This window comes from Andrographis paniculata, unplaced genomic scaffold (assembly GCF_009805555.1).
Source record: "Andrographis paniculata isolate CXL003 unplaced genomic scaffold, ASM980555v1 Contig9END, whole genome shotgun sequence".
Lineage (NCBI taxonomy): Eukaryota > Viridiplantae > Streptophyta > Magnoliopsida > Lamiales > Acanthaceae > Andrographis > Andrographis paniculata.
In genome coordinates, this window is record NW_026137639.1 from 5293218 (window position 1) to 5365306 (window position 72089).

Sequence of the window (72089 nt, forward strand, 5' to 3'; positions counted from 1 at the left end):
TCTCAGGGTTGGAGCGGAAAGGAATATAAGAATTGGAAACTATATATGTGGTGAGCTGGGAGATATAAGAAGGAATTGAATTAGGTAGGACCCGTCGGTCAGGACTTTGAAAAATTATATGAGGACAAGCAACGGGTCCAGGGATACCTTGGCAGCAGCCGAACTGGCGCGCCATGAATTGAGGTTCGTAATTAAAGGTGTAAAAAGTTTTTTGCCCTTTTTTATCAAGTTTTTTACTGCTAAAAAGAGACCTGGGTTTGAGGGCAACGTCCCAGGCAAAAGGATAAGTGGGATGAGGACAAGGCTCAGAAGTTGGAAGAGGATTTGGTGCCGGAAAAGGGCCAAAAATGGTCGGGAGCATAACCCGCATATTTTTTATACATATAAAATCGAGAGTTATTGCGGGTATCTGTCAAAATTGTGGTTATTATTGGGTCGGAAGATTGGAGTTTACTACGTCCTAAGCAGAGTCGGTTGAGGGCTAATCCCAAATGTTTTTCAGATTTTGGAATAGTGGGCGGAGATCCTAAGTTGAACGCGTCGGGGAAGTAAAGACGGAACCAAAGTTCTAAAAACCAAAAAGGACCCGACGCGGCAGTATCTAATTTTCTATTATCATTATCTGTTAAACGAAGGCTAACTCTAGTGAGACCTTCAAAAAGATTGGCTAAAAACAAAGTGCCAAGGGAAAAGAACCGACCTGACGCGATATGAATGGCCAGGTCGAGGTGAGAAGAAAGGACGCATTTAGAAGGGGAAACAATGACGTACCTACAAAGCCAAAAAAGAATAAAGGCAGTATGCTCCCGGTCGGTCACGGGGGTCCCTGGAGCCCCTTGTTGGTCGGTTGCGAACTTTGTCCAGCCCCATTCCTTCACGCCTTGTAAAGACCACCCTAGATGGTCTTCTGATGGCTCCTGCCCATCTAGGGCTCCCATCACAGGGTCTTCACCCACGACTGGGAGATGAGCGATCATCGCTACATCCATGAGAGTCGGACCAAAGGGGCCCGACGGTAAGAGAAAAGTCCCATTTTCCGCATTCCAGAAGGCCGACATGGCTAGGAGCACCTTCTCGTGCAGATTGATCGGCATGGTGGACAATAGAATCGCTTGGTCGATTTTTTGAGATCGCCATTGGGTCTGGAAGTGTTCTGATACCCGTCGATACCAAGAGCGATACGGATCTTTTGGGTCTGTGAGATGGGTTTTGATGCTGTCTCGAATGCGAACTGCTTGGTAAGTAGGGTTGTTGACGGCCAAGGAATTTCGGGATTCCAAAACTTCCCTCATCCGATTTGAGTCTTCAGGAGTAGTGCAGTATGGTCGGATGGTCGGAGTTAGTACTTTCGAGGCTGAAAACGGGCCCTCTGGGAGGGTTCCGTCGAAGGGAAGGGCAGGAATGTATCGATTCGCCATGGTTAGAGTGGTTGAGATTGTAATTCACAAAGGCTCGTATTGAAGGAAGGGAAGTTAATCAGGAGTGTTGCACTAACTGGTGCAGTTGCTAAGGGAATTTTTCAAGAGGATTGTAATTTATGAACTTCCAAACGACGATTGATAAATGGCGTTTGAAAGTCCCTTGGCGGCGGGCAAGTTGTTACGTATGAAATTTAGAATTAGGTTAAAAAGCCCAAGGTAAAAGAAAAATGGGCCTGGCAATAGAGTTGATTGAACTGGCTGAAGGACACCGTGGGGAACTCAAGGAAAATAGGTTTATTTCTAAGGAAAATACAGGTCGGAAGGACCTTAAGTCAGAAGGTCCTCAGGTCGGGAGGTCCTCAGGTCGGAAAGACCTCAGGTCGGAAGGTCCCCAGGTCGGGAGGTCCTCAAGACGGAAAGTCCTCAGGACGGAAAGACCTCAGGTCGGAAGGTCCTCGGGTCGGGAGGTCCTCAAGACGGAAAGTCATCAGGACGGGAAGTCCGCAGGTCGGGAGGTCCTCAGGTCGAAAAGTCCACAGGTCGAAAAGTCCTCAGTACGGAAAGTCCTCAGGTCGGACAGGTCGGGAGGTCCTCAGGTCGGAACTCTGCGACGGGACCAACAAGTCGGATGGTCTGTTAGTCGGGAGGTCTGTAGCTGAACTAAACAAGTCAGATGGTTTGCAAGTCGGGAGGATTGGCAGTCGGACCAATACGGTTGTAGATTGGCAGTCGGGTCAAAAGGGCGGAAGGTCTGTGGTCGGCTCAAAGAGTGAAATATAGTGACAACTTTGGTCCGCTGAGGACACGTGTCAGCAGGAGAAGGGTTGGAAGACGGTTGGAAAGGAGACGTTGTAACCGTTCGGGCGACGGTTTTCAGTACAGTTTCCCAGGGAATATTTAAGGGTTTGGATCATCATTTGGCAAGGCATCTTCAATCAACTTCAACAAAGCAAAGTCAGATTTGGGGATCACCACTTTAAATTTCAGTCTTTTATTTTCCAGTTTATTTTCTGTACCATACAGTGTTTAGAGATTCCTAATCTCAGGCACTAATTAATCAAGTTTAAGGATATTTTCTATATCTTTGAATTTTACTTTATTTTTGTTGAAAAAATACATCAACACTCCGCTTTAGTTTGATTTCTCAATTTGTGGTATCACTTGGCATGTGAATTTTGATAAAAAAGTTTCTGGACACCGAGGTGCTGCTTCTGTGGGTTTAGTTGCTTCAATCTAGATGCGCTTGTTGTCGTATTAGGGATTTTGGTGACAAAAATATCTCAATTGTTGGGAAATACAAATGATAATGAGAATTAGGAAGAAAGCCGAGTTGAGCAAGGTCTTCTGCGGAGTGAAATAACCCCGATAGAACTTCAATGTATCCGTATAATTTCTAGACGTAAAACAACTTATATTCACTCGAAACAGCACCACTAACGAGAAAAGTATCTAAATGAGATAGTATAGGCTTATTTAGTGTAAGTTTATATGTTTAGGATTCATGCCTATTTATAAGCTCTACTCAACAAATTTTTGGAAATTCTCTCTGGTATCGTACTGATAATTTATGTAACAATTATATCAAAAAGCATACCCTCCGTCCCGGACATTTGACACATTTGATTAGTGGCATGGTTTAAAATGATAGAATTTAATAAGTTAATGATAGTATGTTATGATATTATTTTATTATTTTTTTTATGTGAATGGTGTTGTTGATTTTTTTAAGAAAATAAGAATTAATATATATGATTAAAAAATTTTAAAATATGTGTTTAAATATGTTAACACTATATTATAATAAAATATATATACTATGAATATTATTTTGTAGAGAATAAAATTTTATATAATACAAATTAATAAAAAAAAATTTATAATTAATATAAATTAATTTTATAAAAAATAAATATAGATAAAAATATATGTTTATTGAGGAGCAATATGAATAAAAGATTTTTAAATGACCTACTTATAAGATGTTAAAAATTTAATTAAATTAATTTATATTTATTAAAATATGTTTAGAGAAAATTATAAAAAATATCCTTTATGTATACCAAATTATCACTTTTGTCATTTATTTATCTCGTTGGCAAAATCTATCTTATACATTTGCAACGGTTGTTCCACGCGTGACCAAAGGACATAAATGATGATTTTTGCAAACATGTAGGATATATTTTGCTAATAAGATAAATAATTGACAAAAGTAATAATTAGATATACATAAAAGATATTTTTTTCAATTTTCAATATGCTTAAAACTGATAAATTACTAAAGATATAAACATATCAACTGTTATAAGACAACCTAAAATAGAAAATGTATCAACTATTATAGGACAGAGAGAGTATTTCACATGATATGATATCATGAATCATATCTCATAGCATATGATTTCAAATTTTAGATATGAAAATTAATTTTAAGATATGCCTTATCAATTTAATGTGGTTGGACGTTATTCGGACTTCTCTATTTGACCCGTGAGTTCACTGACTCATTCCAGTGCCCGATCTGAGTTTCCAACTCGGTTCGACATATAATTATATGATATGAATATCATATTTTACCAATAATCTAATTTGTTTTTCTCACTTAACATGATTTAATTTTGATAATAGACTAAACTTATAATCATTATTTAATTTTTTGAATTCTCAAAGCGATAATTCCTGCATAAAATACCTTGAATATCTTAGTATAGTAACTTCCATGAATACCTTGAGAATTGGACGCCGGGCTTGTTAGCTTTTTTGTTGTTACGTTGAAGTAAGACTCATCGTCTAAATGTGTTGTTTGTCGTGGAAGTGTAATTTGTGCAGTAGTTTGAAATTTTTGTTATTTTAGTTTTATATTGAATATGTTGTTTATCATTCTTCTCCATATATATGAATTGTTTCATTTAAATTTTGTGATTCATTATTATCTAAATGTATGTTTGTATGGGAGGTCCAAAGCTAAGGACACAGTATCTGATAACAAAAAAATAGTTATTGTAGGTTGTATATCAATTCGCAGGGAATTTTATTCGAAAATCAATGAGTAGAGTTTTTATAGAAGAACGATCAGATATAGCAATTGTGTGGTTGTAGACCCTGGATAGTTATCACAATTATTTATACTCTTTTTACTGGTGAGTTTCCAGGTCGAACACAAGGATTTAAAGTCATGAATTTCAATGGTAAAAATCTTGGAGAAGCGACGAAGAAACGAAAAGGGTCCGCTTGGAGCGGGCTTGAATCTTCTACTACTGAAAGCGGTAAATAAAGCAGTAAAAATGAACGGAGACGAGCGAAGCGAAAGCGAGAGGCAGAGTTCCAATGGTAAACAAATGATCGGGGTATGGATGAATCGCGGTTACCAGAGGATTGGGGTGTGAGTGAGCGGCATATTATATGTATATGTATATGAGCGAATTAGAGTGAATGAGAGGCGTTGTGTCTGAACTATGCGTTACGAAATGGGTAGATTTCCTTGGATGCAGCGAGCGAATGACGTAAATGTGTTATCGGAAGCATATATGTATATTACGAAAATGATGATAGAAAGATGTTGTAATTACATAAACTCGATTATAAAGAACTCATCACACTGGTATTTTGGTCTGTGGGGGATTTACAACAAGACTTCAATGACACCCAGAATTAAGACATTATAAGAAAGAAACCCTACTGTCACTAGGAATTTCTGCGACCTAATAGACCCCCGTCTATGTCCCGTTAATTTTCCCAATTTCTGCCTCATTAGTGGCTTTACCCCCTGATGTTGGTACTATTTTATCATAATCAAATTTAGCACAGTAGTTAAGTAGGTCGACAAGGCTCCCGCGTACTTAACTACGTTGAACTACCTTGAGACCGCTTTTGGCGCATCACAAGGCTTAATTAATCAACTCGTCTCTCGCTCTATACCAATGATATGAAATTCTCTAAAATTGATTTATATAAGTATGGAAAATTGTGGAAGGATTTAATTTGAAGAAGTGAATGATATTTCCTTATATACTACGAAAACGCGAAAAGGATTAGACTACAAAGCTGTAAATGAAAGCAGTAATCTAATCTAAGAAAGCATTAAAGACGTGGCCAAGGGAGAGGGAAGACGCCCACTCCCTTGGCCTTTCCTGTGGAGAACTCCCTTACAGGGTTGGAGCTCTCGGAAACAGGAAGACGACGAACGCTGTGTATATTCTGAAATTGTCCAAGAATTCGATCTATCTACATAAAGATATCTGGCCCTATTTATAGCAGGTGTAAAGAGACGGTTGCAAGAAGTTGTTAGGCAGTTCCAACCGCTGGGCAGTTAGGCGGTTGCTGGTGGTTATTCTGTTAAAGCAGTTGCTGGCCATAACTCCCAGGGTGCCCGCTTCGCTTGCGTTGAGGGCACAGATCTTCCTCGCTTGCTGAAGAGCAGGAGGGCATCATTGTAGCTCGGCTCGCTTGTGCTAGCTGGAATTGGAATGGCTGTACCGCTGCATTTGAAGTACTTAGTGGAAATCTGGTGATAGTCTGCAGCGGCGGGTATCTGGACTGTAGCTTGCAAGCGGGAGAGGCTATCGCTTGCGGCTATGAAGGTGGCCGCTTGCCTCTCATGCCTTAGTGTTTTCAAAGTGTGTCTTGGGCGCTTGCGAGCGAAGGCGGCTATCGCTTGCGGCGTCTGCCTTAGCTTTTCTGGCTCCAGATTACCGCTTAAGAGGGCAAAAATCGTTAATAGTCTCAACAACGAATTCTGGATCATGCCTAGTGATATAAATCAATATTGTATGCCGATTACGAATTATTTTGATGGTTCTTATGCAGAAATTCAAGTAACACACATTTTTGTCAACCTAAGAATATGCTCATATTTGGAGTCATCAAACCTCCTCACACTAAACCTTTGTTCGTCCTCGAACAAACTGCATTAAAGGATCAAGAGGTTATTCTGTTCACGGCAATCAAGAAGTGCTAATAACCAGTGCCATGATTGGGAGTAGAGTGAATCTCAAATAGTAACAAGTGAACCACAAGTATTCAACCTGTCATTCGATTTAACGAGATTGGAGTTGTCCAGGTATTGTCAACTTTGTTCGCTTAGCAGAGATTCTTTTTTTGATCAAGGAAACCTTCAGCCGAAGGGCGTGGAGAATATATATATATTTTCTTTTGGATCGTGAGTTTCAAACAAACATTGTGTCTGCTCATGATCTTATTAGGTTCTCGTACGCCTAGGCCTTTTTAGTTCCTTTGTAATGATAGGTCCTCCCTGCTTCGCTTGCATCGTATCTTAAACCAAATTTAAGGACTTCTCTTTTCAAGTTATGCCTTATGAGCAAATTCGAAAAAAAACTGGTCACTTGCCTTACTGAGTATGGAAAGTTGAAACGAAGGGGGCACTAGTTTTTCACAAGTATTTTTCACTGTTACTTAGTCTAACACTAGTGTTCGAGTTATGGTGAAGTTCGAAGGACAAGTACTTAGTCTGATGTGCTTAGGTTGTCTAACTCTACTCTAGAACATATCACAAAGTTAACCAAGTGGAATATCACAGGAATTTCACATAAGAGCACATACTTCAGGTTATGTTAGGCATACAATAAAGAAAAATTGTCACGAGTTACCAAAAATTGTTGTCTCCTTGATTGATGTTATGTACAGCCCTTGCTATTCTCAAATTTTTTATGAAATGGGGGAGGATTTTTCTTTACTTCTTCTTTTCGCTTGTTGGTCCTCGCCCTTGAGGAAGGTTGCGTGATATCTGCCGTACTAGGTCTTCCAATCGAAGGAGACTCCTGGCTGTGTCAAGCTGTTGTTCCATTAGGATGGCGTTTTGTTGGGTAAGAGCTGCGAGAGCTTTCATAATTTCATGCAGCGTCATACCCATGCTTGCAGCCAGAGTCTCTAGCGCTTCCACTCGCTCTTCTAGTGCGGCAGTCGCTTTCTTTCCAACAGTCAGTTCAGCACCCAGACTCCTAGCATATATGTCTATTAATGTCTGAGTCATCATGTATTGGGTGAGAATGGCTGAGTCGAGTTCATCCAATCTTCTTTCAATATTTTCCAGTGATGCGCGGGGGGCTGATGGTCCAGCACCCGCCGCTTCTGGTGATTGTCGCTCGCTCTCAGCTGAACTGATTTCCACTGGCTCTTCCTCGTTTTAATAATCGGGTGCTGGCTCAGGGGAGACATCCCTGAGGAATACTAGCTGCCTCGCTGCCTCGTACTCCAGCTGCTCTGCTTTCTTCTGTTGTAAATACCTTCTGAATCGCAGCTGGAGTTGAGTCAGCGGTTTCCAATATTTTAGCAGCTTGACCAGCACCTTCATTTTCCTTTTTCTTTCTCGCTCGAGCTGCTGCATTCGTTCGATTCGTTGTACTGCGGCAAGCAGCTGAGCTTTCTGTTCTTGAAACTTCCTGTCCTGTTCCTCCTCCTCCTCTTCTATAAGTGTTTTATCAGATTTGGTTGAGGCAGGAGTCAGAATTTCTGCGGGTGTCCCGATCATGGTAGGTGTTCCTGGGCTGCTCGGGGATACCTGCAAGATAGGAAGATTTAGAATCACTGCCTCCACCTCCTCGGCTTCATTGGCAGCTTCAGCGGTTGTGGCAGCGGGGACCTCGGCGGGATATTCTTTGTATGACTCAATGGTGACATCGATCCCGCCAATAGTTTCTTCGGTCAGTATGGTCTCCCGCTCCTCCTCTGCTCCAGCAGCAGTAGGCTCCACCGCTCCCGGCTGGTTAACGGGTGTGGTTTCTTTGCCTATTCCAACAGCAGTTGGCTCGCCTGCCCCCTGTTGGTCGAAGGGAACAGGTTCATCGCCAGATGGGCTTGGCAGCCTTGGTGACACCTCCTCTATTGCTGGCCGTGCCGGCGAAGGTCTCTCGGGTTGGGCGGTGGGTTCTCTGATGACGATCCCCTTCCGTAGTCTGGAGAGGGGAATCGTGTCCTCGCTTGACTCTACATCCACCGCTTTCCCCTTCCCTTTTTCCTGCCTCGTCGCTCGCCGAGGGGGTGTTGGATTTTTTCGCAATGCTTCTTTCACCCTCGGCTTCTTGACAGGCGGTGGAGCAGGGTCTTCTTGCTTCTTTGACCTCTTTTCGCCAGCGGCCGCTCGCGGCGCCTTTCCTTCCTTATTTCTCCTAGTTGCTTCAGCCCCAAATAGATTTTCCTCAATCTCCCGAGCGAAGCGGAGGGCTTCCTCTTCCTCATCGCTGGGAGCTTCATTGGAAACTGTTCTCTCAGAGTCGGGCTCGGTATGGGGTGTCACATCTTCTCTTATGATTTCCCCCCCCACAAATCTCATCTTTCTTTTTGGTGGAAGGGGGCGCTGCCGCTTGTGCTTTCCTCTTTTTCTGCTTGGGGATGAGAGTGAACCCCTTGGACTCCAGCCAATTTTTGTGGAAGGCCGCTGGGAACAGCGGCTTCATTTGGAGTTCTGGGGCTGGAGTGGGCAAATCGACGCCCGCGCGACGGCAAAGTTCTGTGATCAGGGTCCCGTGACCCAATGTTCTGTCTCCACTTCTTCGATCCCAGATATCTAAGCCGATGATCGCGCCCAAATCCACATCGTTTGATTCCTCCAAGATTGAGCGAAGGGCTACGAGGTAGTCAGGACGAATGTCAGTGGTGTGAGCAGTGATCATTATTCTGCTCAACGACCACTTCACCCATTCCTTTTTCTCTTCGTCCACCGACCCGAACTTCAGGTTTCTTTTCTCATATGCAGGGGTGGTGGCGAAGGTCCTGTATAGCGACTGCAGTTCAAGTGAACTGCAGACCTCCGTTGCCTTCAACTTGTCTTGCATCTCCTGGGCGGGGTAGTGGTGTTCCCATCCCAAGAGTCGGTTGATCTTCCTGGCTGAGCAGTCTACCCATTTTCCCCGAATGTAGACATGCTTTAGACTCTCAGCCTGGTTCAAATTAGCGTAAAACTCCCTCACCAGTGATACATCCACTGGTTCATTGGGGTTTCTGATCAACCAAGACAGGCCCCGCTCCTCCAGCCAGTCAGAGAGCGGGCCTGTGATCTTTTCGGGGTCAAATCCTCTCTCGTAGAGGATCCCCATTGCCTTCATCCGCTCGTACGCCGCCGCTGCGTCAATGTTGGAAAAGTGCAGCTTGTCATACTGCTTCGATCTTAATACGTCCTTTGCAGCGTCGGCGGCATTCTTCTTGGAGATATTGCTCCGGAATGCCTTCATTTTCTTTAGCGGTGCTTCTAGGCAGGCAAATTTGTTTTTGAGCTCCTTCAGCTGGTACTCCTTCAGCTGCTCGTATTCCGATTCTTCTAATTCCAGCCACCAGTCGCTCACCGGATACCTCTGCTCTGTTTCCTCAGTGTATTCGAATCTGAGGTATTCCTCCGGGAACTCTGGGATGAATTTTCGGAATGGCAGTGACTTAAGCTGCCTGAGCTTCCCCCAGTCTTCTGTTAACTCCAATAATCTCCTCCTCTTGTAGTATGCCTCAGGTGGCGCTGGTTCTACTAATTCTGCCCCTGAGGTTGTTGTCACCACCTTACGTCCGTCCGTGGATTTGATCCTTTGGACTCTTCGTTCGATCCTCTCCTCAACTTTCTCAAACTCCTTCTTCAACGTTTCTTGCTTTGCTGGATCTATTTTGCTAAGCCTGTCCTGAACCTAGGGTTTCCAGAATTATTGTTTATCATACGAACATTATGAATCCTGCCTCATTATCTTTAAATGTAAATAACATCCATATAAGGCAATCACATTCAAAGTTCCGGTGATTTTAACCCTAAATTCTCCCCCTCACAACGAAACAGAACACTACTGTAAGCGTTACGTTGTGAAAAAGGGAGAAAATCACAAAACAAGACCTAACCTACAGATTAAAGTGAAATTCATCCGTAGAAAGCAAGTATATCAGTTATTGTATCTAAATCTAGCATATAACAGACTTAGATTCACAGAAATCAAACAGGCAAACATTTTCGCAAAAATGAAGAACAGTGAAATATCGTGAAAATAATTTGCGATTCTGTGTTTCTAAACGTTAAATCGGCGAGAATCAACCGTAAAATAGAGTTTATGTACTAAGGTTAACCTAGATCTTACCTTAGATGAAGCTATTATTGGTTGAAATGGTGAGATTTTGAAAAATTTTCGCTTTGAGAGTGGCGGTTACTAAAGCTTCGGGAGGAAGTTACTGTAGGGCAAAAGTGGAAAAATGACTGTGGACTGGGGTATTTATAGATTTTCTCATGACTCTCTAGAGGGCAAGCGGAGCGATGCCAAGTCCACTGTAAATACTTATAAAGGTATAGGGGAGGGTATTTCAGGGCGGATGAGCGGGTAAAGCAACACTTCTATACACCTAAGACTGACACAAAAGCGAAAATGAAAGCGGTGCTGAGTGAGCGATACTGCTCCCCCAGTGAATATCAGGGTGAAACAAGCGGAGCGGTGGTTGACTTGGGTCAGGCTTAGGTTGGAAGTTAAAATGCTAACACTAAACCATTCCTATAAAGCGATAATCCTATTCTAATGAAAGCGATGAAATTATGAATTCTATCTATGAAAGCGGTAAAGGAAAGCTTGTAAATTTTAACTATGAAAGCGATAATTTCTAACTAGAAAAGCAATAAAAGAAAGCTGTAAGTTGGCGGATATAAGATTAGGCTTCTGGATTCTTTTCACGAAATTCTATCATCGCTTGAGCTTCTGAACCTCTATCAGATTAATCTCTGCATTGGCCTGTTGCAACACAGGCCCTTCAATGTATGGTTTCAGCCTCGCTCCATTCACTAAGAAGGAATCTTTCTCTCCGGGGGTCTCCGCATTGTTAATCCTTATAGCTCCACTTGGCAGCACTTGTCTGACAATATACGGCCCAGTCCACCGTGACTTCAATTTCCCTGGGAATAAGTGGAGCCTAGTGTCATATAAAAGAACTTTGGATCCCACCGCAAACTCTTTCTTCTTCAACTTCTTGTCATGATAGAATTTCATCCTTTCCTTATAGATCTTTGCGCTTTCATATGCAAGGTATCGGAACTCGGTCAGATCGAGCAATCTTTTAGCGCGCTTCTCCTGCGCTGGGAGAAGATCAAAATTGAGATACTTGATAGCCCAGTACGCACGATGCTCTAGTTCCAGCGGTAGGTGGCAGGCTTTTCCATATACAAGCCGATAAGGGGACATTCCAATTGGAGTCTTGAAGGCTGTTCTATAGGCCCACAGCGCATCATCCAATTTCTCTGCCCAATTCTTGCGACTCTTATTTACTGTGGTCTGGAGGATGTGTTTGATCTCTCTATTTGAAACTTCCACTTGACCGCTCGCTTGTGGATGATAGGGGGTAGTTAGATGCTGGCGAACACCATATTGTTGTAGGCTGGATTGTAGTGCCTTATTCACAAAATGGGTGCCTCCGTCGCTTATTATCGTTCTAGGGACCCCAAACCTTGGAAATATGGTATATTTTAGGAAGCGGATCACTGATCGAGCATCATTTGTGGTGAGCGCTTGCGCTTCAACCCACTTACTCACGTAATCCACCGCCACCAGAATGTATTGTTTCCCATTAGAAGGTGGAAAGGGACCCATAAAATCTATCCCCCATACATCAAATATGTCCACAAACAAGACTCCAGTTTGGGGCATCTCATCTTTCTTCGAAATGGACCCCAATCTTTGACATTTGTCGCAAGATTTGGCAAAGGCATCTGCATCTTTTTGTAGGGTAGGCCAAAAGAAGCCTGACTGCAAAACTTTGGCCGCTGTGCGCATGCCAGCGAAATGCCCTCCTACATGGGACCCATGACATTCGTTCAAGATCAGCGGGATCTCAGACTCCGCTACACAGCGACGGATTATCCCATCTGAGCCGATGTTGAACAAATAAGGTTCATCCCAAAAATAATCCTTTGCCAAACTGAGCAATCTCTTCTTTTCCCGTTGTACAGTGTGTGCTGGAAACTGTCCTGTAGTTAAAAAGTTGGCCAGGTCAGCGAACCATGGCTCTTTCGCTTGCACCAGGAACAGCTTCTCATCTGGGAATTGTTCATTGATCCCAGGAGATTTGTCCTCCTCTTGTCGCAACCTACTGAGGTGATCTGCCACATGATTTTCCTTTCCCTTCTTATCCTTGATTTCTATGTCGAATTCCTGGAGCAACAAAACCCATCTAATCAAGCGGGCTTTTGTCTCCTTTTTCTCCATCAAATATTTAATGGCTGCATGGTCAGTGTGAACAATAGTCTTGCTTCCAATAAGATACTGCCTGAATTTCTCAAAAGCGAAGACAATAGCTAGCAGCTCTTTCTCGGTGGTAGTGTAATTCTTCTGAGCAGAGTCCAGCGCTTTACTTGCATAATAAATGACGTTAAGTTTAGACTCCACCCTTTGTCCTAGTACAGCGCCGACGGCATAATCACTCGCATCCGTCATTAGCTCGAATGGCTCACTCCACACTGGTGCTGAAATTATAGGAGCAGAGGTCAGCTTACCTTTCAGTATTTGAAAAGCCTCCTCACACTCGCTTGACCAGTGGAATTGAGTATCCTTGCACAGCAGTGACGTGAGTGGTTGTGTGATTTGACTGAAACCTCTGATAAATCGACGGTAAAATCCCGCGTGACCCAGAAAGCTTCGCACTCCTTTCTCATTCGAGGGCGATGGCATTTTTTCGATTACACTAATTTTTGATCTATCTACCTCTATACCAGCAGACGAGATCTTATGGCCCAAGACAATTCCTTCATTCACCATGAGGTGACATTTCTCCCAGTTCAGCACGAGATCAGTCTCTATGCAACGGAGAAGTACTTTTTCCAGATTATTCAGGCATCTGGAAAATGTCTTGCCATACACCGAGAAATCATCCATAAAAACTTCAATACAGGAGTCCAGGAGATCACTGAAGATATGGTACATACATCGCTGGAAGGTGGCCGGAGCGTTGCAAAGTCCAAACGGCATCCTCCTATAAGCGAAAGTCCCATATGGACAAGTAAATGTAGTCTTCTCACAGTCCTCCGGTTTGATGGGAATTTGATGATAGCCTGAGTAGCCATCGAGGAAACAGTAGTATTCGTGACCTGCAAGCTTCTCAAGGCATTGATCAAGGAAGGGAAGTGGGAAATGATCCTTCTTTGTGGCTGAATTCAGTTTTCTGTAGTCGATGCAAACCCTCCATCCAGTGACAGGTCTTGTCATGAAGACCTCCCCATCGTCGCTTGTCTGTTCAACGAATCCTCCTTTCTTGGGAACCACCTGGGTTGGGCTAACCCACTGGCTGTCACTGATAGGGTATATGATTCCTGCATCGAACAATTTGATCACCTCTTTCTTGACTACTTCTTGCATATTCTCGTTCAGACGCCGCTGAGGCTGTCTACATGGCTTTGCATCAGCTTCCAGCCTTATATGGTGCATACACACCGCTGGGCTGATTCCCTTGATGTCTGAGATTTTCCATGCAAACGCCGCTTGATTTCTTTTGAGAAGTGAGATGAGCTGAGCCTCTTGGTCCGGCAATAATAAGGCGGAGATTATCAGCGGGTAACTCTCCTCCGGCCCAAGGAATATATATTTGAGGTGCTCAGGTAATCTCTTCAGCTCATCCTTATTGTTGGTCTCGCTCGCTGGTTCCCTAGTCGCTTGTTCAATGGATTCAGTGGGCGCTTGAATATCGTCGCTTGCCTCAGCTGAATTCTTTTTATCTTCCAGTTCGAGCGATCCATTACCTGAAATTCCTTCCAGGTTATCAAGTGTAATATGGTTCTCAAAAGTTATTATTTCATTTAACTCATTGATAAAATCACAATTTTCTTCCTGAGGTTGGCGCAGTGCTGAGTTCATGGAAAATGTGACTTTATCACCACCAAAACTCAAGGATATTTTTCCTTCAGCAACATTTATTGTAGCTTGAGCGGTGGCTAGGAAAGGTCTCCCTAATATCATTGGAATGTCGCGGTCTTCGCTCATTTCCATAATAACGAAATCTGCAGGGAAAATAAATTTGTTCACTTGCACGAGTACATCACGAATGATTCCTTTAGGCAATCTTATTGACTTATCGGCAAGCTGAATTACAGTTCTGCATGCTTCTAACTCATAAAGCCCTAATTTAGAGAAAAGCGAGAAGGGCATAAGATTGATACTTGCACCTAAATCACATAATGCCCTAATCGGCTCTAAATTTCCTATTGTACAACTAATGATAAAACTCCCAGGATCGCTGAGTTTCTTTGGGAGGTCCTCCTTAAATACGGCACTGCACACACTTTCCAGCTGCACCGCTGCCACTTCATCAGGAAATGCCCGCTTCCGATTGATTATATCCTTGATAAACTTAGCGTAATGTGGCATCTGAGACAAAGCATCAGCAAACGGTATAGTAATTTGAAGACTACGGAAAGTATGTACAAACTTATCAAACTCCTTGGAGTTGTCCTTCTTCCCAAATCGTGCGGGAAAGGGAGCTCGAACCAAAGGCTGAGCAAAACCCCTTTCATTCGGGTCAGACTCCTGAGCGGCTGGTATCGCTCGAGGTTGGGATGGACCTTGCTCCTTAGACGGAATCTGTTTAATCTCATCCTGCACAGGCATATTAGCAACAATAGGGGAAGAAGATTGATTCATACCTCTGTCTGGCAGTGGTGGCGATTGCGTCCGTTTCTCTCCTCTAGTTTCGATGGCCTTTGCTTGGTTCGGGACAGTCTCGACTGTCCCAGGCAACGTTCCTTTCTGCTTCAGCTTCAGCGCTTCAGCAATCTGCCCGACTTGTACTTCCAGCATTTTGATCGAAGCAGATGTGTTTCTTTGGAACTCCTGATTCGCTCGCTCTGTGTTCCTCCAGAGTTCCTCCAGACTCAACGGGACTTGTGCCGCTGTGGGAGGTTGAGCGAATGCATGTGCCTGCTGTGGGAAATGGGGGGTTTGATTGTATTGTTGATGATGTGGATGATATCCCCCTTGGATATATTGTTGTGCAGCGAACTGTTGTGGCCTCTGAAATTGTTGCTGAGGACGCGGTCCAGCGGGGCCTTGAACTTGCCCTTTTTGGAACTGCTGGAATTGGGGGGCATTTCTGCCAGCCATATAAAAGACCTCCGCCGGGTTCTGAGCTTTCTCATTTGAATACTCAGCAACCTGCGGACATTTTTGGTCTTCATAAGCTCTTTCCTCGCATTCCGCGGCCTCATGCAGTGCTTGTTTTCCTTTATTACGCAGGTCCTGCTTCATAAGCTTAGACAGCTCCTTCACTTGGATTGACAAACTGTCGATCCTTGCATCGTGAGATACGGAAGCAGGGACCTGGTACAGACCCCTCGATGGCTCGGGCCTGTTGGACTCTGGCCAACTTGACTGATTGGCCGCCATCTTCTCTATCAAAGCCCTCGCTTCAGAGGCACAACGCCCCATAAGCGAGCTTCCTGCCGCTGCATCTAAGGACATTCTGAGTTCAGGAGTAATTCCTGCGTAAAAAATCTGAAGTTCCATGAAGTCCGGTATTTCATGATGAGGGCAGTTGCGGAGTAGTTGTTTGAATCGGCTCCAGGCTTTTGGAAGGGTCTCATCACTCGCCATCTTGAAAGTAAGTATTTCATTCCTCTGGCGAATGGTCTTTGATACAGGATGGTATTTGCTCACGAAGGCCTATTAAAGTTCTGTAAGTGTTCATAAGGGCTTTCATTGAGCAGCCCATGAAATTGGCTCTGGCTCGCCAGGCTGACGAGCGCTGGTTTCACCTCATAATGGCCAGAGCCTCTGGGCGCAGAACTTGTAATTAAAGTGTGATCCAGAAGGGTCTGGTAGTGAACATCCATGGGGACTTCCGCAAGTGGGCAATCAGCAGCCCTATGACCCTCAGTCCTCTGGTAAGGCTCAGCAGTAGGTGGTGGGGGAATGATGGTTGCGGGTATCGCAGCGGTGGTGGCAGCTTGTGACGCTTGGGAAGCAATAAATGCTCCCTGCGCAGCTTGAGCTTGTTCCACCTGAGCGAAGTGCGCTTGCAGCCCCGCCATTCCTTGTTGGATGCTACTGAGGGCTCTCAATAGTTGCTCCTCAGTCTGTGAAAGTGCAGGAGGAATGACAGCAGGGACCACAGTGGGGACGTGGAGCGGCACCTCCTGCGAAGATGCAGATGTGGCGGAGTTTGAAGATGTCCCAGCGGCAGTCTGGAAAGCTGGGATGACAGTAGGAGGAGCGGTGGCATTTCCTTGATTCGCCATGAGTTGTTCTCGCACTTGCTCTCGGAACAGACGTCTCTGTGATCGAGCGGAAGGAGTAGGACTCGTGGGACGTTGAAAACGCTTCGGACCCCTACAAAATGGCAGCCACGTACAAAAATTAAAAGTTAGAAGAATTTAATTAAACACAAAAGGCACGATTACAACGAATTAAAGGTAAATTATGGCGCTTCATAAGATTTCCAACAGATACTTTTCATGAGTTTCAAATCCCCGGCAACGGCGCCAAATTATGATAACAAAAAAATAGTTATTGTAGGTTGTATATCAATTCGCAGGGAATTTTATTCGAAAATCAATGAGTAGAGTTTTTATAGAAGAACGATCAGATATAGCAATTGTGTGGTTGTAGACCCTGGATAGTTATCACAATTATTTATACTCCTTTTACTGGTGAGTTTCCAGGTCGAACACAAGGATTTAAAGTCATGAATTTCAATGGTAAAAATCTTGGAGAAGCGACGAAGAAACGAAAAGGGTCCGCTTGGAGCGGGCTTGAATCTTCTACTACTGAAAGTGGTAAATAAAGTAGTAAAAATGAACGGAGACGAGCGAAGCGAAAGCGAGAGGCAGAGTTCCAATGGTAAACAAATGATCGGGGTATGGATGAATCGCGGTTACCAGAGGATTGGGGTGTGAGTGAGCGGCATATTATATGTATATGTATATGAGCGAATTAGAGTGAATTAGAGGCGTTGTGTCTGAACTGTGCGTTACGAAATGGGTAGATTTCCCTGGATGCAGCGAGCGAATGACGTAAATGTGTTATCGGAAGCATATATGTATATTACGAAAATGATGATAGAAAGATGTTGTAATTACATAAACTCGATTATAAAGAACTCATCACACTGGTATTTTGGCCTGGGGGGGATTTACAACAAGACTTCAATGACACCCAGAATTAAGACATTATAAGAAAGAAACCCTACTGTCACTAGGAATTTCTGCGACCTAATAGACCCCCGTCTATGTCCCGTTAATTTTCCCAATTTCTGCCTCATTAGTGGCTTTACCCCCTGATGTTGGTACTATTTTATCAGAATCAAATTTAGCACAGTAGTTAAGTAGGTCGACAAGGCTCCCGCGTACTTAACTACGTTGAACTACCTTGAGACCGCTTTTGGCGCATCACAAGGCTTAATTAATCAACTCGTCTCTCGCTCTATACCAGTGATATGAAATTCTCTAAAATTGATTTATATAAGTATGGAAAATTGTGGAAGGATTTAATTTGAAGAAGTGAATGATATTTCCTTATATACTACGAAAACGCGAAAAGGATTAGACTACAAAGCTGTAAATGAAAGCAGAAATCTAATCTAAGAAAGCATTAAAGACGTGGCCAAGGGAGAGGGAAGACGCCCACTCCCTTGGCCTTTCCTGTGGAGAACTCCCTTACAGGGTTGGAGCTCTCGGAAACAGGAAGACGACGAACGCTGTGTATATTCTGAAATTGTCCAAGAATTCGATCTATCTACATAAAGATATCTGGCCCTATTTATAGCAGGTGTAAAGAGACGGTTGCAAGAAGTTGTTAGGCAGTTCCAACCGCTGGGCAGTTAGGCGGTTGCTGGTTGTTATTCTGTTAAAGCAGTTGCTGGCCATAACTCCCAGGGTGCCCGTTTCGCTTGCGTTGAGGGCACAGATCTTCCTCGCTTGCTGCAGAGCAGGAGGGCATCAGCGTAGCTCGGCTCGCTTGTGCTAGCTGGAATTGGAATGGCTGTACCACTGCATTTGAAGTACTTAGTTGAAATCTGGTGATAGTCTGCAGCGGCGGGTATCTGGACTGTAGCTTGCAAGCGGGAGAGGCTATCGCTTGCGGCTATGAAGGTGGCCGCTTGCCTCTCATGCCTTAGTGTTTTCAAAGTGTGTCTTGGGCGCTTGCGAGCGAAGGCGGCTGTCGCTTGTGGCGTCTGCCTTAGCTTTTCTGGCTCCAGATTACCGCTTAAGAGGGCAAAAATCGTTAATAGTCTCAACAACGAATTCTGGATCATGCCTAGTGATATAAATCAATATTGTATGCCGATTACGAATTATTTTGATGGTTCTTATGCAGAAATTCAAGTAATACACATTTTTGTCAACCTAAGAATATGCTCATATTTGAAGTCATCAGTATCGTATATGCAGTATTAGTAATTGGTGGAGATGACATAGTATGAGACTCTGAATATATTCTATTACTTATAAAAATTGACAATTCTAACTAAGACCAACTCTAGCGGATGGGGTTTTGGTATCCTCCTAATGTTAAATCAGGAGGATCATGATTTTACTCCAACCGACTAATCAATTTTATTGGTAATCCAACTGTTGATTTTAATCAAGTGTAGTTTAATTATTTCAAAAAAGGTAATTGAATGGTAATTAATTAAAAAGAAGTGAAATACATTAACAAAATATGTTATATTTGAAAACATTAATCTACACAAATTAGAAATGTCTGCAATTAGATACTTGTCAAATAATACACATTCAAAAAAGTAATGATGTATAGATCTTCCCATATATTTTCGTCGTAACACTATTATGATGTGTAAAGTTAAACTACACATACTATATATTTCTTGAAATGATGTTCATAAAATCGTAATATGATGTATTATTTTCAACACGCGAAATATGCATTGTAATGGGTAAGTTTGACTTTTTATTTTCTTTCAAAAATTCAAGATCTATTCATGAATCAAATCTAACCTCAATTAAAGGAATTATTTTTGGAATACATTAATCACCTTGTTTCGTCTTGATCTATTTATGTTATATTTGGAAAATATAATCAAGCAAATTAGAAATGTCTATAATTAAATATTTTCCAAATCATACACATTCGAAAAAGTAATGATGTATAGATCTTCTCATATATTTTCGTCGTAACACTATTATGATGTCTAAACTTAAACTACACATAGTATATATTTCTTGAAATGATGTTTATACAATCGCAATATGATATTTTCAACACGTGAAATATTCATTATAATTGATAAGTTTGACTTTTTAAATTGCCCATATTGTATAATTTGAATTATAATGGATAAGTTTGACTTATTATTATTTAAATTACTCATATTGTATAATTTAAATTTATGAAAAATATTTTTGGGGTTAATATATAAATAAATTAAAGTTGAATAAAATTTATATAATTCTTTAAAATAAAGAATATATACGGAATATTTTTTTTAGAAGAAAAAACAGAATGTACTGGAGTGGAGTTAAAATCTAAAGAAAAAATTAGAGAAAATGATTGCATCGATTGAAATTGCTCTAAGTATAGGAAGAAAATTGGTGTCAATATGCACCGAAATATATATATATTTTTTAGTATTGATTTTGATGAAGATACATATGATTTACAGGTCTATTCAATTTTTATATTTGGATTGATGTATTTTTTATGTTAGGTATAAAGAATTATGTCGATAATATAAAAATAATATTTTGTATTAAATTATTGATTTTTTGTGATTGATAAAGTGTTTATATTATATACATTATGTTAATGTGTGTGTATAATATAATTTTTAATAATATTTATTGGATTGTTTGATTGGAAAAAATCTTTTAGAAAAAATTTCATGCAATATTGAAAATTGAAAATGTATTCATATGTAATTTTATTATCTCACATACTCCCAACTTGTGATTAAATTTTGATTCACAACTATAGGGACTGTAGTATTGGAATTCATAGAAATTTTGTAAGATGAAGTTTGTAGCTATTTGTTTATATGTACTCAACCGGTATTTAAGCAATCACAAATAAGAATGTAATAAATGTAGCAGAGCAAGATCAAAACGTAATGAAGACATCTAGAATTCCTTATACCATAAGAAATTTGTTTTATATCCCCAACTTTACTTGAATTGACTATATGTGATGTCCACCTTGTCATAGTGCAAATACACCTGTATAGCAAAGTTGTTCAGAAAATAGAAAATAATTTCAACTATTTGACATACAAATGACATATTCAGTAAAATAATAAGAATATGTATGGAAACAAAAGGTAAACCGCATACCATGTACAAGAAAATTTTGAAATATCCAGTCAAAACTACAAGAAGCAAATTTTATTGTTAAGAAGACGGTTGTAATTCAACTTTTTGCAATAGTCTCTTTCCATACATTTGAAAACTTTGAACTTTTTTTTTTTTTCTTGTTTGAATTTTTTTTCTATAATAGTAAATTGAGAACATATACATATACAATATAAAAATATATATTATGAAATCAAAATTAATAAATTTTCAAACAAAAAAACAATATAATTATTTTAAAATTCAATTGAAGATTACCTTTTTCCTTTTTTTTATTTTTTTATTTTTAAGATTTTAGTGATTGGCCAAACGAACATTGCTAACTTTTCTTGGCTTGATATAAAAGGATTATGAACATTTACTTCACTATTGGTGAAACCACCAATATGTAAAGCTTCAATAGTATAACTTTCAGAATGACAGTGCATATTCAAATTGTTAACTAATATTTTTAACCTAGAAATAACGCTTTCAAGTCTATCTCTTACTAAATTTCTAAGTTTTTGGTAGGTTTTACTTTTCATAAAAATATCTTAACAACACCTCGTTACATGATTGAAATATATTGTTTACGATATTGCTTTTAAATGCATTTCCTCCTTCATATTGCATTCTAATACTTAAATATTTTGTCTATCATTTCTTTATATATTGTAATGGTGTCTCATGAACATTCATTTATTTAAAACTGTTGGGTTTTTACTAATTTGTCAAACAACGAAATCATCAACTAGAATGTGTCCAACAAAATTGAAAGTAAATGCAATATAACTTTTCTGGAAATTAAAATCAGAAACCAAACAAACACGCCTATAAAGACAATTTAAAGAAATTGAGTTGGAATAATAGAAACTTCCCATTTTGCAATTGATTCGGCTGAGATTAACAAATCTGATTCCGATGCTGATGAACTCTTCACCAGCGACTTACTCCGGCAGTCCGAGGCTGTTCTCCATTCTCTAGCGATTCCCAAGCAACTCGAAAAAGGACGATCGGGGAAACTATTTTGAAGGCTCAGTTTACAACCTAAAGACTTACACTTAGGGACTAATCCAACCACCTCCAAACAAAACCCCAAACCTACAGACTTGATTTATGAACTCTAATCGATATCCCCAAGAACTCACCAAGAATACCCAAAGGAACAACTTACCAAAAGGAGTCGAACTAGAACGATTGCTTTGTTGACGAAGAAGGAAACCCCCCAAAACTTACCAAGAAGAACTGAAGAAGAAGATGAACAGAAACCGATTTCTGGTTTTTCACACACCTCTGCAAAAAAGAGAGAAGGGAAGGGGAGTTATAAGGTGCGGGGCGGGTTAAGTCCATAGAATCGGGTCGGGTTAAAGAATTTTGGGTTGTGGGTTGGGCTTGATTTATGGGTTTGGGCCAAAATATCAACAAAAACTAATAATGAATGCTCACATAATATACCAATTGACTCAAAATATTGACACGACCACTTTATAGCATTAGAAGACACATGAAACATTACCTTGTGTAGTCAATTCGTATTTTCAGATCGTATGTTAAACTCAAAGAAGATATTGGAATTAGCAGGTTGTCCATTAAAATCAATACATAAATAATTTAATATCTGTTGTTGAAAAATATCATATGTTTTGTGATAAACTAATGAAACATGCTTCAACGATGAGTTATTAACAACTAATGTAGGTGTTTCTTGACTACATTTAAAATCATCTTCCTTTTCATCATGTCACTATTTATTTTGAATTCTATCGAATATTTATAAGAATTCAAAAAGAGTATGTATTTTTTTACCTCCCTTTTTACAATAAAATTTGTGCATTTACTTCCTTGAAGTAGTTTTCAATCGAGCATTAAATCTATACTTACTAAATGCAGTAGACCGTTTACCTCACAATTTATACATATTATCAAACCATGAATGATCATGAAGATTCAAATCAACAATCATTCACTTCTTCAAATTCTTGCTCAAATTCACAAAATTTCATGCATTTGTTACATAAAGTTTAAATTGAGAATTATTATTTAAAAGACCAAAATAAGAGGGATCATGTTTATTAATATGCCACTGGTATGTGATGATGAAAAAACAAACTCATTGGCGTTAATAATAGCTTCACATTGATTTGAAAAAATTATTTCAGATTGTTAACCACTCATAGATGTAAAAATATATCAAAGAACCCCGACGCCTCCAGGTCCATCTGCCACACATGGTTCGCCTAGTGTGACTTGCCTTGTCGGGCCTAGTTTGTATGGTATTGGGTTCGGTCAGAGATTTATCCAATGCACACTTTCGGGTAACGACTGCGGGTACTCACGTTATCAAAATATATATATATATCAAAGAACCACTAAAAAGAAGATTTAGTTTCATCTAACATAAAAAGTCAATCCAAACATCACATTATACATGTGATGGTTTATGCCTACGAAAGGTGTACAGATTAAATTATATTTGTATGTTCGGTAAATAGTGTCGATTAAAAGTACGTCAACAAATATCTCATAATATATTTTACAACGACCATCTCTAAAAATAAGAAAAAATAAAATAAAATTCACATCCTACGATTGGCATTGACTTGACAATTCCAATAAAATAGTTTATCTTCATTGTATTTTTGCTTAAAATAACAAATTAACTCAGTTGCATCTTCATCTTCAAATTGCTAGTGAATTTTCTTATCACGGTTAATATAATCATATTCATATTTTTTTTAAAAAAAATCAAATATTTTCCCGTCCTTGTAATTATTCTTGTAAATTATAATAAGAATTAAAAATTAAAAATCCTACACATACCAATGTCATTAGTGTATTTAGCATTAGAAATACTATGTGTCGTTCTCAACATGTATATTCGATCAGATAAGGCCAATTGGTGATTATGTTTGATATTAGAAATAGTACCCCTCCATTCTTCATCATTTTTATGTCCAATTCTAAGTCTCACATTATAACCGATTTGAGTATCTAATTTTCGGTAGCTACATTAATTATTTTTTCAATACACTTTCTATCTTTTATTCAACTACAAGAACAAAAAAATTTATTCATGTATAGCTCTCTACTATTATCATAAAAAAATTCTTGTTTTCCTTATCGTACACTAAGAGAGTGTTTGGTAGTTGGTTTATTCAACTACTTTTAATTTATTAAATGACTGTTTAATCAATCAAATAATTATTTAGTTCTTTTTATATTTTTTTCCACACAATTTTTAAAAAATTTAATACACAATACACATTCATTATTTTTATATTATTTATATAATTTTCTATACCTCACATAAAAAAAATTAGTTTTCAACGACTCTAAAATATTCTATATCATAGCGTTTCATAACAACATTTTGATTATATTAATTTTTTTATTCATAATTTGCCCTAATAAATTAATTACTCTTTTAACACTCATATACATTAATATTTTTTATTATATTATTTATTAGTTACGTTCATATATTTTCTTTCAATAAGTTTTTATTTTATAAATTTTAAATAATTGAAATAATTATTATTTATATGTAAAATATTTAATTTTTTAAAAGGTAAATGCAAAATAAAAATAAAAATATTATTAATTAATATATATATATATTTATCACATTTTTTTTAAAATACATATATTAGAATACATTTACCTAAAATGATAGGTTTATTGAAAAAAATAAATTAATGAAAAGTTAACCTAGTAAAAATAAATGTACGAAGAACTTGTTTCTTTGGGTAAACTGTTTTTTTAGTCCCGTAACTGGACCCCCTTATCATTTTAGTTTTGTAAGTGGAGCATGTCGCAAACTAGTTCCATAAGTGAAAAATTTTCGCTATTTTAGTCCTCCGGCGCCGGAGACGCCCGCGTGGCTCGTCGGAGGTGACGTGTCCGCCAGGTCAGCGACACCTGGCGGACACGTGGATTTTTTTTTTTTTAATTTTTTTAAATTTTTTTTAAAACTTATTATTCATTTATTTTTAATTTTATTTGCATTTTTTTATTTGGTCCAATTAAAAAAATTAAAAATAAATGAAAAAAATAAATAAATCCACGTGTCCGCCAGGTGTCGCTGACCTGGCGGGACACCTGGTGGACACGTCACCTCCGGCGAGCCACGCGGGCGTCTCCGGCGCCGGAGGACTAAAACAGCGAAAAATTTTCACTTATGGGACTAGTTTGCGACAGGCTCTACTTACGAACTGAAATGATAAAGGTGTCCAATTACGGAACTAAAAAAAACAGTTTACCCTTATTTTTTTACATTATATAGTATTTCTAATGAAAAAAAAATGTTCATATTTTTCAATAAAAATACATTAATTTTCTTACAAGTTGTTTCAAAATAAAAAAAAAAATTAAATATTTTAATAATATTTTCGTAACTTTCAATAACTAATAATAAAAATTCTAAAAATCCTACACAACGAAATAATAAAATAAATATTTTTAAAATCAAATATAAAATATATTTAATTGTCATTTTAAATATAAATTGCTAAAAACAAATAATTATTTTACTAAATACTTTTGCACAAATAGTTAATATATTCAGCTAATCAAACTTGTTAATCGAATCAACTAACAACTAAGAGCTAATCGAATAAATTTAACAACTAATTGTCAAACACGTCCTAAAGTTTTTACAATGTCTATATTCACAATATATTAAATCTATATTTTTAGGATCACTTATAATTTGCTCAACTTCCAATTATTTTTATAGTTTAGTAACAACAAAATTATTACTTACCTGCAATAGTGTAACTGAACATGGAGATGCTTCTTGTACATACTCATTCGTCTCTCCAATTTCTTTATCTTGTTTTTCACAATCTAATTTTAAACAATGTATTAAAACTATATCAAATTTATACATTTTTCAAAAAAATATGAGAAAGTAGTAGTATCATTCTCAATGGCATGTGAATTATCCGTTTTCATTCCGGTATGTTGTGCTACAATCAAAATTGATATATTTAGTTGATGTTAAGAGTAATTTTGTGGTGAATATAATGATTAAGTTTACATGATCAATTTTCATCATCAAAATAAAATAGAAAATAATTTAAATAAAAATAAACACTAACAATAATCAAAATACAAAATCTACAGAAAAGCAATAATATATGAAGAGTTAAAAATAGTGAATGATGTTCTTCTTACCGATGAAGAAAAGAAAACCCGATAACCAAATACGTGTACCTCCAAAAGTTTCGAATAGTAAAACTTCAAAGATATTTGGAGAAGAAGAACAAGATTTGTGAGTAGAGAAAACGAAATAATTTAACAAGTTTGAAAGTAGATGAATCTCCAATTCATCTTTTTTCCATTAGTATGTAGAATCGAAGCGTTATTATTTATTTCTAAAAATAAATTTGCAGAAGAAAGAAACAACTATTGTTTAACATGGATTAACTATAGAAAATAAATTAAATAAGATAAACACTAACCATAATCAAAATACAAAATCTATAGAACAACAATAATATACGAAGACTTAAAAATAGTGAACTATTTTCATCTTATAGACAAGGAAAAGGAAATCCAATAACCAAACACTTGTACCGGCAGAAGCTTTGAATAGTAAAATTTTAAAGATATTTGGAGAATAGTAAAATTTTAAAGATATTTGGAGAAGAATAACAAGATTTGAGAGAGAAAAAGTGAAATAATTTACCAAGGTTAAAAGTAGATGAATGTACAATCCATCTTTTTTCGGTTTGTATAGAATCAAAGTGTTATATTTTTACTAAAAATAAAATTGCAGAAGAAAAAGACAATTATTGTTCAACATGGGTTAATTCGACCAATAAAAATCAGACAGCGCCGGAAAGTAATTTTAAAAATAAAAAATAACACATACAAATTGGAAGGGCAAATTTGATATTTTAAAATAAAAAATTGAAAAAAAACATTAGATTGTGACATTTGTATCAATCTAATCACCCGAAACATATGTGGAAATAGAGACAATATGACATTGTGTTTGTTTAGTGAAATTGTTTGAAACTATATATATTATGTAAATTTTAGGTATATTAATATAAAAAGAATAGTATATGTGATATATTATTTTTTTTTAAGAAAATATATTTGTTTGAGAATTATGGAAAAACACACCCTTGGGTTATTTGGTAAAGACATCAGAAAAATAAAAATATTTATATTTCTCTTATTTGTTTGAGTTAGAGCAATGAAACTGGAGAAATAAATTATTTTTATTTCTCTCCCATATCCTAGATAAATGGAGAGAAATGATATTTGAGTATTTTTTTAATTTTTTTTTACTATTTAATTTTTATAATTTTTTAAAATTATAATATTTTAATTTTACAAAATTATGTTTAATTTATTATTCAAATATTTAATTTTTATGATTTTTAAAAAAAGTTATACTAAAATATGATCTTACAAAACATTATATATAATTTATAATTTTTTTAATAAAAAAAGTCACCAAAAATATTTTTTTCTTCGGATTAATCATTTATTCTTATGTGATCCATTCAAATAGGTGCATTTTATTTAACGTTTCTCAACTGAATTCTCTATTTTACCAAACAAGAGAATTAATTCTCATTTTCTGCTAAATTCTTTTTTTCTCCAAATCCATTCTCTACTTCATTTTTTTTTCTAATTTCATTATCTACTCTCATTTTCTTTGCAATTTGATTCTCTATACCAAAAGCCCTTTATATTTTTTAGATTAGAAGAAATAAGAAATTATTTTATCCACAAATACATTATCACACACGCACATTGAATTCCAATATAAAATTGCTCAACTAGATTTGGAATAAAGTATTTGAACCCGATTCGAGGTTGCAATATTCAATTCAAGGGGCTTTTTAAAACAATGGCCTAAGTCAAATGGTGATTTAAAATCCTAGCCCACAAAGGAGTTCCCAAAACTTTTATATTTATAAGGCAAAACAACATAAAATCCCGTATGATTTTCTGAAGTTGCTAAAAAATCCCTGATTCTAAAACTCCAAAAAACCTATTTATATTTTATAAAACGTTGCATACTCGCACCCTCTTCCAAAAGGCACTGACGGCGTTAAATATAGCCTCTTCTGGACCGTTTTCCCCCTTAGTGTAATTTGTAGTTAGGAACTAAGGCAAAACGATTCACTATTCCCACGATTTCACTCCCAACACAGACCTCGACCCGCCACTCTCACGCAGAATCCCGACTGTAGCGCTCCTCTCGCCCGACGCCCCGCTCTCCGCCACCGCTGCTTGCAATGAATAGAAGTTGTTTGTGTCCATTTGTGTTTGGCCGGACTAGTAAGAAAGCTAGGGTTCAATTCCTGGAGCCCTTCGTATGTAGGTAAAATTTTGCAGATGACCGTCGAATTGTGAGTAAGGGGGACACATTAAATTGTGTGAAGAAACAACCTATTAAGTTTGATTTTGGTTTCATGAGGTCGGCCGTATATACAGGGCAAACACGTTGGTTTATTTAAAATATGGTTTTTTGTTGTCCTTTTGGGTTGGGTTACTTTACTCCATTATTTATTATGCAATTTTTTTTGCCGGATCTTTCATTTCGATTGCCTTTGATTCATTCTAAATTCTATATTGTTGTGGCGCAGATTGCTACCTGTTGTGACTGGTTGTGGTCCCCCACATCTTTATGGAAAATTTATACACTAAATATATGTGGATTGGTGGGTATACCGATTGGGAGGGCCCATGTCATTGTTACAGGAGTGGTAGGACAATTCTGTTTCCGGGTATTGACAAGGACCGGATTTGTCATGGTGCTCTCTTAGATATGTATGCCCACGCAGGCGGAAGAGCAGGAGTTGTAGAATTCACACACTAGAATCCTATCAGCGGCCATGGTGCTAATCTCCGGGATCCGATTTATACGATTAGATGCGACGAAAATGTTCTAGAAATGTTCAAGATCCATTAAGGAAAAAATGTAAATTCTATATATGCTGATGACAAGGACTTGCCAATGATGGTATGCAATCAGTAGGGGCGTCCCACAAGGACCTCAGAGAAAGATGTACATTATTTGGAATGGCATAGGGAAGTAGGGGAAAGTAGCGATCCGGCTTCCGTGCCGGTTGAGCAGGATGAAGACGGTGAGGACAATAAGGATAAAGATGATGATGATGCAGTGGTCATGGATGACATGTGCGGGATTAGGAATGATAAATTTCAAATCCATGGAGTTGAGGACGTAACAGGTGAATTTGATCCGCGTTACGAACAAATCATAGAAAAGGGAAACATATTGCACGATCATAAACGAAAAAGGAGAGCGACGATGACGATGAGAGCAACGATGATGAGGACAGTGATGGTGACGAGGACAACGATGATTACGATGACAACAATGTTGAGGATGATGACGAGGAAAGCCAAGGGGAATTCGAGTGCATGTGTGTCGAGGAATTAATGTGGACAGATTACAACGAGGGAATGGGAGCTTATGTTTGCCACGAGGTGGAGCCTGCAAGCCCTATCAGTAAGATCATTTAGGGCTTCACATGAATTCTTATCTTGCTTTCTTAATTATTTTCACTGACATGTGACTGAAAATTTCATACACCATGTAGATGATGAGGGTGCGAGGGAGGGCCATGGACATATTACAATGAGGGCATAGGAGCTCAAGCTTGGCGCAAGATGGAGCCTGCAAGCCTTGTTGGTAAGATCAGGTGAGGTTTCACATGACTTCTTATCTTTTTTCTTAATTATTTTTACTGACATGCGACTAAAAATTTCATAAACCAAGTAGATGAGGGTGACGAGGGAGGGCTATGGTCAGATTACAACGAAGGCATGGGTGTGGAGCCTGCAAGCCCTATCGGTAAGATCAGCTGGGGGTTTACATGACTTCTTATCTTGCTTTCTTAATTATTTTTACTGACATGTGACTAAAAATTTCATAAATCATGTAGATGAGGGTGACGAGGATGATAGTAACAACACCGATACTGACGAATATTGAGAGGATGTACAGATTTTTCAAGAGTGGCAGAAGGAGGCCGCACGTGAAATGGAAAGTGACAATTTGGAGATAAGCTCCGACAGCGGAGACTGAGGGAGCGAGGATGTGGAGGGGAAGTTAGCTCAAATGCTTCACCTATGGATGAGGATGAGACGAATCTGATAGATGAACTCCCGCAAGCGAGTGAAAATGAGCAGGTTGGGGAGTGCGAGTAGGAAGGGGGAAATGCGGAGGCCAAGGGTTGGTGTTCTGATGGCCCGAGTGATGAGGACGGGCTTCTTCGCAGCCCAGCAGGATCGGCTGAGGGATTAGGTCCGGCGTTTGAGGAATAGGATGATGACATGGACTTAGCTACACGTGATCTGAAGGTCGGGATGAAATTTTTCATCCGAGATAAATACAGACAGGCTTTTCGGGATTGGTCTGTGCGTCATGGTTGGGATTTGAATCAGATAAAGAATGAAAAAAGAAGGTGACAGTCGTGTGCAGAAAGGAGCGCGGGTGGAGAATTCACGCTTCTTGCGTCATGGGGGGGGGCACTTTCTAAATTAAAACATTAAAGGGAGTCCATACTTGCGCACACCAGTCGTCTAATGCACAAAAGAACTACAAGTACTTCGGAAAAAGAATTAAGGACATTGTAGCTGATAATCCAAATATATCTATACCCGCTTTGAAGAAGAAAATACATCGGAATGTACGTGTTGAGGTGACTTTGTACAAAGTTTACCGAGCCAAGCGGTACGCATTGGAGTTGATAAAGGGTAGTAAGGCTGAGCAGTACAGAAGACTTTATGATTACTGTGCTACCGTATGCAAGTACAACCCGGGAAACAATTGTATTTTGCATGTTGATCGTGGACTTAACCCTCTGGTACTAAGCGGATGTACTATTATCTAGCAGATATGAAAGACAGCTTCAAGGTGGGCTGTCGGACGATCATTGGGTTGGACGGTTGTTTTCTTAAGGGGTTCTACAAGGGGCAGCTTCTCACAGCCATCGGACAAGATCCGAATAAGAATATCTACCCTATTGTCTTTGCCTTTGTAGAGATTGAGAGGTACGAAATGTGGGATTGGTGCTTGGAGCGTTTGTTGCGAGACCTTGGGGATTCGAGACAGAGAAGTGGGCGTTCATCTCCAACCGACAAAAAATTTTGGTGGAGGTGATTGCCGATTGAGCACCAAGGGCCGAGCATCGCTTCTATCTCTGGCACATGTACAACAACTTCAAGACACGATTTAACGGACTGGAATTAAAGTGTCTCTTCTGGAGGGCAGCATCAACATATAATTTAAAAGAACACAAAAAATTCCTAAGAGAGATTCACAAGCATGATGCGGTTACAAGTACGGAAGAAGTGACATATACTTGGTTGCGCGAGATCCTGCAGCATCATTGGGTGAGGGCTTTTTTTCCAACGTGAATGAAGAGCGACGTGGTCGTGAATAACATTTGTGATTCTTTCAATTGTTACATCTTTGAGACATGGGACCTACCGATCGTAGACATGTTTGAGTGGATTTATCAAAAATTGATGGTTCGTATTCAAAAGAAGAAGACCGATATTGAGAAGTTTGAGGGGATTGTATGTCCAAGTATTAAGAAGAAAGTGGAGAACTAATGGAAGGTGAGTCGTAATTGTTTTTCTTCTTGGGGAGGGGATGACATGTACGAGCTGCTGCATTTCAACAAGAACCATGTCGTCGAGCTAAATCGGCGTGTATGCCAATGTGGTATGTTCCAGATCAGCAGCTATCCATGCTGCCACGATGTTGCTGCTATCGAGTATCAGCGACTGCCCGTCAAACAATTTGTTGACGACTACTTCAAAAAGGAGACCTACAGAGCTATTTAAAGCCATGCAATTCACTATGTCCCTGGCATGCATGAATTCGAGGAATCCACACTGGGAGAGGTTGCCCCATGGGTCGTGAAAGTTAGAACTGGTTGTCTAAAGAAAGTCACCCGTCATGACGGGAATAATGAGTTTGTTGACGGTAAAACTTCTCGAAAGGGATTGATGACTACTTGTTCGAAGTGTCGTCATCAAATACACAATAGATGAAGCTGTAAAAGCGCTCATCAACACGTACAAGCTAGAACTGTTGACATCTGACGTACTTGATTCATTTTTTTTGTAACGTCGGTTGCATTGGCATATGAATCGTTGACATTTTTGGCCATCAAATTAGGGAAATCGATGCAATGAGGGCCCATCCAGAGAGATGTATGGCGGCCGCAACCAGACAGAACAGGTACAAGATAGAACTCTGTTGAATCTCTATTTTTGGTGCACCATAAATGTGTTGTTTACTATGCCATTGCAATGTACATTAAATTAAGGAAAATATGTGCGAATGAGGACCCATCCGGGCCGATGTCGAATAACTGCCTGCAGCTAGAACAGATACGCACTGGGAATGTTCTACAATTGTTTTGGATCTTTTTTTTTGGATGACATAAGTGTGATGACCTTTTTTACCATTGCGACCAATTTGTTAGGTGGCTTCCAATGCTCATCCCGCTCCGGAATCGACACCAGCGACACAGTTCTCTCAGGTTTAGTCAGTACGCGAGCAGCACCATCTTTTATTAATTTGTGGTAAATAGAAATACGTATTTGAATTTATGTTCCAAAATTCCATTTTTATGTACAATCATTCGTAGGGTCCATCGGGGACAACGGAAAGAAGTGAAGGGGCTTAACGTCCAACATTATCCTTGTTGCTCCGAAGCGTTAGGTTCCCACTTAGCCTGGGAGGGTGTAGACCGCCCTCGACGGGTGGATCTTCAAGTGGTCGTTCATAAGGGCGAGATGTTTTTTTACTATGCCGTTTGCGATAGATGCTTACGAGTTCTGGACTATTTTCATATATTATATTGGTATTTGGTATTAGCTATTTTCATATTATGTACTTTGGTGGTATGATGCCGGATTATGTAGACATGTCAAATGCTATTATCCTTACGATCGTTTTGTGTTTAGGGTCAGCAGGATATTGTGTGGTTATGTTGTTTTTTGCACAGGATGATTGAACTATCATGTAAATGCTACGTTCAATTCCGGCTAATGCATTTTTGCCTTTGTGGTTATGTTGTTTGTTGCACAAGACAACAAGCCACAAATTTCATACTCAATGAATTTTGTCTCATTGCTCTCTGAAATAACATGAAACACCATCATATCCAGTTGTTGCATCTATTCTGGATGATCAATTACGTGAAATGAACCATAAAGTACTCATACCTAAACTAAAGTAACAAACATCCATGTAACTAAACCAAATTCACAAACAAACATTCTAGTTTACACAAATGGGCAGTCTACACAGAAAGAACATTACGAATAATTGGATTACAAATCTGAAAACTGCATTCTAGTTTCTGCATTACTACTAGTACAACAGTGCTGCTACTACGACACCACTCTTGCTAATACTAATCAGTCTGCACCATTGCTACTAATCATCTGCTACTACTAAACAAACAAGGCAATTTAAAACAACACGAGACGAAAGGAGATGAACCATAGAACACATACCAACTATTTAAAACAAAACCTTCGGTATGCTAAGTAGCATGACACCAATCATAACAACCTTGATCTAACTCAACGTAGCTCGCAAGACTTTTATTTCACGGCGTAGTTCTTCCACAACCACTTTCAATTGAGACGTTTCATCCATGACCACCTTCATTTGTTTGAGTTGCTCCCTATCAAGTGCAGCGGATTGAACCTCTAACTCGCCCACTTCATCCTCATTGTTGCTCCACTCCCCAATATAGATGCTCACTGGATCAAGCCAACAGAAAAAATCACAGGCTCCAAGGCGGCAATTGCAGAATAATTTTCCTTGTGTTTCCTTCGTTGGACTGATAATACAGATTGCCACAGCAGCTCCACACTTGCATCATGGAAATCAATACCTTAGATCAACATCTCCCCGCCCCTTGGACTTCGATTTTGGGCCGCTAAATGACATCTCTTATCAAATTCAATAGTAGATATTACAATGATTGTATAAAGACACAAACATATATGATTATTTGCTTCCAAATAAACCATTTAATAGCCGCGTAGACTTCACCCATTTTCGTTGCAAAGTAGCGTAAGAATTACAAATTTATGATTGGAAACAAGATCCAATTCGATTGAAAAAGTCCAGTGCAAAAAGTTACAGTTTTTTTTTTTTTTCAAACTGGATTAACAAAACCAATTTCCCACAAAATTGATTCTAAAAAAAAAATCAGCATTGCCAAACCAATTATCCACAAAGGGAATTTCGATTTCCAAATGATTACCGAAATCAATTACCCACCCAAAAAAATCCGATTCGCACATCGAATCGGTGCACACAAACCCTACCGATTTGAGAAAATTGCAACCTCGCTACTGAAACACCCCTATACGCGAATCCGATTCACAAAAGTATTTCAAGATTCATACTAGATCCTAAACAATGTTGCAATCTCACTGAAGAAAACTCAAACCCGATTGGGGAAAATCAAACACGATTTCAGAAAGAAATCTCGGAAAAAATAAATACCAATTTACGAAACCTCAACAAAATAGAATCAAGTACTGTTAAAATTAGAGATACCAAAGTTTGTGGAATCCTAGCTCCGGCCCCAACAGGGTAGAGGTGACGGTGGGACTTCAATCGGTGACTGCGAGAGTTAGATTTTGGGTGAGAAGAAGACGGGGTGAATTAAGACAGGGTGAAGGAGAGAATGATACATATCTTAGATTCTGAGGGTATTTTAGTAATTTTGCGGTGGAATATATCCGTTTCTAAACCAAAACACGCATCTGAAGTGCGTGAGATACACCCTCCATTAAGTCCTCACGGAGGAGTTTTTCTGCAACAAATTTGAAACCACAAGTAAATTTTTTGGAATTTTAAAAGCATGGAGGTTTTCAACTAATTCGTGAAACCACATGAGGGTTTTATGCTATATTACCTATTTATAAATGTAGTAGTTGTTAGAACTCCTAATATTTTAAATTTAGGATATTTTAAAATCTTAAAGTATTAAATATATTAGTTTTAAAAACTATTATAAATATTTTTATTAGAAATAAAAATAAATATCATTCTAATCAATAAACCCTAAATCTCTCAACTTTCCTCTCGTCCATCGCGTTTCTTTCCAGTGATTCTCAAGTGCCGCTGGTGCCACTCTTCTTCGGACGATATTGGTAATTTATTTTTCAATTTTTTTTGTCAATTCATTCTGTTTTGTTTGTTTGTTGGTTTGGAAGATACATTTTGTGGGTGGAAAGATTAATCTAGAAATTGATAGAATTATTGTTCTAATATATGTGTTTTGGTTTGATCAGTTTCATATAAATTCGTCCTCATGAATCAACCCGAATCTCTTTTTTTTTTTCTCTAAAGTCAGCACCTATCTCTATATCCTCAATTTTCGATCTGATTGTTAGACAATTTTGAAAGTTGTGTTCATTGCTTGCGTTGTGTTGCTGGCATCTTCTTCACAAGGTATCATATAATTTATTTATTTATTTTCTACTATTTCTTATTGTATAGTAATGCATTTTTCAGAATTTGTCATATTTGTTTTTTTTTTGTATATATTATTTCTAATTTTTGTGATATTGCATATTCTTATTGCTATATTTATGTTTATACCATTTTTCTAATAGTAGTACTTTGAGTTAATATAATTTTTATTATTTTAAAAATTTTTAGGAGTTTATATTTGTGTTCAAGAGCTTATATTTGAGTTAATATAATAAGATATGGATTTAAATATAAGCATCAGTTACATTTATATATATATATACTAAGTTAAACCACATAGTTTTAATGTAGATATTTTTAATTTGGAATGTGAACAATGTTTTGTGATGTTTTCATATTGGGAGGGATTACTTGGCCCCAGTAACGATCGTCTACTTCATCTTTAATCTACACACCGTTTGGAATATATTTGGAATGGTGAATTAGCTGATCATAAATCTAGTCTTGTTTGTCCGGAAAGATATTAGACTAGTATATCTAAATTATGCAATCCTAGGGTCCTTGAGATATTAAATCGTATTGAATTTTATGAAGTATGTAAGGTTGGACATGTCAGACATGTTCCTGGTCTTTTGACAACATTAGTTGCGCGATGGCGTCCTGAAACACATATATTCAATTTCACATTCGGTGAGACAACAGTTACATTAGAAGATGTTAGATATGATATATCAGTTACCTATTGATGGTAAACCTATTGTTAGTAATGCCACATCTCGACAAACCATAAAACACTCTTCAAAGATTTGTATGGATTTGTTACTCTTAGCCCATAATATTTCAACCATGAACAGTGGATTTTGCACTCTATTTTAGAAGATCATTTCAAGAGTGATGAATTTCAAATTAATAACGATAGTCTTGAAGAAAAAGTAGAGTGTTGAACACGTGGATCTATACTGATGATGATTATGGGTAGCATATTTCCAAATTCAGATGATAGTACGGTCAAATTGATTTACTTTTCGTACCTGCAAAAACTTACATTTCTAAAAAGTGTAGCTAAGGAAGCGTTTGTTATAGATTTTTATAAATTGACAAACAATTACAAAATCACTTAACAACTAACTTATTAAAAACAATGTCAAAATAAATATCATATGAAAATAATTTTGTAATAAAATAACAAATACAATATAAAAAAAATATTGTATAAAAACTATAAAATAATTTAGTAAAAAAATATTACCTAGAAATTGGACCTCTTGAGCAAAAATTTTGCTTGAGAAACGAACACACACCATACACAAAAAATTGGAATACAACAAAATTGTTTGAGATGGTGTTTATTGAAATTAAAAGTATAGAAATTCTCAAAAATTATATAATAAAAATACAGAATTTTTTATAACTACTTTTCAGCAAAAAAAAGTTTTTAAAACTTCTATAATTTCCAAAAAATAAAAGTTCTGAAAATTACTATTTTTAATGTTTTAGGTGTTTTCAAAATTTTTATTATTTTATATTTAAGAGTTTTGAAAACTTTAAATATAGGAGTTCCCAAAACTCTTTCCAATACTAGATTTCTAAAATGATATTTGATTTAGGCTATTTTTTTTTTAAAAAAAAAAATCCAATTCATATCAACCGCAATAAATAATTAATAATTGCAAAAGTAATACTCTATTTGTTCGCCTCTAAAGGTCACATTTACCTTTTTCGTCATTGTAGATAATATGAATATCCTTATATTCGCATAATTTTTTTGTACAAAATGTCCTTCTATTAGTATTATAAGACACTAATGTAAGTATTTTTGCAATTTTTTCTTAATCTGTACTACTTCGTATAGTAATTAATATTGAAAGATCAACACTCAAAAAAATAAATGAGACCCTTAAAACCGAACGAAAATAGTAGTATCAAAATTAATTACTCCATCGGTCCCACTTACTATGCCCATCTTTCTATTTCCGTCCGTCCCACTTATTTTGTTATTTTTTTTTTGGAAAAGAATTATATATTTTAATCTTAGTTTAAATTTACATTTTTTTTAAAATTGTAATTAGACTAATGCACTATATTAATTTTAATCTATAATTATTTTTATTATATAATAATTATTTTTATTAATAAATTACTCCATCCGTCTCAATGGTAGTTGGTAAAAAAAAGGATAAATGACTTTTTGTCTTACGAGTATATTAGTATAAAAAATAGAAAAAATAATAAACAAAATAATTGTATCAGAACGAAAGAAGTATTAATTATTTATTAATTATATTCTTGTTAAATTGTGCGTGTCTACCGTGAAATGGACATACTATCTAGACGAAGTATTTTCATTAAGGGTGTGTTTGTTTGGAAGATTGGATTAGATTTACATTATTCATCCAATTTTTTTCCCCAAAAACATCAAATCAAACACTTATTTTTCATTTTTTATATTATATTAAAAATCAATTTTACATTTAAAACATCACATCAACACTTATTTATATCTATTCAAATTCAAACTTTTTAGTATTCAAATCTCATCTCAAAATTCAAACCCTCAAATAAACTCACTTAAAACCTCAAACAAACACACTTAAAAGGACACAATATCCGTCTATGGAGGAAGTACTTTTATTATGAATGGATTGTAATAATTTTGGCTGTACTTTCATTAAATTCTTCCTTATTTATCATCCTCCTCTTTCTCTTGTTCCGATCCTTCCCTTGGGTTCATTCAATCCATAATAATCTCCAAGTTGTTAGCTGCGTTGTGTGGTTGGAGAGATAAGTCCGATGGCCCTCAACCTCATCTCTCCTTCCGCTTTCCTCCACTTTCTCTCCAACCGCCTTTCCGCAGGAGGGTTTCCTTCCGTTCCTCGCCGCCGACCTGCCTCCCTATTCTGTTGCCAGCTATCTCAGCAGCAGCAGCAGCAGCAGACTTCGCCAAGGTTGGGAATTCCATCGCCACCGGGTAGGATTGATTGTTCGCTGTTGTCTGTGTCGGCAGCGTGTTCTGAGGAGGAGCTCTGGGCCGCTGCGTGTCTCCGAGTCCGGACATTCTACGACTTTGACCCGGAGATGTTTGGCATCGAAGTGAGTGCTCTGCTATAACTCGTTTGGCTGAAGTTTGTTTGCCTTCAATTCAGCTTATTTGGCTTGTTCTAATTATGTAAATTCGAAAATGGGATAGAACCATGAATGGTCTTGATGATCCTTCTTTAAGATGTAGATATGTTGACGGATTTGACGGAGGGAAATATTAGGGAAAACAATGCTATGAGTTGAGTAAATTTAGACTAGAGGAAAGACACCCATTTTCTCAATCTCACTTAGAAAACGATCGAGATGACGAATTAAATAATAGGGAACTCTAGCCTTTGATGTATAATGGTGGATTATGATCTATGAAATGATGCTTATGTAATGCCGAGTTGAACTGGCCAAGGTAAATTGTTAAAAGTTTTTCTTCAGGATTGATTTGGTTGCTCTTGTTTATATATGCAACTCATGCATACTCTCTTCCTTGTTCAATTTATATTCCCTTTTGATGGATGCGTTGCTGTGTCTTAGGATGAAAATTCTATTGTAGATGGAACTTTGGCTATGGGAACCAAGGGCCGGATAAATAGTTTGTTGTTTCGACTTACCGGTACTTAAATTGGTGATTTTTTTCATGCGAGGATTTTGGTATATTCATCAGCAAAACTTGGGAGTTGCATAGTGAATTACTGCTATTTACATCATGTCTGTTTGAGATATGTGACTGTACATGAGCTCATATGATGGTTCCAGGATCTTGAAACACGTCCTTGGTTGTAACATCTAATATATCTGCAGCTGTCAATGTTAAGAAAAGTTTATTTTGATATCAGAAATGAAATATGAGATTTAATACATTTTATGATTGTGTATTCTTCAATGCATCTTGTTGTTATGTAACTTGTCCTTATGTCATATGATGCTTCATTGAAACTTCTTTTGGTAATTCTTGTTCAGCTTATGTTATTTTCTTCTTGTCAAGTTTTGTTAGGATCATAAAAGATACTTGGCTGAACATGAATTTGAAGCCCTGAAAGAACGAGTAGCAGGAAAAAGTAAGGGCTTTAGAAAAGTTTCTTGTATCAATGCCACGTTACCGACTTCTGTGGTGTTGAATATCTCAGATGACTTGTGTCCTTCTTGCAAAGTAAGTGCCTATTCTATCTAAGTTACAAGAAACTCTGTTATTACCTATTTTTGTGACATTTCATTTGATCCTTCATTGTTACTTTGTAAATCTACATGGCTTATGATTGTAAATGTTTCTGAAGCAATTATACAAATCTAGTCATCTATATTTCCCAAAGCCTTCATAATTGGGTAGTTAAAATTTGTGTTACTTAAGATAGGCATCCTTTGTAGCAACAACTATTACTGCAGTTGCATGATGGCCAAAATTTACATTGTTTCAGAACCTAAGGGTATCTAGATATGCTTAGGAAGAGTTTTGGGTTGCTTTGCCAATAGTATAGAAAATAGGGGTTTGATGTTCCTTAAATAGGTATCGGATATAATATTTTTAATGGAAAATAGGTTTTTGCTGTAATATTTAAATATAAAATATGTTGTAAATATAACATTATTTAGAGAGAGAAATTTTGATAAATACTATGAAACCAAAATTGAAAACATGAGTAATCAGAGCCTACTAAGTGTTTAGTCCTCATTCTTCCTTGCCTCCTAGTGTAAGTGTAAACATAGCCTAAAGTTCTTTAATTAAATTGAAATGCTAGCGTAAACATATAAGATTCAAATACATGCTTTGTACTGGGAATAATACATAATAGTGGAATCCTGATAGTTACTGGGCATTAAAAGAATACAGATGGGGGGATAAAACGAAAATTCATTGAACAATTGAGTAGCTAAGAGAATGGCCTTGGATCCACTCTAATCACAGAGCAGGAAGTTTGTATAGGTTTGTAATAATTTGAATTATGAGCAGGGTTGGAAAAATATACTGAAAAGGGGGTATACCATCAATACCACATAAAAAAAGTATTGGTTATACTGTAAATTTCAGACCGTATTGTAAGTTTTTGGTATTTTATGTCATTTTCGGTCTTCCATTATTTTTGATATACCACTAATTTCTTTATATAAGGGTAATTTTAGCTTTTTTGGTATATCAATAACTTTGGTACTATCTCTCTATATGTATCGATATGAACTAATAGTTCAGTATGGTATCAGTATAACATTTTCTTTTATCGGTATTTTTGGTACAACAATATATGGTATGCCATGATATTTATGGCATACGGTAACGTCCCACCCCTTATTAGAAGCCCATGGACCAATTAGAGTAAATATTAGATTGATTTGAGTTTTCGGAAAAATAAAACAAGAGCCAAGTATTACATTGAATATTAACAACAATTAAAAGTAAGCAATGTCAGTAGTTAAGAAAACTCATGTGTGTTTGTTTGTGAATTTGATTTTTGGTTTTGAATTTTTAGATAGTAAAGATTTGAATTTGAATAATTGTTTAATATAATATAAATAGATAATGATGTGATACTTGAAATGTAAAATAGAGTTTTAGTATAATATGAAATATAAAAAATAATTATTTAATTTGATATTTTTAGAGGAAAAAAAAAAAACTATATAGTAAAACTTTGTAAAATAAATCCAAAAAAGAACACATATTTTCATTAACGTGAAAATGGCACAATGTGGCAAAAATAATGCATTCAAATAGGTGTCAACAGGGCAGAAAATTGTGGATATAACCTAAACTGTAAGAATCCTCAATAATAATGAAATATTCATATGAATTTCAACTAGGAAGTCCATGTATGAGAACTCTTAAAACCTTCCCAAATTACTTCTAAAATCACTATTTTGGGAACCTAGCAAAGTAACAGTTCTCTAGAGAGATGGCATCTATGCTTTAAGGTGGAAAAGCAAATCACTTGTAGTACGGTAGTGGGAACTGTAAGCTTCAAACTTTTTCCTTCTCAAATGATATCAATATGCAAGATTTGTGAACTCACCTGTAAGCATAAACATGAAAATACATTAGCCTTGATTCCAGATGAGTTCTCTTAAGTGATAGAAAAACATGTATTATGGTCCTTTTATAGGCAGAGATAAGTGGTTTTAAATCACTTCTAATTTTTGACTAGACCGAGTCCAATAATAATAATAATAATAATAATAATAATAATAATAATAATAATATCATTATTATTATTTTCATTATATTTAAATCATTAATCAAATACACTAAATATATCTAATTAATTAATGACACGAGGTCACATTTTACATTCTTCCACTTGGTGGAGTGACAAAATATACATTCATGGTTTAAATAAAATAATAAGCTTTATGCGTACGGAATGACATAATAAATCAGAGCGTTATCGGTACAGGTCTAACATCGTTCATTAAGTATATACTAATATGAGTCATGGTGATTCTACATCATTGAATCAATAGTTCATTCTATGTTACACATACTAGTTTTCTACTTCTTCATTAATAATCGAAAACATTGATAATGGTCCACATTAATATTTAAGATAGACTACAACTTGTTCAAATAATATTAAGAATCTTGCGCACAAATAAATGAATAAGAAAGTATTCAATTTCAGAAACAATGCATAAGAGAGCTCGATATGTCAAATGCATAAAACATAATGTTCATCATATTACATTCATAATGCTCATTCTTTCGATATGTGCAATAAATGCCTTTGGAGGCAGTCATTTAGTCAACGGATCCACAATTATAAGATTGGTGCTAATATGTTCAATCGACATCTTTTGTTTCTGAACTTTTTCTTTGGCGACAAGGTACTTTAGATCCATATGTTTTTCACATTTAGAATACTTGTCGTTCTTAGAAAATAAGACTATTGCGGAATTAATAAGTTTTCAGCGAGCAACTTAGCAATGTTGTTAACTATTCCAAGTCCCAAAATAAAGTTTTGCAGCGAATTTCCTTGAACTGTGTCCTCGAAGCATGCCGCAAATTCAGCTTCCATAGTAGATGCAGCTATAATAGACTGTTTCACACTTTGCCATGACATTGCTCCTCCGACTAGTAGGAACAACTATCCAAATGTGGATTTCCTTGTATCAATACATCCGGCATAAGCTGAATCTGAATAACCAACAACCTCTAGACAATCAGACCTTCTATAAGTGAGCATGTGGTCTTTTGTCCCTTGTGGGTACTTTCTTTGCGGCTTTCCGGTGATCTAATTCTGGATTGCTTTGGTATTGACTAAGCATTCCAATAACAAAGCTGATGTCTGGCCTCTTACAAGTCTGTGCATACATCAGACTTCTCACAATTGATGCATAAGGAATTTCATTCATTTGCTTGCGTTCCAATTAGTTCTGTGGACATTGCATAAGACTAAACTTGTCCCTTTTCCGAATTAGAACGATGCTAAAAGATCATTTTTTCATTCTGAATCTCTCTAAAACTTTATTGATGTATTCCTTTTAGGAAAATCCTAACAATCCTTGTGATCTATCACGGAATATTTCTATTCCAATCACATAGTTTGCCTATCCATATCGTTCACTTCAAAGTTATTAGAGAGATATTTCTTGGTGTCACATAATAAATCAAGATAATTTGTTGCAAGCAAGATATCATCAACATACAGGATTAGAAAAATAAACTTGCTCCCATTGATTTTCAAATATGCACATCTAATGACGGTGTTTTTGTTAAATCCAAAAGAAGTTATAGTATCATGAAACTTGAGATACCATTGTTGGGAAGTTTGTTTAAGCCCGTGTATTGATTTTTTAAGTTTACTCACCATATTTTCCTTTCTTTTGATGGAGAAGCCTTGAAGTTGCTCCATTTAAACTTCCTCGTCTAAATTTCCATTTAAAAAGGTTGTTTTCACATCCATTTGGTGTAATTCTAAATCATAATGAGCCACCAAAGCCATGATAGTTCTAAACGAATCTTTCTTCGAGACTGGCGAAAATATTTCCTTATAATCAGCATTATTTTTCTAAGTAAAACCCTTGGCAACAAGTCTGGCTTTGTATCTTTCGATGTTGTCATTTGAGTAGCATTTGGTCTTGAAGACCCATTTTGATGCAAGTTCATTATCTTAATTGTGGGTCAAGTGGTCGTTAAATTGTTGTTCATGTCTAACGTTAGGAGATCCAACAACAGGAGGAACAACATTATTAAGACTTAAGAGTCAGTGGTACAGGAATGTGCGCTCTAACTTCTTGAATGTCAACCTTCCGTGATTCTTGACTCTCACTAACTTTACCATTCTCAATGAACTTTGCATTTCCAGCTTCAATAATTCTTGCACTATGATTAGAACAATAAAACTTATACCCTTTAGACTTGTCGGGATAACCAATGAAGAAACCATTGGTCGTCATTGAGTCTAATTTTCTTTTATGTGGATTGTAAGCTCTTATCTCTGTCGGGCAACCCCAATCATGCATATACCCTAAACTAGGTTTTTTACCGGTCCACAACTCAAAGTGAGTTTTAGGAACTGCTTCACTACGAATCATGTTTAATAAGTACATGACAGTTTTTAAGTGCATGCATGTGCCACACCTTTAAAGAAATTGGAAAATGGACCCCGGGCATTAACCCGATTCATTATATTTTCCATAATGTCACCATATCTATAAGATCCGATGATTTCCACTTTTCAATCCAGTTGTTTTTCAACCTCATTAAATAAACACTTCTAAAGTTTCTACTGACTGAGCTTTCTCATGTAATAGACATAACCATAACATGAAAAGTCATCGATGAAGGTGATGAAATATTTTTTTTTCCCAAAAGAGGAAACATCGAAAGGTTTGCAAATAGTAGAGTGTATTATTTCAAGAAGCTGTGTGCTTCTTCTTGCTCATATTTTTGTGTTTTTTTTTGTTTTCCTTTAATACAGTTTACACAAATACCGAGGTCAGTGAAATCTCAATCCGCAACGATTTAATTCTTCACTGATCTCGCAATTCTTTCTTTGGAAACATGCCCCAAATATTTATGCCACAAGTAAGCAAAGTTTTCATTTACTAAACTACGTTTAATTCCAACATCATTATGTAGGGTTAAAAGTTTCAACAAAGAGGTTATAAGTTCAAATTTGTAAAGACTACTATCAAGGACACTAGAACCAATGGGATGATTATGTTTGAATATGTAAAAATTCTGAGAGAAATTTATGAGATATATTAATAATGATATCTAGATAATAAAATATAATCTAGTAGATATAATAATATGATAATTAACAAATTTAAATAATATCTAAAATATATTTCAATACCCCGCCTCAAACTCAAGTTTGTGATGTAAAAGTCAACTCGAGTTTGGCAAAAGAAATAGAAGGTGGTTGAATATAGATGGATTTCATAACTGGACATCAACATTCAAATTGATTATCTGTCATGGTAGAAACGTTAAACCCTAAGCCAAATTAAGGTTTCTTATAGCATCAATCCTCCGTCCCGAGCACGCGCCGGCGATCTCTGTCGCCGCGGCGGCGGCATCAAAGTAGGATTTCTAATGACGGCAATTCTCTGTCGCAGCGGCACCGGCGATTCTATCGCTGTGACGGCGCTAAACCCTGAGAAATCAAGTCCTAATAGGAAGAAACTCCGGACAAGTAATTAAATATCAAACCAAAAGCCTTAATCAAAACTGAAAGCTTGACAAATAGGTTGAAAATATCTCAGTATGTTGTAGCCAAGAAATTCTAGCAATTGGACACCAAATGCACTTGCCCTGCAACCAAAGTCGGCAACAATGAAATTGTTGACCGTGTTGACTTACGTTGACCGACGACGTTGACCAAACTTTGATTGCTGGTAACTCATATGCACTGTCTCTGATGATGATAATATTTGGTGGCAAGTGTTTTCCAAATTAGGAATACGATACCGGTGGTAATGAATCTTAGATTTGAAAGAAAGTACATCCGGAGAAAATTTGAATTAGTAGGTTATGTGTATTTCGGGAAAAAAATAGGTTCTGATACCATGTAAAAATGTTTTAAGAAAACTTGAAAACGACGGGACTTTGAACCGGAAAACGACGGGCTTTCACTGGAGGTAGAAACACGGAACTATCATTGTAGTAAAAAACATTCCAGCTCCATACTTTTTGGCTCTGGTGAAAGTTCTGAATTTTCTGGCTCTGGTGATAGTTCCCTGTTTTCGACTCTAATTCAGTTGAGGACACGGGTTCTGATTCTGGCATGATGGATGATTGTGGCTGCATCATTTTCGATCTCTCTTTGCAAACTCAAGTTAGTTTATGTTATAACACTTGAGTTTGAGGGGAATATTGAGATATTTTAGATATTCAATTTTAAATTTTGTAGATTTAGATATAGATTTGATCTGATCCATAGATTAGATTATTTAGATTTGAGTCTATCGAGTCTGTTTTATATTTCTTATATATAAGCATCTTATTTTTATGATTACTATAATACAATTTTCCAGTTTTCATAATTTATTTTCACATGGTATCAAAGACTACTTTTCTCCTACAGTAGATATAGTCTACTAACCCACGATTCTCCGGGTGCATTCAACCTGGAACGTACCGGGAGGTCTCTCAAATTTAAAACTGCTTTGTTTTGTTTGTATTTTTTTTTTTATTTTATGGCGTTAACGAAGTTCTTTCAATTTTGAGATTTGTCTGCAATTGATCATTCGTCAAGTTTATTTTTCAATTTTGCGTTGACCTTTGATCGTTTATCATGATCAAGTACAAAACGATGTTTTCGATTGCATTAAGAGTCCCGTTGTTTTCCTGGCTCCGATGAGTTCCGTGTTTTTCAGTTTCATGTTCTTTGTCTCTTATGAGAGTTCCGTGTTTTTCAATTCTATGTATTCTAGCTCTGGAGAGAGTTCCGTATTTTGCAGTTTCGTGTTTTCCGGCTCTAGTGAAAGTTCTGTATTTTCCAGTTCTATATTTTTCGGCTCTGGTGAGAGTTATGTGTTTCCGACTCTAGTTCAGTTGAGGGCACTGCTTCTGATTTTGGCATGATGGACGATTGTGGCTGCGTCATCTTAGATTTATCTTTGAAACTCAAGTTTCTTTCTATTACACCACTTGAATTTGAAGGGATGTTGAAATATTTTAGATATTCAATTTTAGATTTAGTAGATTTAGATTTAGATTTAGATTTGATCTAATCTATATATTAGATTATTTAGATTTGAGTATATCGAATCTTTTTTATATTGCCTATATATAAACCTCTTATTTTGATGATAATATAATGCAATTTTAAACTTTTCATAATTTATTTTCATAGAATAAAGTGAAACAACCATTGCCAGATTAAATGAATATTCAACGGAATTGAGTCTAGAAATAGAAACTATACTTTGTGAAACATAATGTACATAAAGAGTCTAAAATCAATCTAAATGGTGTCCAGAATCTAAAATTAAACTGTAGGTCCCTATGGCTTCAACAGGAGCTTTGACTCGATTCTCCATAAAAACAAAAAAATTTCATTTGGCTTTGTGGTTTGGATCGTAAGAAATCATTGCAAGGAATTGGAAACATGAGTAGTATATCCAGAATCAAGCCACTAAGTATTATGAAGAACTTTAATTAAACTCGATTCGAAACATACAAAAGCATTAGTACCTTTTTTTCTAGAACCATGCCTTTCGTTTTAGACAATCTTTTTGAATTGAGCTCCTTCTTTGGGGCTTGGACAGACGACGTATTCACTTTCAATGGTCCATGCTTGCCTTTCCCTTTCTTGTTCCCGGCTCTCTTACCAACTCCTTGATTGGTAACGAGATGAATTGAATGAAAACCCTGATTTTTAAGCTGTGTTTCCTCCTGAACTAGCATAGTATGAAGTTCATTCACATTTTTTTTATCTTTCATGGTGTTATAGTTCATTTGTAACGGACTGTACTCAACAGACAGTGAATTCAAGATAAACTGCACTAGAAAGTTATAATCCACCGTCATCCCCAAAGACTTTAGTCTTGCTTCCAGATTCGTCATTTCGACCACATGCTCGTGAATGAATTGCGAATCATCAAACTTCATGGTGGTTAGCGTAGCTATTAGTGTCCCAGCAAGAGACTTATCCGTAGTTTGAAAGCGTTCCCAGACTATTTTCGTAATTTCCTTAGTATTTTCAATTTAAGGAAGTATAGACTTTACGTTGCTTGCTATACTCATCCGCATAAGCATCAAATTAATCTGTTCGATTTCTTCCGAGCATTATAGAGAGATTTTTCACCTTTACTGCTAGTATAGTAATAGCATTAGACTTTTCAACATAGAGTGGTAGGTAGGCCTAAAAGCATCATAATAAAAGCGTCTCATGCTAATGGATAATTGAATTTCTATTTAACTTGATATCTACATAGATAACTTTCTAATCCGGCAGCTTTAGTAAATAATAAATTATTCACAATTTGGATATCAAATTAAATAATATATTTAATATAATCCACGAACTTAATCCTATATTAGTGAAATGACTCACATTATAGTAGCACAATTTAAATAATCACATTAATTCAATAATTAATTAGTACACATTCTATAAATATATATTTCATTATTTATTTTATTTACACATAAGACGAATGTGAAATTCACGTACAAGAATATAGATCATATATTCATGCAAGAAAACTCCATTAATTATGGGATTAAAGTTTGACTAATAAGGAATAAACTAATTCCATAATATATTATTATTAGATATTGTCTTAAATAGTAATTAATTTAACTAACAAAACATAGGCATATACAAAAGTATATCCCATACACAAAATATTTCTATTAATCTGGTAAACTTGAGATATACTTGATATACTGCAGAATGATTAATCTGATATACACTGATATACATTAATTTTGCAAGGTATTAGGTTCGGCCGGGGTTTACCCAGTGCGCACTTTCGGGTAGCGGCTGCGGGTTCCCACATCATCAAAAATAAATAAATAAATAAATATTGCATAGGGTAATTGAATCTCATAGTCATAATCACATAAATTGTCTCACTAAATCATAATAATATTATTCGCATCTCTCAGATGGAAAAATCTACCCTTTCATATATCTAACAATTGATTGGAGAATTCACAAGTTCAAAACCTAAAGTTATGATATCACATGTAAGCATAAACATGAAAATACATTAATAATTCTGCATTCTTACAATATTGTTACAAGATAATTAAATAAATATACTAACCTTGATTGGGATTCATTTCGTTGAACAAATTGATGAGGATAGAATTATGATTTCTCCCTCTTAGCCTTGATCCCATAATACGTGAGGTCACTTGAGTGATAGAAGTAAGTTAACAATATAAAAAATTAAAAAACACGTTCCATCAGCGTGGGATAATGAGAAAGTTCTTTTAAACCACTTTTAATTTTTTACTAGACCAAGTTCAATAATAAGATCTAGTGTGTTCGTTTATGAGATTTTTCCAAAATTCTACTATTCATAAAAAAAAATTCTCTAGAAATATCAAATTAAATATTTTTTTTTGTTTTATATTATACTAAAAATTAATTTTACATTCAAAACATCACGTTAACATCTATTTGTATCACATTATAGAACTATTACAATTTTAAATTTTTACTATTCAAATCTCAACCCAAAGTCCAAACCCCTAAATAAACACACCCATTGTTATTATTATTATTTTCATTATATTTAAACCATTAGTCAGATATACTAAATTTTTAGATTTGATAGATTCATATCCATATCTATATTCATATCCATATTTATCATATCATATCATATCTGTGATTTAGTTTGTTAGGATCATTTCTAAATACCTCTCTATATATATATATATATTCTTCCTTCTCTTTTTTTATGGAATGAAATAATATTTTCTCTCCATTTCTCTACTCTAATTTTCTACATAAATATATCTAATTAATTAATGATACGAAGTCACATCTTACATCATCTCACACCATTCTAAAGGGTGTTTCGCATCAATCAGAAAGACAAGTTTCTAGAATTCTCTATGGGCAATTGATTACCAACTGGAATTAACACCAAGTAGATCTCTGCTTGGTTGACATGATAGATGGGAGAGGCTGTAGCTCCTGTTCGAAAATGTAGTGGGGATGCTACTGGTACAGTAATGCTTGACGCCAACTGATACATGACTACAGGAGTTTGACAAACATCAAAATAACTCCCAACTAAGTCCTAATTTACACTGACTTGGGGTATGAAGTGCATGGATGTTCCAACTTGAACTTGAGGTTGGAAGGCTCTTGCAGAGTCTATTCACCTCTTCAACAGTTTGAAATTGCATTCCACGCACCATATCAATTCTAATAATCCATGACATAACTCCCTATATGTTTGACCAAGGCTCAGCATTTGGATGAATTAAATCACTAATGAACTTGCTCATGTTCATATGCATCATTATTAACTACTGAAATGTGCTAGCATTTTTTCGTGCTTTGTAGTTTTCTCAAAATGGAGAAAATCGAGTTGTCGTTGGAACTCTAGACATAAATCAGTGTATGTCTCTTCCAGGTGAAATCATGGGATTGAAGCCTCAGGTATTTCATGTCATGCGTCACTTATTTTCTTCCATCTTTCTAATTTATAGTTTTATTTATTTATATTTTATTTTTAATTGATTTTTAAAGCTCAACTCCCCACCCATCTCTAATATGGATGCAGAATAAATTCTCAAACAAACTTGCTATTGTGGCAAGGGTATCATTATCATGGTTGCAGTTTATGATATTTCTTATGTTCATACATGATAACTCTAAAATTAAATTGCAGTTAATATGATTGAGTCTTTGAGCTAGATGAGCCTTTGCAAGGTCTTTAACACACATTATCCACTTTCGCAGGGAATCGGTGCTGATTTTGCCAGGGCATATATTAGCAATGTATGTGTGGCTAAAGAGTTACATCGAAATGGCTTGGGCTATGAGCTGATTCAAGAGTCAAAGAGGGTTGCAGAACATTGGGGTAAGGTTCTCAGTCGGTTATGCAAAACATATAAATTATGCATCTGTGTGCTAGTCTTATCTGTATTTTTATCATTATATAAGCTAGCATTGTAGTGTTTTTCTTGGGATCTTCCTGGTCATTATGAGTTTGCACAAATAGACATGCTTCTCTTCCATCCACAAAATTTGAACCTTAATCCCCGACTAAGGAATGTGGTCATGAGGGTATTGATTATGGGAATGTATTTTCATTCTACCTAACTAATTAATACTCCCTTTGGATTTTATGATGATGTTTGTTGTTTGTAAAAATATTAGGAATACGCGACTTGTATGTTCATGTTGCTGTGGACAACGAGGGTGCTAAGAACCTATATTTGAAGAGTGGGTTCGAGTTGGAGAGCGAAGAACCTGCATGGCAAGCCAGGTTTTTGAATAGGCCCCGGAGGTTACTTTTGTGGACAGCGCTTCCAATAACATATGAATTATAAGGCACAGTATTTATTCACTATATTCCCATCCCAATCCCATAGATAAGGCAGGCGGCATGGTATGTAATTTAAATAAAAATCTTATAGTTGCTCGCACCCAATGATAGGTACGGTACAGTAGGCTGCGTACATTCTTGTATGATACCATCAATCACTCTCTAGACGTTATTTATCCTATAATCTATTATTATTATTATTATTATTATTATTATTATTATTATTATCATCATTATTATTATTATTATTATTATTGTTGTTGTTATTGTTGTTGATCCCAAAAATTTGTCCAATCAAACAGCAAACAAAGATAGTGCAAAAAAATTGATCGGCACAGATTTTAAACACACGTCGACTCACGCAGACAAACAATTCATGAATCGATCAATTAACACACGCACACTCAATGAGCTTAAAAATAAAATGCACGAATCTCATAACCTAGTTTGGTCACAAGAGATCTACATCTGGGGGGGTTTCAATGCTAATTTACCTCATCTAGGCTCCCTCGTTAGAGCACAAAACACTTAATCTCACGTGTCAATAGCAAAAGTAGGCAAAGGTTGAAGGGTTAAAAATAAATGTACAGTGACTAACAAATTTATGTAAGGAGGGAAAGAGAGAGAAGACTTTGGCTTGGTTTCTTCTGCATCGAGGTGGTGTCAATTTCACATCAACTTATGGCAATCAAATTTAAAGCCACTGGATATCACTAATTTCGATTGAGGGAAGTAAAGCCGTCTAAATGTAATGAGAAGTCTTCGATAATAGACTCAGTGTTTGTGCTCTTAGTAGGCTACACCCTTTCCCTAGCTCACCCTTTCATTCTCTGTAAATCAATCTATTACCTGCTTTCTCACTTATGGAATCTTGCTCACTCCACTACTACGACTTATCCCACCAATTTTTTTTGCAATAGATAACAAATAAATTTTATGAATTGTTGTCCCCACTAAAGTTCTATGACAACCAATTTGTTATATTATCACATGGGGACCAGTTATTGTGATTTTTCGTCTGAGGTATCAATTTATAATTGGGTCAACTTCTTGAATTTGGGCTCACGAACTTAGACATATGGTTTCTGAGCTGTCTGGCCTACCTGCAAACATCAACTAAATTCAATAAAAAAATATTATTTATTTTTAACAATTTTTCCTTTTTTAGTTGATGTTTACCCACTAACAAATGAAGAGTGCAACAATGCAAACAAACAACACAGATGAACTCCCCTTCAAGTGCAAGCAAGCGATTACCCCCTCAAATAGCCAACCAAGCCGCCAAACATCCAAATTCAATAAGAAACCGATCATCAAGTTTAAACAACAAATGGCATGAGAATGCTCAACAAACAGTAGACATAACAACAAAAGCACCAGCATATACTACTCCCATTTTGGGAAACATTATCCTAAAAAGGGAAGAATACAATCAAGTCAAAAAAGCTTGAATCAATATTTAAAAGCAACCAAGGTTGAGGAAAAAAGATATACCTTCCCATCTTCTCCATCTGACTTGTCTGTTACTCGTCTTATCAACCTGCATATGTGTTGAAATATATGGGTATTGCGAGAATAAATGTGAAACCAAGTCGAGGATGGATCCTCTTTGCGAAAATTAGATACGCCCCAGTAGTGCCTCCAGTGGATGTCGTTCTAACCCAAAGATAAAACGGTTTCCTTCTTTAATGAGAGTGGCACCTCTAATCGTTGGAGCTCCGGCGAACAAGACGAGAAGGGGACTGAGCTGGGGAGGCTGCCAGAAAGCTAGAAGAGATGAGAGAAGGACGAGAGGATTGTTTGTATTGGATGTTAGAATGAAGGGGGAGGCCCTTTATATAGGCGTCTCCACTTGGCCAAAATGGTAGGGGATCAATTACGATCATAATTACGACCTTAATTATCAATGTAATTAATTATAAATTCAAACCTTCCGTTTGTGACGATCGTAATTTATTCTAATTTTAAACCTTCCGTTTGAAACGATTGTAATTTATTCTAATTTCAAACATTCCGTTTGAGATTATACTAAATCTATCCAACGGATAATATTTTATCCAAATAATATTGCGACTTAGGCTATATACCTGGGTTTAATTTGGGGTTGCACAATTTGGTTTGTCTCGAGAGAATCAAAATAGCCAAAATATTAACTAAACCCCATATACAATAAATAAATAATATTTATTTATTTCTTCCAAATTAATCTAATTAATTTGGTACACCGGCCCGTCGCATTTTCACTCACAAAATAATCGATTGCAAAATAACCAATTATCTAACAATCCCCCACATGAGTGAAAATGTCCATAAATGACAGAAACTCAGCTCAATCCATGTGAGACATTGACACACCAGGACAAGTAGTTTTTGGCTTTGAACCTTCCATAGTCAACATTACGGAGTGTACTGGTGGCCCAGTTGACGTGATGCATTGAACTGTTCCACCTCTGCGTGCACTTAGTCAATAATATTGACGTGTCGCTATCTCAGTCTCAACTTTGTTCTCACGTTTAGATCTATTTCGGCCATGGATCTCGTCTTTGGATTCATAAGTGTTTCATTTGAAGCGGCTGATGACTCCAAATATGAGCATATTCTTAGCTTGACAAAAATGTGTATTACTTGAATTTCTGCATAAGAATCATCAAAATAATTCGTAATCGGCATACAATATTGATTTATATCACCAGGCATGATCCAGAATTCGTTGTTGAGACTATTAACGATTTTTTGCCCTCTTAAGCGGTATTCTGGAGCCAGAAAAGCTAAGGCAGACGCCGCAAGCGACAGCCGCCTTCGCTCGCAAGTGCCCAAGACACACCTTGAAAACATTAAGGCATGAGAGGCAAGCGGCCACCTTCATAGCCGCAAGCGATAGCCTCTCCCGCTTGCAAGCTTCAGTCCAGATACCCGCCGCTGCAGACTTTCACCAGATTTCAACTAAGTACTTCAAATGCAGCGGTACAGCCATTCCAAATCCAGCTAGCTCAAGCGAGCCGTGCTACGCTGATGCCCACCTGTTCTCCAGCAAGCGAGGAAGATCTGTGCCATCAACGCAAGCGAAGCGGACACCCTGGGAGTTATGGCCAGCAACTGCTTCAACAGAATAACCACCTGCAACCGCCTAACTGCCCAGCGGTTGGAACTGCCCAACAGCTTCTTGCAACCGTCTCGTTACACCTGCTATAAATAGGGCCAGATATCTGTATGTATAGGAATCGAATTCTTGGATAATTTCAGAATACACAGCGTTCGTCGTCTTCCTGTTTCCGAGAGCTCCAACCCTGTAAGGGAGTTCTCCACAGGAAAGGCCAAGGGAGTGGGCGTCTTCCCTCTCCCTTGGCCACGTCTTTAATGCTTTCTTAGATTAGATTATTGCTTTCATTTACAGCTTTGTAGTCTAATCCTTTTCGCGGTTTCGTAGTATATAAGGAAATATCATTCACTTCTTCAGATTAAATTCTTCCACAATTTTCCATACTTATATAAATCAATTTTAGAGAATTCCATATCACTGGTATAGAGCGAGAGACGAATTGATTAATTAAGCCTTGTGATGTGCCAAAAGCGGTCTCAAGGTAGTTCAACGTAGTTAAGTATGCGGGAGCCTTGTCGACCTACTTAACTACTGTGCTAAATTTGATTCTGATAAAAGAGAACCAACATCAGGGGGTAAAGCCACTAATGAGGCAGAAATTGGGAAAATTAATGGGACATAGACGGGGGTCTATTAGGTCGCAGAAATTCCTAGTGACAGTAGGGTTTCTTTCTTATAATGTCTTAATTTTGGGTGTCATTGAAGTCTTGTTGTAAATCCCCCCAGGCCAAAATACCAGTGTGATGAGTTCTTTATAATCGAGTTTATATAATTACAACATCTTTCTATCATCATTTTCGTAATATACATATATGCTTCCGATAACACAATTACGTCATTCGCTCGCTGCATCCAGGGAAATCTACCCATTTCGTAACGCACAGTTCAGACACAACACCTCTTTTTCACTCTAATTCGCTCATATACATATACATATAATATGCCGCTCACTCACATCCCAATCCTCTCGCTTTCGCTTCGCTCGCCTCCGTTCATTTTTACTGCTTTATTTACCGCTTTCAGTAGTAGAAGATTTATGCCCGCTCCAAGCGGACCCCTTTTTGTTTCTTCGTCGCTTCTCCAAGATTTCTACCATTGAAATTCATGACTTTAAATCCCGGTGTTCGACCTAGAAACTCACCAGTAAAAAGAGTATAAATAATTGTGATAACTATCCAGGGTCTACAACCACACAATTGCTATATCTGACCATTCTTCTATAAAAACTCTACTCATTGATTTTCGAATAAAATTCCCTGCGAATCGATATACAACATACAACAACAAACTATATCTTTCTGTTATCATAATTTGGCGCCGTTGCCGGGGATTTGAAACTCATGAAAAGTATCTGTTGGAAATCTTTTGAAGCGCCATAATTTACCCTTAATTCGTTGTAATCATGCTTTTTGTATTTAATTAAATTCTTCTAACTTTAAATTTTTTGTATGTGGCTGCCATTTTGTAGGGGTCCGAAGCGTTTTCAGCGTCCCACGAGTCCTACTCCCTCCGCTCGATCACAGAGACGTCTGTTCCGAGAGCAAGTGCGAGAACAACTCATGGCGAATCAAGGAAATGCCACCGCTCCTCCTACTGTCATCCCAGCTTTCCAGACTGCCGCTGGGACATCTTCAAACTCCGCCACATCTGCATCTTCGCAGGAGGTGCCGCTCCACGTCCCCACTGTGGTCCCTACTGTCATTCCTCCTGCACTTTCACAGACTGAGGAGCAACTATTGAGAGCCCTCAGTAGCATTCAACAAGGAATGGCGGGGCTGCAAGCGCACCTCGCTCAGGTGGAACAAACTCAAGCTGCGCAGGGAGCATTTATTGCTTCCCAAGCGGCACAAGCTGCCACCACCGCTGCGATACCCACAACCATCATTCCCCCACCACCTACTGCTGAGCCTTACCAGAGGGCTGAGGGTCATAGGGCTGCTGATCGCCCACTTGCGGAAGTCCCCATGGATGTTCACTACCAGACCCTTCTGGATCACACTTTAATTACAAGTTCTGCGCCCAGAGGCTCTGGCCATTATGAGGTGAAACCAGCGCTCGTCAGCCTGGCGAGCCAGAGCCAATTTCATGGGCTGCTCAATGAAAGCCCTTACGAACACTTACAAAACTTTAATAGGATCGCTGCCACCTCCAAATCGCACGGCATCACGGAGGACGCTGCCAAACTGATTCTGTTTCCCTTTTCTTTAACAGGAGAGGCCAGGAAATGGTTTGATAATCTTTATCCGATCCCTGGCTCATTCAAGGAAGCAGCGCAGGCCTTCGTGAGCAAATACCATCCTGTATCAAAGACCATTCGCCAGAGGAATGAAATACTTACTTTCAAGATGGCGAGTGATGAGACCCTTCCAAAAGCCTGGAGCCGATTCAAACAACTACTCCGCAACTGCCCTCATCATGAAATACCGGACTTCATGGAACTTCAGATTTTTTACTCAGGAATTACTCCTGAACTCAGAATGTCCTTAGATGCAGCGGCAGGAAGCTCGCTTATGGGGCGTTGTGCCTCTGAAGCGAGGGCTTTGATAGAGAAGATGGCGGCCAATCAGTCAAGTTGGCCAGAGTCCAACAGGCCCGAGCCATCGAGGGGTCTGTACCAGGTCCCTGCTTCCGTATCTCACGATGCAAGGATCGACAGTTTGTCGATCCAAGTGAAGGAGCTGTCTAAGCTTATGAAGCAGGACCTGCGTAATAAAGGAAAACAAGCACTACATGAGGCCGCGGAATGCGAGGAGAAAGCTTATGAAGACCAAAAATGTCCGCAGGTTGCTGAGTATTCAAATGAGGAAGCTCAGAACCCGGCGGAGGTCTTTTATATGGCTGGCAGAAATGCCCCCCAATTCCAGCAGTTCCAAAAAGGGCAAGTTCAAGGCCCCGCTGGACCGCGTCCTCAGCAACAATTTCAGAGGCCACAACAGTTCGCTGCACAACAATATATCCAAGGGGGATATCATCCACATCATCAACAATACAATCAAACCCCCCATTTCCCGCAGCAGGCACATGCATTCGCTCAACCTCCCACAGCGGCACAAGTTCCGTTGAGTCTGGAGGAACTCTGGAGGAACACAGAGCGAGCGAATCAGGAGTTCCAAAGAAACACATCTGCTTCGATCAAAATGCTGGAAGTACAAGTCGGGCAGATTGCTGAAGCACTGAAGCTGAAGCAGAAAGGAACGTTGCCTGGGACAGTCGAGACTGTCCCGAACCAAGCGAAGGCCATCGAAACTAGAGGAGGGAAACGGACGCAATCGCCACCACTGCCAGACAGAGGTATGAATCAATCTTCTTCCCCTATTGTTGCTAATATGCCTGTGCAGGATGAGAGTAAGCAGATTCCATCTAAGGAGCAAGGTCCATCCCAACCTCGAGCGATACCAGCCGCTCAGGAGTCTGACCCGAATGAAAGGGGTATTGCTCAGCCCTTGGTTCGAGCCCCCTTTCCCGCACGATTTGGGAAGAAGGACAACTCCAAGGAGTTTGATAAGTTTGTACATACTTTCCGTAGTCTTCAAATTACTATACCGTTTGCTGATGCTTTGTCTCAGATGCCACATTACGCTAAGTTTATCAAGGATATAATCAATCGGAAGCGGGCATTTCCTGATGAAGTGGCAGCGGTGCAGCTGGAAAGTGTGTGCAGTGCCGTATTTAAGGAGGACCTCCCGAAGAAACTCAGCGATCCTGGGAGTTTTATCATTAGTTGTACAATAGGAAATTTAGAGCCGATTAGGGCATTATGTGATTTAGGTGCAAGTATCAATCTTATGCCCTTCTCGCTTTTTTCTAAATTAGGGCTTTATGAGTTAGAAGCATGCAGAACTGTAATTCAGCTTGCCGATAAGTCAATAAGATTGCCTAAAGGAATCATTCGTGATGTACTCGTGCAAGTGAACAAATTTATTTTCCCTGCAGATTTCGTTATTATGGAAATGAGCGAAGACCGCGACATTCCAATTATATTAGGGAGACCTTTCCTAGCCACCGCTCAAGCTACAATAAATGTTGCTGAAGGAAAAATATCCTTGAGTTTTGGTGGTGATAAAGTCACATTTTCCATGAACTCAGCACTGCGCCAACCTCAGGAAGAAAATTGTGATTTTATCAATGAGTTAAATGAAATAATAACTTTTGAGAACCATGTTACACTTGATAGCCTGGAAGGAATTTCAGGTAATGGATCGCTCGAACTGGAAGATAAAAAGAATTCAGCTGAGGCAAGCGACGATATTCAAGCGCCCACTGAATCCATTGAACAAGCGACTAGGGAACCAGCGAGCGAGACCAACAATAAGGATGAGCTGAAGAAATTACCTGAGCACCTCAAATATATATTCCTTGGGCCGGAGGAGAGTTACCCGCTGATAATCTCCGCCTTACTATTGCCGGACCAAGAGGCTCAGCTCATCTCACTTCTCAAAAGAAATCAAGCGGCGTTTGCATGGAAAATCTCAGACATTAAGGGAATCAGCCCAGCGGTGTGTATGCACCATATAAGGCTGGAAGCTGATGCAAAACCATGTAGACAGCCTCAGCGGCGTCTGAACGAGAATATGCAAGAAGTAGTCAAGAAAGAGGTGATCAAATTGTTCGATGCAGGAATCATATACCCTATCAGTGACAGCCAGTGGGTTAGCCCAACCCAGGTGGTTCCCAAGAAAGGAGGATTCGTTGAACAGACAAGCGACGATGGGGAGGTCTTCATGACAAGACCTGTCACTGGATGGAGGGTTTGCATCGACTACAGAAAATTGAATTCAGCCACAAAGAAGGATCATTTCCCACTTCCCTTCCTTGATCAATGCCTTGAGAAGCTTGCAGGTCACGAATACTACTGTTTCCTCGATGGCTACTCAGGCTATCATCAAATTCCCATCAAACCGGAGGACTGTGAGAAGACCACATTCACTTGTCCATATGGGACTTTCGCTTATAGGAGGATGCCGTTCGGACTGTGCAACGCTCCGGCCACCTTCCAGCGATGCATGTACCATATCTTCAGTGATCTCCTGGACTCCTGTATTGAAGTTTTTATGGATGATTTCTCGGTGTATGGCAAGACATTTTCCAGATGCCTGAATAATTTGGAAAAAGTACTCCTCCGATGCATAGAGACTGATCTCGTGCTGAACTGGGAGAAATGTCACCTCATGGTGAATGAAGGAATTGTCTTGGGCCATAAGATCTCGTCTGCCGGTATAGAGGTAGATAGATCAAAAATTAGTGTAATCGAAAAAATGCCAGCGCCCTCGAATGAGAAAGGAGTGCGAAGCTTTCTGGGTCACGCGGGATTTTACCGTCGTTTATCAGAGGTTTCAGTCAAATCACACAACCACTCACGTCACTGCTGTGCAAGGATACTCAATTCCACTGGTCAAGCGAGTGTGAGGAGGCTTTTCAAATACTGAAGGATAAGCTGACCTCTGCTCCTATAATTTCAGCACCAGTGTGGAGTGAGCCATTCGAGCTAATGACGGATGCAAGTGATTATGCCGTCGGCGCTGTACTAGGACAAAGGGTGGAGTCTAAACTTAACGTCATTTATTATGCAAGTAAAGCGCTGGACTCTGCTCAGAAGAATTACACTACCACCGAGAAAGAGCTGCTAGCTATTGTCTTCGCTTTTGAGAAATTCAGGCAGTATCTTATTGGAAGCAAGACTATTGTTCACACTGACCATGCAGCCATTAAATATTTGATGGAGAAAAAGGAGACAAAAGCCCGCTTGATTAGATGGGTTTTGTTGCTCCAGGAATTCGACATAGAAATCAAGGATAAGAAGGGAAAGGAAAATCATGTGGCAGATCACCTCAGTAGGTTGCAACAAGAGGAGGACAAATCTCCTGGAATCAATGAACAATTCCCAGATGAGAAGCTGTTCCTGGTGCAAGCGAAAGCGCCATGGTTCGCTGACCTGGCCAACTTTTTAACTACAGGACAGTTTCCAGCACACACTGTACAACGGGAAAAGAAGAGATTGCTCAGTTTGGCAAAGGATTATTTTTGGGATGAACCTTATTTGTTCAACATCGGCTCAGATGGGATAATCCGTCGCTGTGTAGCGGAGTCTGAGATCCCGCTGATCTTGAACGAATGTCATGGGTCCCATGTAGGAGGGCATTTCGCTGGCATGCGCACAGCGGCCAAAGTTTTGCAGTCAGGTTTCTTTTGGCCTACCCTACAAAAAGATGCAGATGCCTTTGCCAAATCTTGCGACAAATGTCAAAGATTGGGGTCCATTTCGAAGAAAGATGAGATGCCCCAAACTGGAGTCTTGTTTGTGGACATATTTGATGTATGGGGGATAGATTTTATGGGTCCCTTTCCACCTTCTAATGGGAAACAATACATTCTGGTGGCGGTGGATTACGTGAGTAAGTGGGTTGAAGCGCAAGCGCTCACCACAAATGATGCTCGATCAGTGATCCGCTTCCTAAAATATACCATATTTCCAAGGTTTGGGGTCCCTAGAACAATAATAAGCGACGGAGGCACCCATTTTGTGAATAAGGCACTACAATCCAGCCTACAACAATATGGTGTTCGCCAGCATCTAACTACCCCCTATCATCCACAAGCGAGCGGTCAAGTGGAAGTTTCAAATAGAGAGATCAAACACATCCTCCAGACCACAGTAAATAAGAGTCGCAAGAATTGGGCAGAGAAATTGGATGATGCGCTGTGGGCCTATAGAACAGCCTTCAAGACTCCAATTGGAATGTCCCCTTATCGGCTTGTATATGGAAAAGCCTGCCACCTACCGCTGGAACTAGAGCATCGTGCGTACTGGGCTATCAAGTATCTCAATTTTGATCTTCTCCCAGCGCAGGAGAAGCGCACGAAAAGATTGCTCGATCTGACCGAGTTCCGATACCTTGCATATGAAAGCGCAAAGATCTATAAGGAAAGGATGAAATTCTATCATGACAAGAAGTTGAAGAAGAAAGAGTTTGCGGTGGGATCCAAAGTTCTTTTATATGACACTAGGCTCCACTTATTCCCAGGGAAATTGAAGTCACGGTGGACTGGGCCGTATATTGTCAGACAAGTGCTGCCAAGTGGAGCCATAAGGATTAACAATGTGGAGACCCCCGGAGAGAAAGATTCCTTCTTAGTGAATGGAGCGAGGCTGAAACCATACATTGAAGGGCCTGTGTTGCAACAGGCCAATGCAGAGATTAATCTGATTGAGGTTCAGAAGCTCAAGCGATGATAGAATTTCGTGAAAAGAATCCAGAAGCCCAATCTTATATCCGCCAATTTACAGCTTTCTTTTATTGCTTTTCTAGTTAAAACTTATCGCTTTCATAGTTAAAATTTACAAGCTTTCCTTTACCGCTTTCATAGATAGATTTCATAATTTCATCGCTTTCATTAGAATAAGGTTATCGCTTTATAGGAATAGTTTAGTGTTAGCATTTTAACTTCCAACCTAAGCCTGACCCAAGTCAACCACCGCTCCGCTTGTTTCACCCTGATATTCACTGAGGAAGTAGTATCGCTCACTCAGCACCGCTTTCATTTTCGCTTTTGTGTCAGTCTTAGGTGTATAGAAGTGTTGCTTTACCCGCTCATCCGCCCTGAAATACCCTCCCCTATACCTTTATAAGTATTTACAGTGGACTTGGCATCGCTCCGCTTGCCCTCTAGAGAGTCTTGAGAAAATCTATAAATACCCCAGTCCACAGTCATTTTTCCACTTTTGCCCTACAGTAACTTCCTCCCGAAGCTTTAGTAACCGCCACTCTCAGAGCGAAAATTTTTCAAAATCTCACCATTTCAACCAATAATAGCTTCATCTAAGGTAAGATCTAGGTTAACCTTGGTACATAAACTCTATTTTACGGTTGATTCTCGCCGATTTAACGTTTAGAAACACAGAATCGCAAATTATTTTCACGATATTTCACTGTTCTTCATTTTTGCGAAAATGTTTGCCTGTTTGATTTCTGTGAATCTAAGTCTGTTATATGCTAGATTTAGATACAATAACTGATATACTTGCTTTCTACGGATGAATTTCACTCTAATCTGTAGGTTAGGTCTTGTTTTGTGATTTTCTCCCTTTTTCACAACGTAACGCTTACAGTAGTGTTCTGTTTCGTTGTGAGGGGGAGAATTTAGGGTTAAAATCACCGGAACTTTGAATGTGATTGCCTTATATGGATGTTATTTACATTTAAAGATAATGAGGCAGGATTCATAATGTTCGTATGATAAACAATAATTCTGGAAACCCTAGGTTCAGGACAGGCTTAGCAAAATAGATCCAGCAAAGCAAGAAACGTTGAAGAAGGAGTTTGAGAAAGTTGAGGAGAGGATCGAACGAAGAGTCCAAAGGATCAAATCCACGGACGGACGTAAGGTGGTGACAACAACCTCAGGGGCAGAATTAGTAGAACCAGCGCCACCTGAGGCATACTACAAGAGGAGGAGAGTATTGGAGTTAACAGAAGACTGGGGGAAGCTCAGGCAGCTTAAGTCACTGCCATTCCGAAAATTCATCCCAGAGTTCCCGGAGGAATACCTCAGATTCGAATACACTGAGGAAACAGAGCAGAGGTATCCGGTGAGCGACTGGTGGCTGGAATTAGAAGAATCGGAATACGAGCAGCTGAAGGAGTACCAGCTGAAGGAGCTCAAAAATAAATTTGCCTGCCTAGAAGCACCGCCAAAGAAAATGAAGGCATTCCGGAGCAATATCTCCAAGAAGAATGCTGCCGACGCTGCAAAGGACGTATTAAGATCGAAGCAGTATGACAAGCTGCACTTTTCCAACATTGACGCAGCGGCGGCGTACGAGCGGATGAAGGCAATGGGGATCCTCTACGAGAGAGGATTTGACCCCGAGAAGATCACAGGCCCGCTCTCTGACTGGCTGGAGGAGCGGGGCCTGTCGTGGTTGATCAGAAACCCCAATGAACCAGTGGATGTATCACTGGTGAGGGAGTTTTACGCTAATCTGAACCAGGCTGAGAGTCTTAAGCATGTCTACGTTCGGGGAAAATGGGTAGACTGCTCAGCCAGGAAGATCAACCGACTCTTGGGTTGGGAACACCACTACCCCGCCCAAGAGATGCAAGACAAGCTGAAGGCAACGGAGGTCTGCAGTTCACTTGAACTGCAGTCGCTATACAGGACCTTCGCCACCACCCCTGCATATGAGAAAAGAAACCTGAAGTTCGGGTCGGTGGACGAAGAGAAAAAGGAATGGGTGAAGTGGTCGTTGAGCAGAATAATGATCACTGCTCACACCACTGACATTCGTCCTGACTACCTCGTAGCCCTTCGCTCAATCTTGGAGGAATCGAACGATGTGGATTTGGGCGCGATCATCGGCTTAGATATCTGGGATCGAAGAAGTGGAGACAGAACATTGGGTCACGGGACCCTGATCACAGAACTTTGCCGTCGCGCGGGCGTCGATTTGCCCACTCCAGCCCCAGAACTCCAAATGAAGCCGCTGTTCCCAGCGGCCTTCCACAAAAATTGGCTGGAGTCCAAGGGGTTCACTCTCATCCCCAAGCAGAAAAAGAGGAAAGCACAAGCGGCAGCGCCCCCTCCACCAAAAAGAAAGATGAGATTTGTGGGGGGGGAAATCATAAGAGAAGATGTGACACCCCATACCGAGCCAGACTCTGAGAGAACAGTTTCCAATGAAGCTCCCAGCGATGAGGAAGAGGAAGCCCTCCGCTTCGCTCGGGAGATTGAGGAAAATCTATTTGGGGCTGAAGCAACTAGGAGAGATAAGGAAGGAAAGGCGCCGCGAGCGGCCGTGGGCGAAAAGAGGTCAAAGAAGCAAGAAGACCCTGCTCCACCGCCTGTCAAAAAGCCGAGGGTAAAAGAAGCATTGCGAAAAAATCCAACACCCCCTCGGCGAGCGACGAGGCAGGAGAAAGGGAAGGGGAAAGCGGTGGATGTAGAGTCAAGCGAGGACACGATTCCCCTCTCCAGACTACGGAAGGGGATCGTCATCAGAGAACCCACCGCCCAACCCGAGAGACCTTCGCCGGCACGGCCAACAATAGAGGAGGTTTTGCCAAGCCCATCTGGCGATGAACCTGTTCCCTTCGACCAACAGGGGGCAGGCGAGCCAACTGCTGTTGGAATAGGCAAAGAAACCACACCCGTTAACCAGCCGGGAGCGGTGGAGCCTACTGCTGCTGGAGCAGAGGAGGAGCGGGAGACCATACTAACCGAAGAAACTATTGGCGGGATCGATGTCACCATTGAATCATACAAAGAATATCCCGCCGAGGTCCCCGCTGCCACAACCGCTGAAGCTGCCAATGAAGCCGAGGAGGTGGAGGCAGTGATTCTAAATCTTTCTGGCTTGCAGGTATCCCCGAGCAGCCTTGGAACACATACCATGATCGGGACACCCGCAGAAATTCTGACTCCTGCCTCAACCAAATCTGATAAAACACTTATAGAAGAGGAGGAGGAGGAACAGGACAGGAAGTTTCAGGAACAGAAAGCTCAGCTGCTTGCCGCAGTACAACGAATCGAACGAATGCAGCAGCTCGAGCGAGAAAGAAAAAGGAAAATGAAGGTGCTGGTCAAGCTGCTAAAATACTGGAAACCGCTGACTCAACTCCAGCTGCGATTCAGAAGGTATTTACAACAGAAGAAAGCAGAGCAGCTGGAGTACGAGGCAGCGAGGCAGCTAGTATTCCTCAGGGATGTCTCCCCTGAGCCAGCACCCGATTCCCAAAACAAGGAAGAGCCAGTGGAGATCAGTTCAGCTGAGAGCGAGCGACAATCACCAGAAGCGGCGGGTGCTGGACCATCAGCCCCCCGCGCATCACTGGAAAACATTGAAAGAAGATTGGATGAACTCGACTCAGCCATTCTCACCCAATACATGATGACTCAGACATTAATAGACACATACGCTAGGAGTCTGGGTGATGAACTGACTGCTGGAAAGAAAGCGACTGCCGCACTAGAAAAGCGAGTGGAAGCGCTAGAGACTCTGGCTGCAAGCATGGGTACGACGCTGCATGAAATTATGAAAGCTCTCGCAGCTCTTACCCAACAAAACGCCATCCTAATGGAACAACAGCTTGACACAGCCAGGAGTCTCCTTCGATTGGAAGACCTAGTACGGCAGATATCACGCAACCTTCCTCAAGGGCGAGGACCAACAAGCGAAAAAAGAAGTAAAGAAAAGTCCTCCCCCATTTCTTAAAAATTTGAGAATAGCAAGGGCTGTACATAACATCAATCAAGGAGACAACAATTTTTGGTAACTCGTGACAATTTTTCTTTATTGTATGCCTAACATAACCTGAAGTATGTGCTCTTATGTGAAATTCCACTTGGTTAACTTTGTGATATGTTCTAGAGTAGAGTTAGACAACCTAAGCACATCAGACTAAGTACTTGTCCTTCGAACTTCACCATAACTCGAACACTAGTGTTAGACTAAGTAACAGTGAAAGAGACTTGTGAAAAACTAGTGCCCCCTTCGTTTCAACTTTCCATACTCAGTAAGGCAAATGACCAGGTTTTTCGACTTTGCTCATAAGGCATAACTTGAAAAGAGAAGTCCTTAAATTTGGTTTAAGATACGATGCAAGCGAAGCAGGGAGGACCTATCATTACAAAGGAACTGAAAAGGCCTAGGCGTGCGAGAACCTAATAAGATCATGAGCAGACACAATGTTTGTTTGAAACTCACGATCCAAAAGAAAATATATATATTCTCCACGCCCTTCGGCTGAAGGTTTCCTGGATCAAAAAAAGAATCTCTGCTAAGCGAACAAAGTTGACAATACCTGGACAACTCCAATCTCGTTAAATCAAATGACATGCTGAATACTTGTGGTTCACTTGTTACTATTTGAGATTCACTCTACTCCCAATCATGGCACTGGTTATTAGCACTTCTTGATTGCCGTGAACAGAATAACCTCTTGATCCTTTAATGCAGTTTGTTCGAGGACGAACAAAGGTTTAGTGTGAGGAGGTTTGATGACTCCAAATATGAGCATATTCTTAGCTTGACAAAAATGTGTATTACTTGAATTTCTGCATAAGAATCATCAAAATAATTCGTAATCGGCATACAATATTGATTTATATCACCAGGCATGATCCAGAATTTGTTGTTGAGACTATTAACGATTTTTTGCCCTCTTAAGCGGTATTCTGGAGCCAGAAAAGCTAAGGCAGACGCCGCAAGCGACAGCCGCCTTCGCTCGCAAGCGCCCAAGACACACCTTGAAAACATTAAGGCATGAGAGGCAAGCGGCCACCTTCATAGCCGCAAGCGATAGCCTCTCCCGCTTGCAAGCTTCAGTCCAGATACCCGCCGCTGCAGACTTTCACCAGATTTCAACTAAGTACTTCAAATGCAGCGGTACAGCCATTCCAATTCCAGCTAGCTCAAGCGAGCCGTGCTACGCTGATGCCCACCTGTTCTCCAGCAAGCGAGGAAGATCTGTGCCATCAACGCAAGCGAAGCGGACACCCTGGGAGTTATGGCCAGCAATTGCTTCAACAGAATAACCACCTGCAACCGCCTAACTGCCCAACGGTTGGAACTGCCCAACAGCTTCTTGCAACCGTCTCGTTACACCTGCTATAAATAGGGCCAGATATCTGTATGTATAGGAATCGAATTCTTGGATAATTTCAGAATACACAGCGTTCGTCGTCTTCCTGTTTCCGAGAGCTCCAACCCTGTAAGGGAGTTCTCCACAGGAAAGGCCAAGGGAGTGGGCGTCTTCCCTCTCCCTTGGCCACGTCTTTAATGCTTTCTTAGATTAGATTATTGCTTTCATTTACAGCTTTGTAGTCTAATCCTTTTCGCGGTTTCGTAGTATATAAGGAAATATCATTCACTTCTTCAGATTAAATTCTTCCACAATTTTCCATACTTATATAAATCAATTTTAGAGAATTCCATATCACTGGTATAGAGCGAGAGACGAATTGATTAATTAAGCCTTGTGATGCGCCAAAAGCGGTCTCAAGGTAGTTCAACGTAGTTAAGTACGCGGGAGCCTTGTCGACCTACTTAACTACTGTGCTAAATTTGATTCTGATAAAAGAGAACCAACATCAGGGGGTAAAGCCACTAATGAGGCAGAAATTGGGAAAATTAATGGGACATAGACGGGGGTCTATTAGGTCGCAGAAATTCCTAGTGACAGTAGGGTTTCTTTCTTATAATGTCTTAATTCTGGGTGTCATTGAAGTCTTGTTGTAAATCCCCCCAGGCCAAAATACCAGTGTGATGAGTTCTTTATAATCGAGTTTATATAATTACAACATCTTTCTATCATCATTTTTGTAATATACATATATGCTTCCGATAACACAATTACGTCATTCGCTCGCTGCATCCAGGCAAATCTACCCATTTCGTAACGCACAATTCAGACACAACACCTCTTTTTCACTCTAATTCGCTCATATACATATACATATAATATGCCGCTCACTCACATCCCAATCCTCTCGCTTTCGCTTCGCTCGCCTCCGTTCATTTTTACTGCTTTATTTACCGCTTTCAGTAGTAGAAGATTTATGCCCGCTCCAAGCGGACCCCTTTTTGTTTCTTCGTCGCTTCTCCAAGATTTCTACCATTGAAATTCATGACTTTAAATCCCTGTGTTCGACCTGGAAACTCACCAGTAAAAAGAGTATAAATAATTGTGATAACTATCCAGGGTCTACAACCACACAATTGCTATATCTGACCATTCTTCTATAAAAACTCTACTCATTGATTTTCGAATAAAATTCCCTGCGAATCGATATACAACATACAACAACAAACTATATCTTTCTGTTATCAGCGGCCCACACTTCACACTTATATAGGTAATCCTATATCAAGGTATCTAACTCACACCTTTAGGATCATTTAGAGCCATTGACTCAACCTCATCACTTTTGCACATTATAACACCCATTGCTTTTCAAGGAATTGTAATTGAGTGTTCGTGCCGGACTCTTACAGTTTAGTTTTCTCATTGAACCAAGGCTTGGGATTTCCAAGTGATTTGGTTGGGTTACCACTGTAATTGTCTCTATTTAGGGGATTTCAAACCCATTCCCTTTAGCAGTTTGTACATTTGATATCTCTGCAACCCTTTGGTTAGCGGATCTGCTAGGTTTTCTATTGATTTAAGCTGGGGAGGCTGTCGGAAAGCTAGAAGAGATGAGAGGAGGACAAGAGGATTGTTTGTATTGGATGTTAGAATGAAGGGGGAGGCCCTTTATATAGGCGTCTCCAATCGGCCAAAATGGCAGGGGATCAATTACGATCATAATTACGACCTTAATTATCGATGTAATTAATTATAAATTCAAAGCTTTCGTTTGAAGCAGTCGTAATTGATTCTAATTACAAACGTTCTATTTGTGATGATCGTAATTTATTCTAATTTCAAACCTTCCGTTTAAAACGATTGTAATTTATTCTAATTTCATACCTTCCGTTTGAGATTATAATAAATCTATCCAACGGATAATATTTTATCCAAATAATATTGCGACTTAGGGAATATATCCGGGTTTAATTTGGGGTTGCACAATTTGGTTTGTCTCGAGACAGGCAAAATAGCCAAAATATTAACCAAACCCCATACACACTAAATAAATAATATTTATTTATTCTTCCAAATTAATCTAATTAATTTGGTACATCGGCCCGTTGCATTTTCACTCACAAAATAATCGATTGCAAAATAACCAATTATCAAACAATATGTGACTCTTCAAATTGTAGTGATTTAGATTTCAAGGCAGTTGTTGAATATTCATCATCCAGAGCTTTATCCAATTTCTTTGGCTCTATCTTAGAAGTAAAGCACTTCAGTCCATTTCATTCACAAGAATTTATTAATTTTCCTCTTGTAATTATCCCACTCTTGGGATCGTCAATAATAACATTTCTAAGATGATGTGTATCATCTAAAGGCTTCATCCTCACACCAAATATTGGATCAACATCATCAAAAGGTAACTCATCGATGACTTGAGCTGTATCAATAGCACTAGCTTTTAATTTTGTATATCTTCATTTGACTTTTCCGTAGATGATGCAACATTGTGGATATTTGATAACACCTTTGGCCTCCACTCCAACTTTGCCATAACCTCAATTTTTAGTGCTTTAGATGGCCAACGAATTTTCTTTCCAAAATACAGATCTCGTACAATTCGATCACAAGTTATTATTATGTGCCCCGACTACTTGCAGTAGACACAGTTCCCTCGAAGACCAGACATTCCTCTGACTTTTTGCTCGTATTCATAATTTTCCGATTTTTGGTAATATCTTTTTGTCTGTTCGTATGAACTCCTACTAGCAAGCATTCCACCACTGATGAACTTCGTGCTAGATGTTCCAGCACCGAAGTAGTGTATCCAATCCTAGTATAGTCCCGATGTGGTTTTCTCAAACTCAACATTTCATCTAGTTGTTCTTTTCCCTTGGTTAGTTGAAGATTTTATTCCAGCAATTTTTTATTTTTCTCTTCCAACAACTTGATTATTTTCTATTGCTCATCTGACTTCCGAGACAATTTTTCATTATCTACTGCAAGCTCATCATTCATTTTGGTGAGTTCCTCATTGACTTCAAGCACTATCTCATTTTTTCTTTTCAAGCGATCAACACATCCCTTGAGATATTCATTTTTGGAAATCAACACTTTTTGTTCATCCACCATTTCTTGGTAAGCTTCATCCAACTCTTCTATATCCATCCTAATGATGCTATTGTTATCATCAGCTTCTTTGATATTTTCCTTATCTTGAAGTGTGAGTACAACTATTTCATCTTTTTCACTTTCTTCATCACTTCAGATTGCACACATCATTTTCTTATCCATTCTTTTAGCCGTTACACACTCAGATCGAATATGTCCATAACCGTTGCATCCATAAAATATTACATCATCACGAATGACAGGTTTCTTTAAAGATTTAAATTTATTCAATGTATCACCTTTCTGAGTATTCTGATCTAGACGTTTATTCACTGATTTTGCATAGTTCACCCTAAAGCCTGACTTCGAGTTCCTCAAAGTCGTTGAGCCTTTCTGTCTTGGAGCATCTTAGACAAATTCTTCGAGATCAATGCAATTTCATCATTGTTATTTTTCAGAGACTACTTCTTTTGTTGATAGTGCAATCTTCCGCCTGGGGTTCTTCCTGGTATAGTTTATTTTTAGGTTTGCAAGTTCTGAGTAAGAGCGTTTAGTGTCATTGTTTCCATTTTCTCCATATTTTTAAGATTGGACACTTTATTGTAGAACTTCTCCGACACAATATGCATCATTTTGAACACCAATTTTCTTTCCTCATATGCTAGCCCCAAGCTGTGAGTATGACTTGCTACACTTTTAAATATGTTGTTGTACTCAAACACAGTTTCCTCATCCCTCATCAGTAGGTTATCAAACTCTTTCTCGACCATCTGCAACTTAGATCACTTGACCTTATCGTCTTCTGCCTCACGCGGTGCATCCCAAGCATCTTTGGTTCTATTGCACGTTGATATGATTTGATATGATTTGATATAACGATTGATCGATACTATTTATAATTGCATTTACTGCTCTGGATTTTGCATTGCAAAGAGCCATTTTTTTCAGACTGTATTGTACTATTGGTTTCTTAATCACAATATGTCTCTCCCTTGGCTTCTCCATCGCTCATGATCGTCTTTTGTGAAAGAGTCCACCCAGTTAAGACTGAATCCCATGCGTCTCTCCAAAAGACATAATGAAAATTTTCATTTTCATTTTCCAATTGTTGATGCAATTTTTCAACAATAAAAAGTAAAATTCGAAAATAGAAATTATCTTCGAATTTGATAAAATAAATGCCTGAGATTGAGAATCTCTAGACATTATAGGATACACAAGTAAAATAGGAAACTAAAATACTACAGACTGGAAAAATAAAGTGGTGATCCCCAAAAGCAATTCTCTTGAATTTGATGTCGATTGAAGATCATTTTTCAGAACAGACCCGAATCCTTAAATAACCCTTTAAAGAAACGGTTTGAACCGCCGTCTGGTCGGTTACAACAACCGTTGTCAATCGCCCACCAGGTCCTCATCTATTGACACGTGTGTTAACTGACTCACTAACCGCTCTCGCCAGTTACAGCACTCAACTGACTCGGCCGACCGCCTATGAAAACCTCACCGTCTTAAATGGGCGGCTGGTCCGACCGGCTACTCAGCCACCCAAAATAACCCCTGACTCCTTAGATGGACTGCAGGCCAACCGACCAATCCAGATACTAACTGGTCGCTAGACCAAACGACTCATTGGTCGCCCAATCAAGCGACCACCATCTGGTCCCTTCAATCGGCTGAACAACCATTCGTCCAGACGACTCATTGGTCGCCCAATCAAGCGACCACCATCTGGTCCCTTCAATCGGCTGAACAACCATTCGTCCAGACGACTCATTGGTCGCCCAATCAAGCGACCACCATCTGGTCCCTTCAATCGGCTGAACAACCATTCGTCTAGACGATTCGTTGGTCGCCCAATCAAGCGACCAACTGACCGCCCTTTCAAGCGACTGAACTACTGTTTGACCAAGTGACCGGAAAATCGATCAGGCGATTAACAGGTCTCTTAATTAAGCGCCCAACCAACAGACCTTTTATTCGCCCGACCAATTAACAGACTTTTGACCGACCTCCGTATGGATCCTCTCTTCGCCCGACTTCATCTTGCCCGACCTATATGCCGTCCGACCTGGATGCCTATTATTTTTTCTGTGTCTGATCTTATCATGTCTGACCTCCGTGCCCGACCTTATCATGTCCGACCTCAGAGCCCGACCTTATCATGTCCGACCTCCGTGCCTGACCTTATCATGTCCGATCTCCGTGCCTGATTTTATCTTGTCCGACCTACGTGTCTGCCGCATAATCCTTCTTTGTCCGACCTTATCCTGTCCGACCTCCGTGTCTACCGATACTTCATTTTCGCCCGAATTTTCGGCCGTTTGGCTTATATTCAGACCCATCCAGAATCCTATTGTCATTATCATTATTATTATTATTATTATTATTATTATTATTATTATTATTTGTGCTCAACAACTTGCCTCCTCCCGCCCGACTCCTAACCGTCACTTCTCGGGATGTTTAGGAGTTTGCAGGCCAGCATCCGAGGCCACGTCAGCCTCAGATCCGACCTGCATCATCCGAGGTCACGTCAGCCTCTGATCCGACGTCCATCTATTGCATACTAGTGGTGGCCTGCGCATTGGTCGATCTCTCATTATAATTTCAGCCACCATTTCTTCAGCACCTCCCCCTTGTTCGTCGTCTGGTGGATGCATTTCTCTAAAAAGGATTCTAACCTCCCCGCCTTGGA

At 38.6% G+C, this 72089-nt stretch overlaps 2 protein-coding genes across 3 annotated transcripts; both read left to right on the forward strand.

Moving 5' to 3' along the window:
* Window positions 1-28508: 28508 nt before the first annotated feature.
* LOC127244124 (acidic leucine-rich nuclear phosphoprotein 32-related protein 1-like) lies at window positions 28509-29632 on the forward strand. The gene is made up of 6 exons (XM_051264460.1): window positions 28509-28558; window positions 28705-28858; window positions 28936-29146; window positions 29246-29329; window positions 29420-29491; window positions 29583-29632. The coding sequence occupies exons 1-6, from the start codon at window positions 28509-28511 to the stop codon at window positions 29630-29632; spliced, it is 621 nt and encodes a 206-aa protein (XP_051120417.1).
* Window positions 29633-37787: 8155 nt separating this feature from the next.
* Window positions 37788-50811, forward strand: LOC127244180 (uncharacterized). 2 transcript variants are annotated; one of them, XM_051264593.1, is made up of 5 exons: window positions 37791-38209; window positions 39147-39302; window positions 49618-49713; window positions 50017-50137; window positions 50437-50811. In XM_051264593.1, the coding sequence occupies exons 1-5, from the start codon at window positions 37910-37912 to the stop codon at window positions 50607-50609; spliced, it is 846 nt and encodes a 281-aa protein (XP_051120550.1). In that variant the 5' UTR covers window positions 37791-37909; the 3' UTR covers window positions 50610-50811. The 2 variants fall into 2 exon arrangements, with proteins under 2 accessions (XP_051120551.1, XP_051120550.1); XM_051264594.1 differs by lacking the exon at window positions 49618-49713 and having other exon boundaries at window positions 37788-38209.
* The last annotated feature ends 21278 nt before the right edge of the window (window positions 50812-72089 follow it).

Bases quoted from the DNA above. Each gene is read 5' to 3' on its own strand.
- LOC127244180 (XM_051264593.1), top strand. From the start codon at position 37,910: ATGGCCCTCAACCTCATCTCTCCTTCCGCTTTCCTCCACTTTCTCTCC. The intron at 39,303-49,617 runs GTAAGTGCCTAT...CGTGCTTTGTAG, and splicing joins ACTTGTGTCCTTCTTGCAAA to TTTTCTCAAAATGGAGAAAA. The intron at 50,138-50,436 runs GTAAGGTTCTCA...TAAAAATATTAG, and splicing joins GAGGGTTGCAGAACATTGGG to GAATACGCGACTTGTATGTT.
- LOC127244124 (XM_051264460.1), top strand. From the start codon at position 28,509: ATGGTGCTAATCTCCGGGATCCGATTTATACGATTAGATGCGACGAAA. The intron at 28,559-28,704 runs GTTCTAGAAATG...GGAATGGCATAG, and splicing joins CGATTAGATGCGACGAAAAT to GGAAGTAGGGGAAAGTAGCG. The intron at 29,147-29,245 runs GTAAGATCATTT...GTAGATGATGAG, and splicing joins GGAGCCTGCAAGCCCTATCA to GGTGCGAGGGAGGGCCATGG.